Source organism: Vulpes vulpes, chromosome 1 (assembly GCF_048418805.1).
Source record: "Vulpes vulpes isolate BD-2025 chromosome 1, VulVul3, whole genome shotgun sequence".
Taxonomy (NCBI): Eukaryota; Metazoa; Chordata; class Mammalia; order Carnivora; family Canidae; genus Vulpes; species Vulpes vulpes.
The window spans coordinates 127937073-128008623 of NC_132780.1; the positions used below are offsets into that span (position 1 = coordinate 127937073).

Consider the following 71551-nt stretch of genomic DNA (forward strand, 5'->3'; position numbering starts at 1 on the left):
CTTGGGCTCCACATGGGGAGTGAACCCTACTTAAAAAAATTTTTTTAAAGTCAGACGGAATTTATTCTGTAGCCTTAACTCATTGTTTTCTATTTGAAGAGCTCCAATAAGATCAAAGTGAGCTTCAACTATGATTACCCATAAAGCTCCACAATCCTACACTACAGCCCTTTCTAAGCAGAGAATCAAACATGCTTCTGGACCCTTGTGAAATGTGGCAAATACAATTGTTTTTGACAAGCACACTTGAACAGTGTACTTAGGAAGACCAGAATATTAGGGGTGGGGTAGACCTTCATAACTGAGACAAAATTAATGGGAACTAAGGTCTTATTTTGGATAGAATTGGGTTTCCAAGTCAGTAAACTATTAATGACAGGCAGTTAGAAAGAACTTTCTAGTTAGTTACCTACAATACAACAATATAGGTACCATAGTTTAAAAAAAAAAATTCTGGGGACGAAACTAGCTTTTACTTTGGCTTCATTTTTAGTTCAATTTAGTTCAAGATGCTGGCCAGAAAACCCCATATGAAAAATGGTGAGAAGCAGATTCTTTTGCGCCCTAGAATATTCTTGATAAGAGATATAAAAAAAGATTATTGGAAACCTTCACCATTTCCTGCTTTATGTTTCACAGATGAGAATGTTTGCACAAAAACCACCAACCCACGTGACTCTTGCTCTTGGTTTCCCCAGACATGAGCTTCTCTCTGCAGTGTCCCTTGTTTTGCTTCCTCCTGACTTTCCTGTCCACAGGGGAGAGAGCTAGACATCAGGTGCTCTTGTGAGAGCTGTGTGTGTCCTACTGAGGGTTCCCCCCCCTGCCTTGGCCACAGGAGAGCACCGAGGGGCTGGAATCCTATCCAGAGCACCTGCCCACGTAATAGAAACCTGAGTGTCACAAAAACAGCAACTTTACTCTTAGAGCAGAGGACCAAAGCTCGGAGAGACCTAATTAAAAGTAGATGCGCGTTTAAAAAAAAAAAAAAAAGTAGATGTGAACATGTGTGAGCACATGGATGTGTGCATGTGTTTTTAATGATGATTTTTGTTTTTGTTTTTTTTTTGTTTGTTTGTGTTATTCATGAGAGACACAGAGAGAGGCAAAGACAGAAGCAGGAGGAGCAGGCTCCCTGCGGGGAGCTCCATGTGGGACTTGATCCCAGGACCCGGTATCACGCCCTGGGCTGAAGGCTGATGCTCAAACGCTGAGCCACCCAGGCATCTCTTTGGGGTTTTTTTGTTTATTTTTGTTTTTTGGGGGGTTTTGGGTTTTTGTTTTGTTTTGTTTTTTTTTTTTTAGAAAGCATTCTGAATCTAAAGTGAAAAGAAAGAGGATGCCTGGGTGGCTCAGTGGTTGAGCATCTGCCTTTGGCTGAGATCGTGATCCCTGGAGTCCCAGGATTGAGTCCTGCATCGGGCTCCCCGCAGCGAGCCTGCCTCTGCCAATCTCTCTGTGTGTCTCATGAGTAAATAAATAAAATCTTCAAAAAAAGAAAAAGTGAAAAGAAAGAAACTACTGCTGTAGTTCAGTTATTGAAACAAAGCAACATCGGGCTCCCTGCATGGAGCCTGCTTCTCCCTCTGCCTGTGTCTCTGCCTCTCTCTCTCTGTGTCTCTCATGAATAAATAAATAAAATATTTTTTTTAAAAAAAAAGGAGGGGACACCTGGATGGCTCAGTGGCTGAGCGTCTGCCTTTGGCCCAGAGCGTAATCCCAGTGTCCTGGGATCGAGTCCCACATCGGGCTCCCTGAATGGAGCCTGCTTCTCCCTTTGCCTATGTCTCTGCCTCTCTCCGTGTCTCTCATTAATAAATAAATAAAATCTTAAGAAAAACAAAAAACCCAAGCAACAGGTAGTACCTAAGACAGGGCCTGGCACATTGAAAGGTCCTCAATAAAGACTTGACTGGTTGTTGGCAGGACAGCATCTTCCTCAATGCCTCCTCCACCGTGTTCAGTAACCTTCTTTTCTGTAATTTCCTTTCCAGCATTACAGCTGTTCATACCACAATCTGGCATGTGGAACAAGATGTACCATCACCTTGTTTTCCATGTTTTTAAGGGCATCACCATTTGGATGGCGAATTTCAGAACAGTTTACTCACTGCTTTGACCAACACTGGTTAAGAGCCTCCTCTGGGCAGACACCACATGAAGCTGTGCTGTTGGCAAGTGAAGGGAGAAATACACCTGCCCCAGGAGGCCCCCAGGAGACAGACAGACACAGAAATATGACCCTATGAGATAGAGGAACGTGAATCATTCCTGGGGATCTCCGCGAAGGCAAAGACTGACTCGGCCCGAGTGGAGTGGGAAAGAAGGTGACTTTTGAGCTGGGGGCAATCCCAGGAGGATGGCATTTCACACAGATTGAGAAAGGCATGAAAATGTGAAGGCACGTGGGGTGCTCTGGCACCTTGAAAAGGGTAGTGTGTCTGGTGCAAAGAGCAAAGGAAGGGGTGTGAAAAGAAACAGATGGGGCCAGATTGTGAAGGCCCAAGGAATTGGACTTTATCTTATGCGATGAGCAGTCCCTGAAGACTGAGCCCTTGGAGCAAATGATAAAAGCAGGGAAGGGTCCACTTGCTCCATGCTCAACACCACACCTGGCAAAACAGAATTGAACTTATAAGTTCAGTCTCGTCATGTAACCCAATTTTTGTTTTAACATGAGACCAGTGGAATATGGAGACTGGTGCCTAGACCAACCCGGAGACTGTTAACAGATACAAATAAGATTAAATATTTGAGAAATTTCAAAGTAGAACAAATCCAAGGGAGCATAAACATAGTTATTAAAGGAAGGAATCTTCCTAGCGTAAACAATGACTGTGCAGACTTCAAAATACATTTCAGGTTTCCCATGAAGTGTTTATACGGACATCATACATATTCTGAATTAAAATCTGTATACTCCCGATTCCATTATGAGTTCACAGAATATTAAAACACAATAGGGCCTGGCGACATTAGCACAATGAAATTACAGTGTATGGCACTGCTTGCTTACTTCCTGGGATAATTTATAAACCAGACCAGTTGACATGTATGGGAAATTTATAGTCACAAAAAAAAAACAGAGTGATTTCTGGCAAGGCACAAAATAAATCTGTGGCTTAGCCAAGAAAATAATTCACATTTCCTACTAACCATTCCCAGGCTCTCCACGATAGTTCTTCTGCCTTCTTTTTTCTTTCCTTTTTTTAGCCTGAAAGGTTTTGAGAAAAGTAAATGCTTCTTGAGATTCCCTCAATTTAACCAGTTTTTAAAGGGTCAGGATACATTTGGAAACTAACAAAACCTCCGTATACCTGACACATCTACGTTCTGTGAGTATTTGGGCACCCGGGGGCTCTTGGGGGAAGGCTAAGGAATCTTCTTGGTAGATGTCTTCGAAGAGAACAGTGAAAAGTTCCAAATCAAAGTCATTTTTTTAAAGCAGAAAATGAGGAGTGCTTGGTGGCTCAGAAGGTCGCCGCAGTCTGTCTTGAGCTCAGGTGGTGATCCCAGGGGCCTGCTCAGTGGGGAGCCAGCTTCTCTTTGTTGCTCCCACCCTGCTTGTGCTCTGTCTCTCTCGAGCAAATAAAAAAATATTTAAAAATAATAAAGCAGAAAATGCTTCATCTTTGTTCTCGGCTTTCTCTCTTTTTGAACACTTTTTGTATTTTATTTAAATAATCTTGTCCCTGCTACTATGAACTTCTACCACGTACACTACAAAATCTGTGATTCTCCTGTCCTGTTGGAGGGGTTACTTGAAAAGGAAATGAATAATGTGCTATTCTTGGCAGGGAAAGAGGTGCTGCTGACCCGTGGTCATGAAGGCACAACTTTTGGATATTGTTCCAGAGTTCGGGAGGCAAGTACTGTCATTTCTCTGCTCATCAAACCTGGTTGATGACTTGGGCGGCCTGGGTGGAGCCAGCCCCTGAAGCCCTTGCTAGGTCTGAAACTCTGTTCTTGGTGAGAAACCAAGCGGTATTGGCCTCAGTTAGCCAATTTCAATGAGCAGAGAACCAAGTGGCTTAGCCACATTAAAAATATCTCCCGTCCTCCTTTCCATATGTAGCATTGAACCAGGCAACCATGATGACGTCTTCAAAAAGAAAGCAGGAATAATTGTGAGATAATCCTTAACCATGACTGTATTTTTAAATACACGATTTGCCTTGAGCTCGCTAGTTACCTCCAGAAGCTGGATCCACGATGGAAGATTCCATCCACAATCCATCTCTTGGCAGCCGAACCCTCAACATTCAGGAAATAATACAAATCCAGCCAAATTTAGTGTTTGGGCTGTTTTGTCCGGATGACTTCCTGTCCTGGAAGAATGGATCTCGGCGAGGTGCAGAAGGAGAGGTCTATTTAGAGACACTTGGAAATCTCTGGGCTACCCTGAGCAATCAAGTGGTTCAATTATTTTAAAATATAAGGAAGGAAAAGCTGTACTGGCACTCACAGTCTTGCAAACGAACATTTTATTATTTTTTTAATATTAAGAAAGTCCTCTTTGTCTGCATTCACTTTGAGGGGGTTGGGATTGGAAGAAATAATACAAGAGACAAAGTTTGAATTTTGATGAGGGAAACTTTTTTTCAAGGTTCTTCAGAGAACTCCTCATTACTTCCTATTACAACGTATTTTAATTTATGAACTGTAATAAAACGCATTAGGTCATACTATGGCAGCCCTTTTCATGAGAGGGTCTCAAAGCAAGGCAGTGCTTAATTAGGGGCCAAGTCACAGGTTCAGGGAGGTGACTGTGGGCCCAAGCAGGAACAAAGCAAGTCTGCCCAATAATTTAGAACATGATAGGAGGTTTTGTGTATTCCCTTGAAAACAGGATTAGCACTGCTGACCTGGGCTCCTGCTGACAGGGCAAGAGAGGCAACACAGGTGTGAGAAGATGTGGTGGAAAGGCCTCCGGAAGGGAGGTGGCCATCCTGCTTCCCCTTTAATGAGAACCTTCCCTCTGCCCCAGGAGCTGGGCAGGGCTGTTGGGGTGTGAGGTCAGATCCAACTGTGGCGAGGGAAGAGGGCGACAGGGAACCTGTGGCTTGGAACAGAGGAGGGGCCAGAGGGAGGTGCCCAGGGTGGCTGTGGAGGGCTCTCCTGGGGAAATCCCCGCGGGGAACCCCAGGGGGCCCTTGGCTGACAAAGCTATTCCTTTCTGCCCTTCCTGCTCACTTCCCCTCCATTATCTTCACTCAGCAGGCCCTGTTCCATGCTGGGATCTCAGCGAGATGCTGGGGCCAGACAATAGAAGCAGAATGGTTCTCAGGAACCCTGAAGTCATGTCCCAGGAGCAGGGTTCTAAGGACCTGAATTGTGTTGCTCTTTAAGGCACAGAGCCTGTGTTATGAGGATGAGATGTGGGTCCCAAAGACAGGAGTTGATGAGCTGCCATTGGGGTAATTACCCCCCGGCCGCGTTCTCTCACCCTACTCCCTACCCTGGTGGCCCAAGGCTGCTCAGAACCAGGTGTCAGCTCTACCTGAGGAAGAACTTTCTGAGTCAGAACTGTCCACAGATAGAGTGAGCTGTGTTGGCGGGCATGGCAAGCTCCTGGCCTCTGGGTACTAGAGAAGAGGCTCGGTAGCTACTGGTGGGATTGACAAGATCCCTTCCAGACCTGTGGTCTATGAATCCCCAAGGGGCTGGTCTCTTGGAGGCGGCAGCTCTGGGTGAACTGGTCTGCTCTGCTCTGGTGGGTCATGAGGATGATAAGGCCTGACCAGGAAATGGTGGTAGGAGAAAGCCTGGTGATGAGGGAGTTGGGAACTGGGGGTAGGAGGAGGAGGGAAAGGGGTGCACAGGGCTGCCACAACAAACTGGGGACCTTTCAACAGCAGAAATTTAGAGTCTTACTGTTCTGAAGCTAGAAGTCCAAAGTCAAGGTGTCAGCAGGACCGGTGTCTTCTGAGAGCTCTAAAGGAGAATCTGTTCCCTCCTGCTCCCGGCTTTCAAGAGCCCCTGGACTTCCTTGGCTTATAGATGCATCACTCCACTCCTCTGTCAACACATGGTGTCCTCCTTGTCTTCATACGGCCAGCTTCTTCTAGGGACATATCGTATGAGGGTCCCACCCTATTCCAGTATGACCTCGTGTTAATTTAACTAATTAGATCTGCACTTATCCTATTTCCAAATAAGTTTTCATGGGATCCCTGGGTGGCGCAGTGGTTTGGCGCTTGCCTTTGGCCCAGGGCGCGATCCTGGAGACCTGGGATTGAATCCCACATCAGGCTCCCAGTGCATGGAGCCTGCTTCTCCCTCTGCCTATGTCTCTGCCTCTCTCTCTCTCTCTCTCTCTGTGACTATCATAAATAAATAAAAATTAAAAAAAAACAAAAACAAATAAGTTTTCACTCCGAGGTACCCCAACATATCTTATTTTTTAAGGGGACACAATTCCATTTCAATCCATAGCAGGAAGCGACTTGCTTAATCTCTAGCACCTCAACTTTTCCCATCCGTACAGCTCCTGGTGCTGACACTGAATGGAGAGAGGCTGGTGGCCGGAGCGGACACACTCCCTCCGCTAGCCCTAGCTTCCCTTTATTTACAGCGTACTTCTGAGGTGGTTCCCAGGGCTTCAAAGTTCTGTCCTTTCCTGTACTCCACAGAATGCCTGTCTCCTCACACCATCCACAACAGCCCCAGCCTGGACACCCACTTTTCCTGACACCTTAGAGTCTCAAGCTCTGTCCTCTCATCAGAGTCCTGAGATCTTTCCTTCACACTCAGGCACAGAATAACTTGGACTTGGGGAGGGTGTGTGTGTGTGTGTGTGTGTGAGGTTTTGTTTTTTGGTGTGTTTTTTTTTTTCTTTTTTTCCTCCTTTGGGATTCTTCTTACCCAAGTACCTAGACAGCATCCAAGATTTCTGGCCTACTTCATCCAGTGTTGGGCAGCTGAGTACCTTAAGTGAATTTCCTAGATCTTTTAGGAAGACAGAGTTATGTACCACAATGGTACGACTTTATGCCTGCGATACCTTCCATAGGATCAGGAGCACGTGGGGAGAGGCCGGACTCCCAGGCGCCGGAGGCCCCAAGTCTCCAGGTCCAAGACCACACGCTATGGTCGTGTGACAGTGATGGCCAGGTCGCCCTCCTCGGCCCCTTCGCCGCTCCGGCGGTAAGACAGGTCAGGCTATCTCCAGGCTGGCATCCTATGATCTCACAAAAGTCAGGTTTCCGTGATGTCATACTAGGTCTCCAAGGCCCCTGCCAGTGCTGATGTTGCATGAATTCATGGTAGCTAAAAGTTTGCGGGTAAACGGGAGGGAAGGGGTGGCCCCTACGTGATCCCCCTAGAAGCCAGGCAACAGCTCTGTGGAGCAACGTCACCGGGAACACAGACCCCGGACGGGGGCAGCGCGGGGGCGGGAGGGGGCCGGGAGCGGCTTGACCCGCAGCACTCGTCCTCGGCGCCCCGGGCGGGGCGTGGCCAGCGGGCTCGTGGGCGTGGCCAGCGGGCCCGGGGCGTGGCGGGGGCGGGCTCCGCGCTGGCCCCGCCCCTCCCTAGATATCGCGAGAGGGCGGGTCCGCGCGGCGTCGGCGTCGGCGTCGCTCCCGCGCTGGGGCGCTAGGCCGGCTGTGCTCGGCGGCGGCGGGTGCCTGCGTCGCCACAGCGCTCCGGGCCGTCTCCGCGCAGCAGGCGCGGCCGCCTTGGCCCCCGGCGGGCTCCGCGGCTCCCGGCCAGTGCCTCCCCCTCCCGGCCCGCGCCGGGCAGCGACGCTGAGCCGACCGCCGGAGCGCCGGGCAATGGCGGCCTCCACGGCCTCGCACCGGCCCATCAAGGGGATCCTGAAGAACAAGGCTGCCGCGGCCTCCTCGGTGCTGGCCCCGGCCGAGCAGCCCGGCAGGAGCGTCGACGACGAGCTCAGGTGCGAGCCGGGGCGCGCTCCCTTCCCGCCCGCCCCGACCCAGACCCCGCCCGGACCGCGACGCCGGGCCCCACCCCCCGGACTCGGACCCCCGGACCCGGACCCCCGCCCCCGGGCCCCGACCCCGGACCGCGACCCCGGACCCCGGGCCCCACTCCCGGACTCGGACCCCCGACCCGAACCTGGACCGACCCCAGGCCCCCCTCCCCGACCCCGGGCCCCGACCCCCCCCCCCCGGGCCTCCCTCCCCGACCCCGGGCCCCGACCCCACCCCCGGCCCCAACCCCGCCCGGACCGCGACCACCCCTCGACCCAGACCCTGGGCCCAACCGCGGTCCCCCCTCTCCCGGCCGCGATCCCGGGCCCCCCTCCCCGGCCTCGACCGAGATCCCGGGCCCGACCGCGGACCCGGACCCCGGACCCCCCCAGCCCCGACCGCGGCCCCCGACCTCGACCCCGGACGGCGCCCCCCCCCCCCCCAAGCCCCGGACCCGACCGCGGACCACCACCCCCTCCCCCAGCCCCGGCCCCGCCCCGGCCCCGTCCGCGGACCCCTCCACCCCGGACCTGGCCCCGACCCGGCCCCCGACCTCGACCCCGGACGGCGCCCCCTTCCCCCCCCGGCCCTGGCCCCGGCCCCGGCCCCGACCACGACCCCCCGGGTCCCCGCTCGCCCGCCGGGCCGCCGGCACAGGGACCAGGGACCGTCGCGGCAGGAGCTGTGACGTTGGCCGCTTTCTAACCCTCTTTAAAAGGTGTCCGCGCACACGGAGTGTTTTTTAAGCAAACACCTGACCTTTGAGCTTTGGGGAATCGGGACTACTCAAGAAAGTCTCAAAGATTCACCTGTTAAGCCTTTGCTATTTCTTAACCTCGTATCCGAGGCTTTTAAAATTCTTCAGGAATAAAAACCTTTGCTTGGCTTGAGAGCCCTTTAGGGTCTAGTCTAGGGCCAATACGTAAAAGAGACCCTTTCCCCCTGTTTGTCTGATGGAGCTTCCACAGTCGTTCCTTTTTAGGGGAACATTATCCGAAGCATCGAGCCACCCCCACGTCCTAGGTCGTGGTTTGTCATTATCTCTACGCTAAGAGAAACCGAGAATTTTCGAGTCTTTGGTCTGTATTTAATGGAAATCTGCTTATTGCCGATTAGTTTTGCATCTGCAACGAGAGTTTGGAGCGTTTTCTAGTCTTTGTTCCTCTTGGAAGACGTAAGCTCAGAACAACGGAGAGGAGCAGCTTGCAGTGGTCCAGGGGTGTTGGACATACTCACCCTGTAAAAAATGCCCCACAGCATTGTGTGTGATAGGAAATAATCGGAAACGATCCAAGGACTTAAGCAATGAAGAAGGACTCGTGTTAATTATGGTACATTGATGTAATGAAACCACATACCACTCTTAAAAAGAGCAAGGTAGATGTCCGTGCACAGCAGATACCCCAGGTGCAGTGCTCAATGGAAAGAGAGTAGTACCGTACGCCTAGTGTAAAATACACCCCTGGATTAGAAGTGCTAGGAGCCTTGGGTGTTACAAGATACTAAAAACACAAAGATTCTGTATTCTAGAAACCAGGCTTAAGAGAAGACATCGTCGAAATCTGTAAAGCTGTAGAGCTAAAACAACGGCATTTGTAAAAACTTGGAATATTGCAACTGGAGCACACCTGTTTAAATATCAGTTTAGGACTATAAAAGGAGCCACTCCTTGGTGGTGGTAAATTTATAGATTTGTTTTACCTTGGAGGAAACATTAAGTAGGATGACAGCTTAGAATCATAGCCCCTCTGGGATTGGAAAGGACCTTAATGTGTCTCACAACTCCTGCACTCCCACTCTCTTGGATGCTTGACTTAAATTCTCTAACAAGAAATTTTCAAGCCTCTATTTTGGGTACACTGCTTCAAATGGGAATTGGTGAGGAATGATGGTTGTAGGTTACTGAATTAAGAAAACAGAATCTCCCGGGAACATGGGGAAGGCAGGAAGACTAAGATAGTTAACAAAGCCAACTTTAGAAAGCTCTTGCACAGTTTCAGAGTATTGGACAGCAAGAGTATCCTCCTCACGGGCATTATGTTATTTAGTTATTCTTGGTGTGAGCTGCTTTTTGTTTGGCTACCAAGTGGCTTATTGTTTTCTTCTCTTTCTCTTCCTTATCTTTACTTATTCTTTTTATTTCTTTTTAAAGATTTTATTTATTTATTTATTCATGAGAGACACAGAAGCAGAGACAGAGGGAGAAACAGGCTCCCTGCAGGGAGCCCGATGTGGGACTCGATCTCTGGACCCAGGATCACGCCCTGAGCAGAAGGCAGACGCTCAACTGCTGAGCCACCCAGGTGTCCCTTATCTTTATTTTCTTTTCTCAACTTTCATCTGCCATAATTTCCTGGTCTTAATGGGTTAGCCTCTTTCTGTAATTGGCTAAGGTTTACTTCCAGGTCTTTCTACCTTGAAAGCCACTATTCTAGGCTGCTAGAAGGACAGATTATCCCTGGGTGGCTCAGCGTTTTAGCGCCTGCATTTGGCCCAGGTCTTGATTCTGGGATCTCCAGATCAGTCCTGCATCAGGCTCCCTGCATGGAGCTTGCTTCTCTCTCTGTGTCTCTGCCTCTCTCTCTCTCTCTCTGTGTGTGTGTGTGTGTGTCTCTCATGAATAAATAAATAAAATCTTAAAAAGGGGGGGAGCTATTTGCAAGGTTCCAAGGTGGATCATTTTGATTGACTTATCTAGTTAGAGGGTTAGACAGCACTTAAATCTTCAAAAGGAACTACTAAACTCGAATTCATGGAGGTTCATGAGGGTTGTAATTAACTAGTAAAAGGGGATGGACATTTTCATTATTAGTGTTATCTGACTAAAGCAAAGAAAACTTTTAATACAGTACATATTATGTCACAGCTTATGCAAACATAATTAGCAACTTTATGAGAGCCTTTTTGAGCAGAAATGATAAAAGTATAATTGAACCCTCTTTGTAATGTTTGTCATTTAATTACGAGTATTCCCCTTTTCCTATAAAAATGACTGAGAAGGGCAGCCCCAGTGGTCCAGCCCTTTAGCGCCGCCTTCGCCCCCAGGGGTGTGATCCTGGATCCTGGGATCGAGTCCCATGTCGGGCTCCCTGCATGGAGCCTGCTTCTCCCTCTGCCTTTGTCTCTGCCTCTCTCTGTATCTGTTGTGAATAAATAAAATCTTAGAAAAAAAATAAAAAGGATTGAGAATAAATAGTTCTTTTAATTACAATATACTTAAAATCCAGAAACTAGTGAGTGTAGTGTAATGATTTAACTTTAAATGTTGGAACAGAGTATAAGGCAAAAGACTCCTATTATGAAAATGACCAGGATCTAAGTCAATTCTTGTTATTCTCAGTAGTTCTGTTCTATATAATCACCACAAATTCTGAATTAGTGAATACTGAACCATTGTGCCTAGGGGAAGTAGAGTTAGGTTCCTTGCACTTAGAACACTCGACAGCACTTTAGCAGTACATTTGGGAGCCATTTAAAACAACGCAGTCAACAAAACACAAAAAATAAAAAAATGGTACTAAATGGACTGCAGAAGAGATACTTCTAGTTGAGAGCTGGAACAACAAGAAAAATATCAATCACCTTGTTTAACAGCTGGGAAGATATAGCGACTCAGAATTTTTCTGGTCCTGTGCATGTCTGTGAGAGAGAAAGTACCTCACGTACTGATTTTGGAGGTAACAAATTTTATCAAGTAGGCAAATTTGCAAATACAGAATCTGCAAATGACTCTTTATTGGTGCCTTTATCAAGTAAAATGCAGTGGTAATTTCCTTTTTCTGTACATACTACTTCATCCCCTCTTCATTAGTTCTGAGGATATTGTTCAACATATCATTGTATTTAACATGAATAGATGTTACCAACGGATTTTTTCTAAGGTCAGAAGTTGAGTTGTCTTATTCCAAGTATCTCTAAGCTTTTTTATTATGTATCTTTTTAGTAGGAAAAATTCAAATATTCTTCAGATATGTTTGTTTATAATATATCTCATATATTACTATCATTACATAATGTTTCAAGGCTCACTGTACACTTAAAGTGAGATTCGTATAATGCCATGTTTCAAATAGTCTTAAAATTTTTTTTAACCTATTCTTGTCAAACTTTTTTTTTGTCTCAGTGCTGTTATTTTCTTTTCTATTTATGCTTTGAATTGGTACTGTTACCTTCAGTGAATGGTCTCTTGTCATGCCATTTTTTGAGGGTTAGTTCAATTACAGCTGGGTAGAATCTGTAAATCCCCATAATCAGGAATAGATAAATCTCAGTATATTGTATCACAGTATTAGTTAGAACATCAGTGTCATCTCCTATGATGTTAGAACTCCCGTGCTATCAGGATACCTTGAATATGGTGTATAACTTACAAAGGTCTAAAATAATAGATGTATTGAGTAGCTATGTGCATTTCATCAAATACAAAAACCATTGATTCTAAAATATACCATGATTTTATGTACCACCAGAAAAGAAAATACTATCAGTTATAAGATGCTATCCATTTTAAAATGTTTTCAGAGGGATTAAAATGAGAATGTGCATTTTGAATTGAAGATAAGAAATTAAATGTTACTAAAATCTATTTTTTGAGAAGTGTTATTACAGATTAGTGATTAATCTGGGGTAGAGTGCCTAGGTTTGGATACTTTTTTTTTAATTCAGTTAGTCTGTCTACTACTTAGTAATTCTGTGACTTCCAGTGACTTGTACGTTATATCCATGCATAGTTTAATTATTAAACAAGTTAGCAAATGTAAGGTGTTTAACTCAGTACCTCATCCTCAAATGTTAATCTTATTCAAGTAGAAATAAATGTAGGAATCTAATTTTTCCCCCATCTCAGTAGGTTGTTTTATACAATATGCTTTGAAGTCACTATGTTCTATTCAAATTCTATATTACTCTTAGGTAATGTAGGCAAATTCTGCTTGAAAACATTGCACTTGAATTAATTTCCTTTAATATAATTTTAAATAAACATGCTTCAACTTCGTCTTTTTCTGCCTCTAAAGGGATACAGGTTCTAAAGCCTTGCTGAGTAAAGTTTTCCAAAAGTGACTTTTTGATTACTGATTGCTTTTATTGTCAACTGTTACTTTAATTGTTCAGTAATTGTGCCAAGCTTCAAAGTCTTGTATTTTGTCAACTTATGTATGTTGAATCTTTATATAAAGAAAAAAACCATTTCTTGAAGTGTGCAATTAAAGTTTAACACCTTGAAGCAAAATCCTGCTTCCTACTTCAAGCATGGCTTAAAACTTATCAAATGAGCAAGTCACAAGCAACAAGGAGTACAAGTAGGTCTTTGAGGTGGTATCATATGAGCTATCAGAGTGAAAGTGAGAAGGGGTGACTTTTTCTAGACCAGATTTGGACTGCAGGAAATCCAGTCTTCCAAGAGGGAGAAGGAACATGAAACACCAGCGGGTGCTTTCATCCTCCCAGCAGATCTGTGATGTAAGTGGTGGTGCCCCTATTTTTCCTAGGTAGAGATAATGAACTACAGAAGGTCATACAAGCAGTTTGGCATTAAACTCACTTTCTTCACCTTTTGGATTTTGCTACTCTATAACTAACATTAATTCTGCCAAAATGTTATAGATGCTAATTTCCATATTTAGTGTTCTCTCCTGACAGTTTTCTTCTACTTCATTACTTTCCACCTAAGAATTCCTGGCATGCTTTGTAGCCTAGTGTTTTATGGCCTTATTTAAATTTATGTTTTTGCAAGATATTGTTCTCTTCTTTGGAGCTGAATAATTCCAAGAATATCTATTGCTCTTAGTATTGTGTTGAGGAAGTGGAGTAAATCTTTGAATATATGAAACTTTAGTTCTTTTATTATTAATTATTTTATTTTTTTTTTTTACTTTTTTTTTACTTTAGTTCTTTTAATAGTGGAAAGTAAACTACAGGACAGGAAGAATTTGAGTTACATACAATGTGATTATAATGTTAATATCTGATATATATCTTTGGTTTACATATACATAACATGGTTTAAGTCTTTAAGTTTGAGTAAGTTCTTTATGTTTTCCTACAACATTGTAAGTCTATATATTAATATATGAGAACTTGCTCATATTTAAATGTAAAGAACTTAGATATATAAGAGAAGATTTTCAATAGAAAGGCAAAGGATATTAACATAATTCATAAAAGGAAAGGAAAGTGACCAGCATTTTTTCATATTTATAAGGTAATGATCAAAGAAACATCAAATAGTTTTTAAATGATGATTTGTTCCTGCTCAGGTGGAGATAACATATACACAAATACCCAATTTGGCAAAGTTTTGGTAACTACTGGGGGCATTACATATTGTTCTCTCCTTTAAAACTATTTGGCAATGTGGAGTGAACCCTAAAGCTCTTGATAAATGTTAACCCAGATATGCCGATCTAGGAAATTATCCTAAAAATATCATTGAATAGAATATGCACAAGTATGTTCATTTCTGCTTCATTCTTGATAGGAAAAACTTGGATTCAATGTAAATATCTAAGATTTGGTGAATGGTTTATTATTGAGTATTATGCAGTTTTTAAAAACTAAAGACTTGAGATGCCTGGGTGGCTCAGCAGTTGAGCATCTGCCTTCAGCCCAGGGCGTGATCTTGGGGTCCCGGGATCCAGTCCCATGTCGGGCTCCCTGCAGGGAGCTTGCTTCTCCCTCTGCCTGTGTCTCTGCCTCTGCCTCTGTCTCTCTCGTGAATAAATAAATAAATAAAACCTTTTTAAAAATAAGTAAATAAAAACTAAAGATTAGAAAATACAAATGGCTTATAATAAAATATATATACTAATAGCTTCCGTATTAGCATATGCATTTTTATATGGTGTGTCTACTATTTTATATATGTCTGTACACAGTATTTATATTTTTATATATTTTGATAGCTTATATATTTTATGTAATATGTGTTACATAATGAAAGAATTTGCAGAAGTCAAAACTGTTAGTGGGTTAGGGTGGTGGGATTATATCATTATTAAATTTTATCCTCAATTTTAAGAAAGCCTTTCTGCTTGTATCCTTTAGTTCTGTTTTCCCTGTTATCTTACAAAACAGATATATGGAGTATTTGGGTTTCCACCCATTAGAGAAGCCTTTTAAACTCCTAATGACCTATATCATTCTTCTGTCTTAATCGGTAATGATAAGAAGTTTCCACTTTTAATTCAGTATTGTTAACATCATTTAGGAAATAACTTGTTTCATTTTGAAGTTAGGGAGTACCTAACAAGGTTATTAATATGTGTATATTTTAAAGTTTTTTTTTTTAAAGATTTTATTTATTTATTCATGAGAGACGCAGAGAGAGAGGCAGAGATACAGGTAGAAGGAGAAACAGCCTTCCCGCAAGGAGCCCAATATGGGATTCAATCCTGATCCCAGGATCATGCCCTGAGCCAAAGGCAGACGCTCAACCCCTGAGCCATCCAAGTATGCCTATTTTAAAGTATTTTAGGGCAGCCCAGGGCTGCCTAGGGCTTAGCCGTTTAGCGCCGCCTTCAGCCTAGGGTGTGATCCTGGAGCCCTGGGATTGAGTCCCATGTTGGGCTCCCTCTATGGAGCCTGCTTCTCCCTCTGCCTGTGTCCCTATGTCTGTTTCTCTCTCTCTCTCTCCCTCCCTCCCTCCCTCATAAAAAATAAAATCTTTAAAAAAAAATAAAGTATTTTAAATGTAATGTAATACAAACATGGGAAGGTGTGTTAAATGTAATTCTAAAGTTTAAGAAATTATGAAATTATAAATTATTATGTGTTCTATAAAATGCCCCCTGTAATCACCTTCCTAGTCAAGAAAAAGAATGTTTCCATCACTTCAGGAATGTCCTCTGCTGTTTCCAATCTCAGTCTTTCCTCTCCTGGCCCCCAACATAACTGTCTTGACTTTTATGGTAATCACATAAGTGTATACATCCCTGTACTCTTTAGTTTTGCCAGCTTTTGAACTTTATATAGAGATGTGCTGGCTTTGTTTTACAGTATCTTTACTAGGAAATCTTAATAGGACTCTATTAATACAGGTTTTATAAAACTTTTACCTGTCCTTTTGTTTCTGACTGGCATTTATCCTCAGCTCTCATTTCAAGCATTTGTCTCAGGCGGGAATGTTTAATTACAGTATCCTGGGTCTCTCTTTGCTTCCTAATTGGATTCCTTTCTTCACAAACTTTTTTGAGGGTTAGTTCAATTACAGCTGGATAGAATCTGTAAATCCCCATAATCAGGAATAGATAAATCTCAGTATATCATATCACACTGTTCATCTAGTTAGAACATTTCTGATTTTCCTAAAGCATGTGTACATTTCACCATGATTCATGTCTGCTGTCTAAATCTTTAGAAATCAGGATCCCTGGGTGGCTCAGTGGTTTAGAACCTGCCTTTGGCCCAAGGCGTGATCCTGGGGTCCCCGGATCGAGTCCCCCATCGGGCTCCCTGCATGGAGCCTGCTTCTCCCTCTGCCTGGGTCTCTGCCTCTCTCTCTCTGTCTGTGTCTCTCGTGAGTAAATACATAAAATCTTTAGAAATGTATCTCTTCACTATGAGTTTCCTTATATAGCGTGAGTAGACCTAGCCATTTAGAAAGCAAAGCTTTCTAAAATATCACAGAAATATCACAGAAATTTGTAGATAAGAACTAGTTAGCCAAGTGTCTGAAACTAGACTTAGTTGAATACGAAACTGGTTGCTTTTTAGAAAAATTCATTCTGAATTTTGCATGGCAAGGTGGAAGGCATTCAGTACAAAAGCAGTTTTAAACATTTCTTCAAGACCATCCCAGCATTAAGGGATATTCCTATTAGTGAAGTAAACCAGATATTCTTCCTTGCAACCAAAGAACATTATGCCAAAAACTAAATTGTATGCAGACTCACATTACACGCATTTAAGTTTTTGATGTAATGATTTTAACTATAATTATTTTGATTCTTACACACCATATTGAAATGTTAAAAAAAAGTAAGTTGGTTCTTTTAAACCAATTTTTTAAATATTAGTAATGAACAGAATAAATAAAATACTGTATTACCATATAGTAGACTTTTTAAAAAATAGATATCAGTAAAAGCAAGAAGTCCTTCCAGAGAAAAAAATAAACATTTCTTCAGAATGACCTTTCTCAACCCATTCTCTGCAGTGCTAAGTGAGATAGTTTCAGGAAATTTAACCTAAAACTTTAGATTTTAAAGTCCTAAAACCTTCTTATGTTTGTATGGTACTTTTTTTTATTTGTTTATTTAATTTATTTTATTTTTATTTTATTTTTTGTATGGTACTTTTATAATTTGATGTCACAGACATTATTTCAGTTGATTCTCACAACAATCCTGTATTGTAATAAAGGCTGTTACTAAAACTCCCATATTATGATTTCCATGTAGAGTAAATATAGCCCAAGAGTGGGTGTTTGTTGGACTTGCCTGTAGTCACAGGACTAGTGAAAGGTAACTAGAACTTGAACCTTAAACATCTATCTCCCAGTTAAGCTGTTGTTGTGTTTTTTTTTTTTTTTTTTTTTACTGCCACAAGACCAATTATGTATTAACTCAGCAGCTACACACCTAAAGAAATCAATATTATAAAGAGGGTTTAATTTTCCCAGTTTAGTTCACTCAAGTGTTTTTGTTTTGTTTTTTGTTTTTGTTTTTGTTTTTTAGTCTAGTAAGATTTAAATTTGATTAGTTGAAATTTCAGGTCCATTCCATGCTGAGTTTAGAAAGGGGAAAAAAACTAATAAATCTTGTTTCTGTGTTTCAGTTAATGACTGATATGTCTTGATTTTTAGCTTCTTAACAAGCTTTTAAGATTTTGACTGTTTCGTGGTGAGGAGACATTAGGTAACTTCTGACTGCTTTTTGGGGAAAAGTGGGAGTTGTAGTTTCTGTCACTTGTGGAGTATGTCTGGACCAACCTTTGCCTCTTGATAAAACAAAGGGTAGGTACCTGAAGTTGTAGTTGAAGTGTACTTAGTCTGTAGTGGAATATTAATCAGCTTTGAAAAGGAAGGAAATTTTGATTTGTGCTACTGCACAGATGAACCTTGAAGCCATTAAGTGATATAAACTAGTCACAAAAGAACAAATGCTGTATGAGTCTATTTATATGAGGTATCCGGAATAGTTAAATTTGTAGAAACAAAATGGAATGGTGGTTGCCTGGGGCTAGGAGAGGGGAGCATAGAGAGTTAGTGTTCAGCGGGTAGTTTCAGTTGGGGATGATGAAGAAGGCCTGAAGATGGATGGTGGTGGTGGTGGTTTCACAACAATATGAATGCGCTTAATGCAGAACTGCTATACACTTAAAGATGGTTAAAATGGTGAATTTTATGTTATGCATGTTTTACTGCGATAAAATATGAAGAAGAAAAAAGTGCTTGGTCTGAAATAGGGACACTGAATACTTTGGAGAAGAAAGCAAGAGAATGTAAAAGGCTCACCTGTCAGGAGCAGGCACCTGTAGTTTTAAGATGGCTCAGGGCATGGAGAAGGGAATATGGTGTTAAGGTTTAAGTATGTCATTTTTCAAGAGCATTTCAGAATCTGGGTGTTGGTAGATTTAGGAAGATTAAAAATATCTACGGTAAAACCTCCAATGTGGGCAAATGCAGAAAAGATGTGAATATGTATAAACTCTACATTGATTCTTTTTTTTTTTTTTTTTTTAAGATTTTATTCATTCATGAGAGACAGAGAGAGAGAGAGAGAGAGAGAGAGAGAGAGAGAGGCAGGCAGAGGGAGAAGCAGGCTCCATGCAGGGAGCCTGACATGGGACTGGATCCCGAGACCCCAGGACCATGCCCTGGGCTGAAGGCGGTGCCAAACCGCTGAGCCACCGGGGCTGCCTGCCCTACATTGATTCTTACAGTAGTTTTATTTTCAAGTTAGCAACCGACCTGTACACGTAGCAAAATATTGTTGGTTGGCAGAAAGATCTTTGATGTCCTTTTTAATGAGTAGATCTGAAAAGTTTGTAATTAAGTCATCTAATTACTTAGCACCTTAAAAGCTGTGTAAATATTTTGTTGAATGGATATTAATATGGATGTTCATAAAACACATTTTTATTTAAGTAGGTTTATCTCAAGTAACCTGAATGTACCATTTCTTAGCACATTCTTATTTTTCTAGATTAAAAAAACTGAACTGTAATTTTGTTTGCAATCTAAATCTTTATTGATGGTATTTAAATTTAATGAGGTATTCCCTGTAGTTTTATTTTTTTTAATCTATATATACTGATTCTATCAGCTTTATTTTTTTTTTTTAAGGATTTTATTTATTTGTTCATGAGAGAGACAGAGACCCAGGCAGAGGGAGAAGCAGACTCCATGCAGGGAGCCCGATGTGGGACTCCATCCCAGGTCTCCAGAATCACGCCCTGGGCTGAAGGCTGTGCCAAACTGCCGAGCCACCCAGGCTGCCCCTCCCTGTAGTTTTATGTTCTAATTCTTTTGATTGTTTCTTGGATAGCTCTGAAAAAAGTAGGTGAAGGAAGTATTTGTCCTTTTTTTAAAAAAAATTATTTATTTTGTGTGTGTGTGTCGCAGCCTTCTTTAAGAAAGTTTTGAGTGATGTGGGGATTAAAAACAAGAGCATCCCTGAACTTCACCTTCCCTCCAACCAGTTCCCTCCAAATTGCCTGCCGCCACAACCTTTGCATTCCCGAGTCCTTTCTTTGAGAATGAAGAACTTAATCCCCAAGCCCCAGGTCCTCTCTCACTGGCTCTCCCCTTTCCTCTGGCCCCCATTCCTGGGAAAGGCTGGCATCTTAGTTTGAACCCATGGGAGAGCCCAGAGTGGTGACAGACACAGAGGGAAAGGCTTCACTCTCAGGGAGAGGGACTGAGAAGTACAATGCAGTGAAGTGAGGGGCCCCATAGCTTGGGGTACCCAAATGGAACCCTGGTACCCCGGAGAAAGGGCACGCAGCAGCCTCAGAATCCTCTCATTGCTAATGGTCACTGCTTGATTGTTTGCCCTTCTGCCAACCATTGCAGAACCATGCTCAGACCACATCCTTCTCAAGCCCGAGCTGCTGGGCATTGTGGTTGATTGGCTGCAGGGTGGGTGTCAGGCACTGCAGGCATGTGTTCTCCAGGTTGCCTCTCACTTGGTTCTCGATCCTTGTTAGCTTTCTCTTTCAGGCCTGCACAAGGGTCTCTGCTTTGCATAACTCTTGTACATTTTTGTTGTTGTCAGCTTCCCCCACCCACTTCTGCAGCAAGGGCCTTCCTACAGAGATTTGATGTCCTGGGATTCCTCAGGGTTTTGCTCCATCTTCTTATCCGGCTTTACAGCCCCAAGTGGAGTTGCGCTGGGCTGGGCAGGGGTTGGGGAGGCCCCTTCAGAGTCGCTCTCCACTTGAGCTGTTTGGCTCCCTGGTGGCCCTCCAGGCCACTTTGGGGCACTAACCCCACTCCAACCTGAGGTCTACAGTAGGCCATCCTTTCAAAGAACTCATACGGCAGAAGGGCACAGGGAAATCCCCCACACCTCAGTACCTGGCTCAACCCCTGGCCTGATTCCTGACCCATCAGGAGGAGGGTCAACCCAGCCAGGTTCTGATCTTCCAGGCTCATTGTCTCCACCACCAGACAGGGGTGAGCAGGCCAGATGGGAAGCCTGGTGTCCTGCCATGACAACAGAAATGGGAACGGAAGCACCCCAAGCCAGGGGTGTGGAAAAATCTCATAATTTATTAAACTGTTACCAATATAGAGTAGATGAAAAATTTTCAACTACTGAGATCATGTAGTGTATAAGTAATTTTGCTATTATTACTTCTATAGGCCAGATGAAGACTAAGCATGTCATAATGTAATGGTGTCTTGAGTGTCTGGTAAAAATTCTGAATAGGGTGTTTTTAATATGTGGGCACTAAGTATTCTATAAAATATTTATTTGATTGTAATTACTTATGGCTTTTACCCTATGTCATTTTCTTTTCCAAGAAAGTATATATAAAAATAGAAGCTAGCAGATAGTTGAATTGTGGGATTTGGATGTTTGTCAATTTTAGATGTGTACATTTTTTATCTTTTACTTCACTGAGGAAATTTTTTTCTTTTTAATTTTAGTAAAAAATCCCAGAAGTGGGATGAAATGAACATCCTGGCAACATATCATCCAGCAGACAAAGACTATGGTTTAATGAAAATAGATGAACCTAGCACTCCTTACCATAGGTAATGTTTTGTAGGCATCCTTCCTTTTTTACTTCCAGTTTGCATTCCTATGAGCTTCTAGGTAACAGCTGGTTTAAGTTTTTGTTTGATTTTATGTTTGTTACCCGAGCACTAATCAATAACCAACTGCATATTTCTGTAATATATAACTTTAAAATTTGGGAGATCTAAATAAATAAATAAATAAATAAATAAAATAAAATTTGGGAGATCTAAGGGCGCCTGGGTGGCTCAGTCGGTTAAGCCTCCTGACTTGATTTAGGCTCAGATCATGACCTCAGGGTCATGAAATCAGGCTCTACACTGGGCATGGAGCCTGTTTAAGATTCCCTTTCCCTCTCACTCTGCCCCTCCCCCAGCCTCCCTTCTCTCCCCCCTCTCTTTAAAAAAAAAAAAATTGGGAATCTATTTTGTACATTATAGTAGTGGTAAGTGTTTATTTGTAGCAACTGAGTGGTCCCTAGCCACTGATGATGCACACAAATTAGTAACTTTTGCCTTCCTTAAAATAATCTTTTTTTTTTTTTTTATTTTTTTTTTTATTTTTTTTATTTTTTTTTTTTTTCCTTAAAATAATCTTATTTATAAAAAGGAAGATCTGAGGATTGGGCTTGTTTGCTTTCTAAGAAATCAGGGGCTTAATCTCTGCAGAAAAGGATAACTTCACAGCTTTTTTTTTTTAACCCATTCAAAGACCCAAGTGGTCATTATTATTATTCTATGTCCTTATTTTTAAAATGAGATAATATTGAATTTCTGATAATTACGTTATGATTATTGGCAGTTTTGAATCTTCCAGAATTTTTTAAATGAATTGTAAGATTATAGTGTTTGGCAATAATTAATATGAAGACAAAAATAATGTACCAGTAAGCATTATGAAAAGATACAGATTCTAAGTAGTAGAAATACCCAATACAGATCATGCCCAAATTTGCATTGAAAAAGATTTCCAGGGATCCCTGGGTGGCGCAGCGGTTTGGCGCCTGCCTTTGGCTCGGGGCTTGATCCTGGAGACCCGGGATCGAGTCCCACGTCGGGCTTCCGGTGCATGGAGCCTGCTTCTCCCTCTGCCTGTGTCTCTGCCTCTCTCTCTCTCTGACTATCATAAATAAATTTAAAAAAAAAAAAATTAAAAAAAAAAAAAAAGATTTCCAGGAATGAAATGCCTTGTCTATGAAGGAAGGTAATATAAATCCAAGAGTTACTATTATTTTTTTTTTTTAAATTTTTATTTATGATAGTCACAGAGAGAGAGAGAGAGAGGCAGAGACACAGGCAGAGGGAGAAGCAGGCTCCATGCACCGGGAGCCCGACGTGGGACTCGATCCCGGGTCTCCAGGATCGCGCCCTGGGCCAAAGGCAGGTGCCAAACCGCTGCGCCACCCAGGGATCCCCCCAAGAGTTACTATTAAACTAGAGTTATGAAAGTCTATATTTTGAATCAGTGAATGAAAACTTTGGAAGATAACTTGAGATAACTTATAACTTGATAGCAAAAACAGTAAAAACAAGAACAAACAAAGATTTTGACAAAGGTAGAAATAATGGAATAGGTACAGGTGCTGAAACTCAATACTAATAAAGCTTGAGGGGAGAAATAGACATATCATTTATGAAAAATTTATACCCTTACTTTTCTTCTAATTACAAGAATATACTTTAAAACATATATTAAAGCTCTTATTGTGCCAGAAGCCACACTTACAGCTTTCTTCCATTTCAGGAATGGTAGTAGATAGATTTCTTCCATCCTCCCAAAGATGACAAGGGTATCATGTGATGCTTAGCATCCTGGGACCTAAAGATAGAGTGACACTATAGCAGACTTGGTACGTTCTGCTTATGGTCATCTCCCCATGAGGGTGAAACAAAGAGAAGCATCTACCTTTGTATGGGGATTTTCTATGAAATATTGTTACGATCATCTCCCCTTGGGAATTAAAAGATACCTAAAAGTTATCCTGGCCATGTTTAGTTGAATTTTTGTGTATGTTTTGGTTTTAAAATGCACCGTGTAAAAAAAAAAAAAATCAAAGATAACTATCTACTGGTTAAGCCCAACCAACTAAAGAAATAGGTCTCTTAAAAAAAAAAAGAAAAGAAATACGTCTCTTGAATGAAATAAAACAGTTGAACTGAAAAAACAAAACAAAAAACCCCTTCCTTGTCTGTGTTGATTGGAAATCTCTATCCTAAAAGAATTAACATTGAACATGACTCAAAAAAATAGTCATAGGCATTATTTTTAGACTGTTTATATTTAAAATATAACAAATCTGAATGGTATTTACTTGGTATTGCTCCCTCCCCCCCCTTTACCTTATGCATTTCCTTCCTCTGGGAGTTGCCAAAGTTACTTGGTTCCTAAGTAATTGAGACTATGTATGTACCGATATATGTGCCCAGCTTTTAATAATTTAGTGCTCAGTTTTACCAATTTCTTTCAAGAGTTTTATTCAATAGAAGAGGATGCTTTTAATAGATCATGTTATATTATCTAAGAATTTCACAGTTAGTATACAGAAGTTATTAATGATTTTATATATTGTATGTTTGTATATACTCACACACATAATTTGTCTATAAATTTTATAACCTAGAGTTGTCATTAAAATTTCTACAAATTGATAGATTATTTTATTCTGCTCTGTTTAATTATATCCAATAATATAAATGAGTTTATTTCAGCTTTGCATGGAAAAAAAAGCATCATCTAAACTGTAGCACTTATTTAACATGTCTCCTAAACTAACCAGGATATAGGTGACTTCTGCTTTTATACACCTTTCAGTGGCTTGAGCATTAAATATGCTCATGTCTGCAATTAAGTGGGGAGAAAATTTTTTATTAGAGGGTAGATTGGGAAAGCCAATAGCTTTTAAATGTGTCCTGAATAAGGTCTTTAGGATCTAATTATGGTATTCTACCTAGCCTTAAATACATATTCTAAAACCAGACAATGGTTTTGTTTTATTTTCCAAATATTTGTTCCTTCTCACTAGATGGAATAATTGAAGTATTTTTATTTTTTACAAATGATTCAAGTTCTTAGTATTTATTTTCATGGTTGCAGTAGTGGTTTTTTAAAATCCTCTGGAGGATTTTCTTGGTGCTGTATTTTCAGATACTTGCGTGGAATAGAAACAATTTAAAATTAAGCCTGGAAGATGACAACAGAGCTATATAAATAGGTTGATATTATAACTAAATCAATAGGATTATTATTATTACACCTTGTTTTCTGCTTGAAACATTATAGTTCAGGTATTAATTATAATGTGCTTGTTCTTCTAGTATGGTAGGTGATGATGAAGATGCATTAAGTGATTCAGAAACCACTGAAACCCTGACTCCAGATATCTTAGCTAAGAAGTAAGTACTAATGACTGTGAAGTATTTTCACTTACACAGTTTTACTTGTTTTTAACTGGACAGAATTAAAGGTATTCTGCTATACTTGTACACATGTAAATAAAAAGCATGAGCCAAATTTATTTGGGTTTTTCATAGCAACTTTTGCAGTCTTGTTTCTAGATTAAAATCAAAGTATGCAGGTAGCAGAAAGATTAGAGTACTAGAGCCTGGTACACAGATTCCTTATGTCAAATCCCTGTGCTTTTAGTGATTTTTGGTTTTGTTTTTATTTAAATTAACATCCTATGTTTTAAAGGTTGAAGTAAGATGGAACATCTGGCTAGCTCAGTCAGAAGAGCATAGGACTCTTGGGGCTGTGAGTTTGAGCTACCTAGAGATTATGTAAACATAAACAAACTTTAAAAAATTCAAAATAAGAAAGGCAAAATAAGTGGATTAATAAACAAAAAGCTCTATTTCTTTGTTGTACACTGATTTCTGTCATTCTCCACTGTTCTTTTTGCTTACTGGTTTCTATACTCATTCCTACTTTCTTGCTTTTGTTTTCCTCATCAGGTTATAACTGGCATATTAATGATCTTTTAAATGTTTTTATGAGACTCAAGAGTTGAATGAATGAGACATTCAATAAAAGAATTCAGTGTTGATTTCTTTGTAAATGATTGTTGTATAGATTAGCTGCTGCTGAAGGCTCGGAGCCAAAGTATCGGGTTCATGAACAAGAAAGCAGTGAAGATGAAGATAGTGACCTCTCACCTGAAGAACAAGGTAGTTGATTTCCTTTACTGCTCTCAGCAGTGTGCTAATAATTTTTGCTAAAATAAATCTATTATTTGAAGATTGCCAAGTGGTTTTCCTTTTGAGGAAGTGGATGATGGAAGGTTAGGGAGCAACATTTTTAGAATTCAGATTCTACTTCTATGGGTTTATTGGATAGCAGCATCCCTCTCCCCTGCATACACACATCACCCTCCTTGGTTTTAAGAATTTGGGAAAAGATGTTAATTTATCTTTTAAGTAATTATAGGTGCTTCTTTCTTTTTACTTTTTTCTTTGTTACTATCTGTTATAGAATAGATGCTCAGTAAATATTAATGCTTTTAGAGTCATTGAGTGTTTGGATGATCTTAAAATGGATAGTAATAAGAGCTAATTTCCAGTTGCTTGTGCTTTTCTGTTTTAAAATAGTGATGAAGTCTACCAAGTGAACCAAGATGATCAGATGTAGAGTGAAGATCTTTTATAGGTCCCATTGAACAACAACAAAAAAACCAGTAATGTCATAGGCAAGGAGATAAAAGAGCCTTCTCAACAGGGTTGGAAGATCCTCTTGTAGCCCATACAGTTAAGGCATTGCCAGCTACTCATGGTTTCTGTTTTTATAAGTAACAGTGGTTGTCTGTGGAGGTAAGAAGTAAAGGAAGAGATTTCACCTTCTTGCTTTTTCCACTTTTTGAACCATGTAGAATGTAGAGTCTTTTCAAAAAATAAAATTATATAGTTCTTAAACAATTTTTAAAAGGAAAAACCCCCCAAAAAATAAATAAATAAAAGGAAAAACCAAGCCTATTTATAGGAAAAAAGATGCAAGAAAAACACACACCCTCACAAAAAAGAAGAAGAGTTAGTAGTGTGCCTGAAGCCTTGAAATGTGGGTGAAATTTGGATGTTACCTGTAACTATAAAGAAGTTCAAAAACTTTAGAACTGCGATTCTGAATATTTGCTAGTTGTCAGGATCTTTGTCATGTGTAACTCCTAAGATATAATTTGCTACTCCTGTCTGTCATCTTCAGAGTATAGCTTATTCAACAAACTGTAATGCTCTGAGTGTTATTGTTGTACAAGAGAAAAAAATTTTACATATAGTCTAATCCCAAGTTTTATTATGTTTTGTACCCTCAATGACTTCCTAACTTAGTATCCAAAAATATACCCCAAAGACCCTTGAAAACAGTTTGAAATAGAAGTGGTTTCTGGAGCTGGTTTGTAATTTTTTAATTTTTATTTTTTAAAGATTTTATTTATTTATGAGAGACAGAGAGAGAGAGGCAGAGAGACAGAGAGAGAGAGACACAGGCAGAGGGAGAAGCAGGCTCCATGCAGGGAGCTCGACGTGGGACTGGATCCCGGATCCTCAGGATCACACTCTGGCCTGAAGGCAGCGGTAAACCGCTGAGCCACCGGAGCTGCCCTGGAGCTGTTGTTTTTTTTTTTTAAATTATTTTCGTAATAATATGATCTAATGAGAACAGTAATTTATTATTAGCCTGTATTGTCAGTATTTGTTAAGGGATTCTCCCCCAAAATTGTAATTCTCTGAATTGGCCAGCAGGGGGAACAGTTTGGTTACAATTTCAAAAGTTCTATTCCTACTAGTAGAATTACTCCTGTAGGTGTTTATTGCTTTTACACAATTACATATCTGAAAGTACTTGTTTATTGATAGAAATGCTTAGAAAAAATTATCTTGTAATTGATAGTATAACAATTAAGATATTGGTTGTAGAGTCAGACAAATATAAGTTGGTACTCCAGGTATAGGTCACTTGTCTCATTTGTAATTTCTCTGAGCCTGTTTCTTCATGTCAAGTTGGGAACTATAAAATTATTTAGAGGTATTGTGAGTATTAAATGAGATAAAGAATCTAAAGCACTTAACACTGATTCCATCATATTGTGTTTAGTAAATAATAACTTCTAATAACTTAAATAATTGGTGTATTCTCCATTATTTTACAGAATAGTAAAACAAAGTATAAAAAAAGTAATTCACTTGTGAAATTTACCTGGAGAGTTGATTATTGTTAGAGCCAAGCCTAAAATCTTAATGTCCTTGTACTCTTTGTAGTATGTTGCTCTGCCATACAAGGTTATAGATAAATGAACATGAATAAAGAAGATTAAGACCACTTGTATTACCATCATTCTACAAAATGAATATATTGTGTATTTTAAACTTACATAAAGAATTTGAATATTCTAAAATTAAAATGTATCTATAACAAGCAAAACCAAGTTCAGCATCTCTTAGAATAAAAAAGAAATCATTTTCTTAGACTATAAATATTATTCACAGGAGAGAAATACTGTAATGTCAACTCCTAGGAATAAGAAACTGCAAATTAAAACAGCATCATGAGGATGCCTGGGTGTGGCTCAGTTGGTTTACCAGCCGACTCTTGATGTCAGCTCAGGTCTTGATCTTAGGGTTGTGAGTTCAACCACTTATATTGGTTGAGCATGTGGCCTACATACATACGTACGTAGGTACGTACATACATACGTAAATAAGCAATATTATGGTCTCTGTCTTTACTTTCAGATTAACAAAGATTAGAAAAAATGAGTTTCTCTTTGGGTGTGACTGTGGAAAAATAAATTACTCATATACTATTGGTGGGCATGAAAAATGGCTTGGCTTTTCTGGAGGGCAGTTGAATATATGAGCCAAAAGGTGTAAAAGAAAATGACACTCTTTGATCTAGCAGTCAGTTTCTCAGAGTCTGTTCCAATTTGTAAATATTTCTGACTAAGTTCATATTAAGAGAATAGAACCAAAACATAACATGTATGTGTATACTATAAAAACTATAAAACATTGAAAATATACAGGAAGAGATTAGAAATCTTTGACCCAAGAATAGAGAATTAAATGGTAACTCAGTGCATTGTAACCATTTAAAAATTAGATAAATCTTTTATGTACATTGCAGAATTTTACTGTATCTTCATGTACCTTATTGTCTAGACTCTGGATCTCTTTATGGTAAAAGAAAGGGTCATACACTTTCTCAGATGATAGGCATAAACTGAACCTTCCCTGGGCAAACTGGGACTTCTGTAATTGTGACTATATGGTGAATGAAAAAATAGCATATATAAAAAGGAGTTATTTTTATTTTATTATTATTATTTTTTAAAGATTTTATTTATTTATTCATGAGAGAGACACACACAGAGAAAGGCAGAAACACAGGCAGAGGGAGAAGCAGGCCGCATGCAGGGAGCCCGACGTGGGACCCGATCCCCGGTCTCCAGAATCACACCCTGGGCGGCAGGCGGCGCTAAACCGCTGAGCCACCGGGGCTGCCCGATAGGAGTTATTTTTATTTTTATTTTTTTATTTTTTATTTTTTTATTTTTTAGGAGTTATTTTTAGAAAACTTTTTAGAAAAAAGTCTGAAGTCATAAGATGTTTATTTCTGCCTGAGGAAATCAAGTGTTTTTTGTTTTTTTTTTTAAGTTTCTATCATATGTTATTTTGTAATGATAAAAAGTGTTACCTTTTTAGTGAATAGATCTGGTATTGGAGGCAATTAGAACCATTTTTTTTTTTCAAAGATTTTATTTATTTATTCATGAGAGAGAGGCAGAGACACAGGCAGAAGGAGAAGCAGACTCCATGCAGGGGGCCCAATTCGGGACTCGATCCCAGGTCTCCAGGATCACACCCCGGGCTGAAGGCGGCACTAAACTGCTATGCCACCCGGGCTGCCCAATTAGAACCATTTTTAAAAATTTATTATTGAAAAAAGTTATTATTGAAGTATAATTGATGTTACATTAGTTTTCAGATGTATAACATATCTATTCAATTCTGTACATTACTTAATGTTCATCATAACTATAGTCACTGTTACCATATAGTGTTATTACAGTATTTTTTATCATATTCCCTATGTTTTTCTTGACATCTCCATGACTTACTTTGTTACTGAAGTTTGTAAAACCATTTTGTTTGTTTCTTAATACTGGTTTTTATATCATTTGAATACTTGAAAGGCATCACTAAAAATTTATGTGATGTCATGTGGATTTGGTCTTTTTACTGGCCTCTTTTTTTCAATTTGACTTCCCTCTACCATATGAAGTTCTCAAAGAGTAAAACAGATTACAAAAATAATTCATAAGCAGAGAAGAAAGATGCCTGGCAAGATCTTGGTTTGAAACAAATGTTTATGGAATAATACTGAGATGGTGGTTGGTGGTCTCAGAACTTTTCTTCTCCCAACCCAAATAGAGGCTGAAAAGTGATTGATCAGTATTAACAAGAACTATAAATGTCTGCTTTTGAAACATAAATAAGTGTAAGTCATTTATACTTACAGATGATTATAAAAACTTGGAATTAAATTAAAGGAGATTGAGAGTACTTTGAGTAGCCTTATTCAGAGATTTCTCCATGCTTTTGTGGCATTAAAGTACTTTCATGAATACTATAATAAAACTATGATAAATGAATTTTAATGCTCTTGTTTGAGAAAATAAATACTTGGCAATTTTATGTCACCCCCCCCTTTTATTTACTGATCTAAGAAATTTTAAAATCTTAGAACTATTTCTTTGTTAGTAGTCCTTAAGTGCTGTTAATAAAATATGATCAGTTAAAAAATACATACATGATCAGTTATATTGATTTGCTGCTAACCTTATGTTTCTTTGGTGAAGACTATAAATAAAAGAATAATCTAGGATTACTCACTGTTTGTTATAACAGCTTTTCCTTAAAATTACTTAGGGAATGAGGTTATGTTTTTAGCTAGCAGTGTTTTAAATCATGGCAGTTTCTTAATGGATAATGAGAATTTATTTTGCTGATAAGAATTTTTAAAGGAATTTTAGTTAATTATAAAAATGGAAGGCTCGGGATCCCTGGGTGGCGCAGCAGTTTAGCTCCTGTCTTTGGCCCAGGGCGCGATCCTGGAGACCCGGGATCGAATCCCACATCGGGCTCCCGGTGCATGGAGCCTGCTTCTCCCTCTGCCTGTGTCTCTGCCTCTCTCTCTCTGTGTGTGTGACTATCATAAATAAATAAAAATTAAAAAAAAAATTAAAAAAAAATGGAAGGCTCAAATACTAAAATTACCCCACAGTTCCTTGACCCAGAATTATTATTATTTTTTATTTTTTTATTTTTAAAAAAATACTTTTAATTTTTTTTCAATTTATTTATTTATGATAGTCACAGAGAGAGAGAGGCAGAGACACAGGCAGAGGGAGAAGCAGGCTCCATGCACCGGGAGCCCAATGTGGGATTCCATCCCAGGTCTCCAGGATCGCGCCCTGGGCTGAAGGCAGGCGCCAAACCGCTGCGCCACCCAGGGATCCCCTATTATTATTATTTTTTAAAGATTTTATTTATTTATTCATGAGAGACACAGAGAGAGAGGCAGAGACACAGGCAGAGAGAGAAGCAGGATCCACGCAGGGAGCCTAATGTGAGACTCAATCCTGGATCCCAGGATCACACCCTGAGCCAAAGGCAGACGCTCAACCACTGAGTCACCCAGGTGTCCCAATCCAGAATAAACACTGTTAATTTTTGAGTCTTATTTTCTGTGTGTATGCATACCCATGCTTGCATACTTTTTACTTGACATGTATATGGTATTACATAGCTTGTTTTTCCCCATTCAACTCTTTCTGGAGATTTTTCTTATGTCTTTAAATTTTCTTCAGAGATATAACTACCAATGGTATTTATTCCTATTTTCCCATTAAGTTGTACTTGAACTGTCTAAAGCAGAGGTGTGCAAACTTTTTTGTAAAGGTCAAGATAGTAAATATTTTAGGTTTTATGGGCCACATGGCCTCTATTGCACCTACTCAACCCTACCATTGAGCTCAAAAGTAGCCATAAGCATTACAGAAACAAATGAACATGATTTTGTTCAAAATAAGGTGTTTTGTGTGTGTGTGGTTTTTTTTTAAGATTTTATTTATTTATTTGGGGGAGAGAGAGAGGAAGAGAGAGCATGAGTGGTGGGGAGAGACAGAGGGAAAAGCAGACTCCCCAGTGAGCAAAAAGCGTGATGTGGGGCTCTATCCCATGACCCTGGGATCATGACCTGAGCTGACAGCAGATGCTTAATTGACTGAGCCACTCAGGTGCCCCCCAGTAATAGTTTATTTACCAAACAGATGCAGGCTGTAGTTTGCTAATCACTGAGCTATTTCCTAAGCCTACTTTTTGTATCTTGTAGAAAAAAAGCGACAGTTTGAAATGAAAAGGAAGCTTCACTACAATGAAGGACTGAATATTAAATTAGCTAGACAATTAATTTCAAAAGACCTACATGATGAAGAGGAAGATGAAGAAATGTCAGAGACTGCAGCTGAAGAAAGCATGAACACAGAAGAGTCAAATCAAGGTTAGATGTTTCTGAAATTATCACTGAGACACTTGTGATTCTTTGTGCCTAAATAACAACTTTCTTTTGCTTTACACGTTTGAAAAGCCTTAGAAAAAAATTTTTGATATTGACTTAATTTATTATGCCAAACTTTCTGAAATTTCAACCCCTTTGGCCAATTTCAAAATAAAGTTTTTATGCCCAGAGTTGATATGATTGAAGACCATATGTATATGGCTGGGATTTTTTGTTTAGTTGGCTTAAACAGTGATGTTTGTCTTTACTTTTTTTTCTTTTTTTTCTTTTTCAAGATTTTATTTATTCATGAGAGACACAGAGAGAGAGAGAGAGAGAGAGGCAGAGACACAGGCAGAGGGAGAAGCAGGCTCCATGTAGGGAGCCTGATGTGGGACTTGATCTCGGGACTCCAGGATCACACCCTGGACTGAAGGCAGATATTCAACCGCTGAGCCACCCAGGCGCCCTTGTTTGTCTTCACATTAAGCTGTGTTTTGTTTTTGATGTTTCAGATTATATTTTATCTAAATTAAGGTTTAAACTTTTTTAAAGAAGAGTATTTTTAATAAAACAAGATCTGTTTTTTACCATCTTTTTAAGTACAAAGTGTGTAATTTCTTTCTAATGTTGATTCTTTTGACTGTTGGATTGACAAAATATGTCTGATTTTTTTTTTTTTAAGATTCTTATTTATTTATTCATGAGCGACAAAGAGAGAGAGAGAGAGGCAGAGACACAGGCAGAGGGAGAAGCAGGCTCCATGCAGGGAGCCCGACATGGGACTCGATCCCGGGTCTCCAGGATTACACCCTGGGCTAAAGGTGGTGCCAAACTGCTGAGCCACCTGGGCTGCCCTGATTTTTATTTGTTTTTTGTTTTTTTTAATTGTTTTATTTATTTATGATAGTCACAGAGAGAGAGAGAGGCAGAGACATAGGCAGAGGGAGAAGCAGGCTCCATGCACCGGGAGCCTGATGTGGGATTCGATCCCGGGTCTCCAGGATCGCGCCCTGGGCCAAAGGCAAGCGCCGAACCACTGCGCCACCCAGGGATCCCCTGTTTTTAAGTCTTGGGACAGTCAGTCCTTACAATCTGCCAACTCCTGATCCATCATAGCTAATAGATTTTATTTATTTTTAATTCTGGTATTTAATGAAGGTGAATCTTCTTTATTGCTAACGCACATTTTATTCCCATTTACCTACTCTTTGTACTTGAAAACTAATGCTTTGTCCTGCAAACTGGAGATGTAACTTACTTTATTTGTGGTGCCTCAAATGCTTAAGTCTTAGGAAAGTAGATCATTATTATATTATTGTTTTGTTGAACATATAAAATATGAATGATTCTGTGATAGAATCTGATGACTCTGTGCCTCATTTAATATCCTAATTACAATATTTTTTATTCCATATTATACATTAGCCTTTCATTTTGTTTCATATATATAGCATTTCACTTCAGTTTTATTCACCATAGTTTTTTTAGCTTATATTTAAGTGAACAAACTTCATTTCAAGTAATTATTGTCATATATCTCTCTCTCCCTCTTTTAAAATTTATTATCCATTTTTAGGTGACATACCTTAATCTATCTTTGTTTCCCATTTACCTGTATCTTGATTTATTTTGGTTTTTTTGTTTTGTTTTTGTTTTTTTTTTAAAAGATTTTATTTATTTATTCATGAGAGACACAGAGAGAGAGAGGCAGAGACACAGGCAGAGGGAGAAGCAGGCTCCATGCAGGGAGCCCGATGCGGGACTCGATCCCGGGTCTCCAGGATCATGCCCTGGGCTGAAGGAGGCGCTAAACCGCTGAGTCACCCAGGCTCCCTCTTGATTTATTTTGATGTATTCAAAATGAATGTTTCAAAAAAAAAAAAAAAAAAAAAAAAAACAAAATGAATGTTTCTTTGGTTAAAACTTTTCATAAATTTCTGCTTGGACTTTCAATATTGATTTTTAGTGACTCTGTTCAAAAACACTAGAAATGGGGCAGCCCGGGGTGGCTCAGCAGTTTAGCGCTGCCTTCGGCCCAGGGCTGGGTAGAGTCACATCCAGCTCCCTGCGTGGAGCCTGCTTCTCCCTCTGCCTGTGTCTCTCTCTCTCTCTGTGTGTCTCATGAATAAATAAATAAAATCTTAAAAAAAAAAAAAACACTAGAAATGTCCCTTGTTTGCTGCAAATTTGTACCAGTACCATTGTGTCAAAGATTAAAAGGATTTTTTTTTTAAGATTGATTGATTGATTGGAGGTGGAGACAGAGGGTGAGGGGAAAAGAATCTTAAGCAGATTCCACTCTCAGTGCAGAGCCTGACGTGGGGCTCGATCTCATGGCCCTGAGAATGTGACCTGAGCCGAAACCAAGAGTTGGACACTTAAGTGAATGTGCCACCTAGGTGCCACAGATTTCGTTGTTTTTTTTGTGTGATTTTTATTTTTAAGCCATTGCTTTTGAAAAATAACTTTGGCCTTTTGTCTGTCATTGCTGGTAAGATACTAGATTTCACACATTTAGTACATAAATACATTTTTTTCTTTTAAATATAATAGTTGGGGGCAGCCTGGGTGGCTCAGCGGTTTAACGCCGCCTGCAGCCCGGGGTGTGATCCTGGAGACCAGGGATCAAGTCCCATGTCAGGCTCCCTGCATGGAGCCTGCTTCTCCCTCTGCCTGTGTCTCTGTCTCTCTCATGAATAAATAAATAAAATCTTTAAAAGATAATTAAAAAAAATAGATGATTAAAATTTGTGTTAGCTCAGTGCCTTATTTTTCTTCAATGGAGACATTTTTTTATTTAGCATCATAAAGTCCACAAGGATAGTAAAGACTATGTAAAAAGGCTTAGGGAAGTAAGCTCCTTATTTCTCCTGTAGTCGTTTTGAGCCTTAAAAAATCTCCAGGTTCTATGTAGCCCGTTACTTTATGAGCATTGTCATTCTCCTCTGTTTTTTTTGTTGTTGTTTTTATAAAAAGAAAAGTAGTATGTTTAGACTCTTACGGAAATATTTTCTTGTTTTGAAATCTTTTTATAACTTTGGATATTTGAGTTAACTGTCTAATTGTGATTTATTCACAGAAATGTTCAGTCTGAAACCTTTTGTCCCATCACCAAGCAGACACTCTTGTTCTGCTCTTTAAAATATTTAGGAAGTATACAGATTCTTTTATGTCAAACTAATCAGCCTACATCAAATATACCTTATTTGTTTCTTAGATTTCTATATTTATCATCCATGGCAGTAAAAGAGGACTTTAGCTCAGGTAGTTCCAAAGTTGGCAGTACACAATAAATTATGTTGATTTTTTTTCTTTTATCTTTGCAGGATCTACTACAAGTGACCAACTGCAAAACAAATCACAGAGTTCGTAGAAAAGATTTGTTCAACACTGTAATTGTTTGTCAGATACAGACCCTGTTACTATAATACACTGCTTCTTGTTCTCAACAATTCATGACTTAAGTACCAAAATGCATACCAATTATTATATATTGCCAAGAATTAAATGACTTTAGAGACTAATTAGACTGAAAATGCCTAATTGATACATATATTCTTGTGCCTAGTACTTCACCACAAATATAGTATAATATCATCAGTCCTAAACTGCGTTACTTTTTGTAAGAACACTGGTTAATTTGTATAAGATATTATATAGCTTTTTATGCTTTAGAGGTTAAAATAATATCTTTTGGGGGGATCTAATTTATTTTCTTCACTTCTAGGTGTGATAGCTCTTATAAAAAGGTATTTTGTTTGTTTTTTTTTTAAATCAAAGTCCAAAAAAAAGAAAAAAAAATAAAAATAAATCAAAGTCCAGTTGGAATAACAGAGTATATAAGCTGGTAAATACTCAATGCAAAAAGTATTTTAACATGTATCTTCAACTTGATTTGTCTGTTTAATTGAAAAGGATTATAAGAGTAACTGTTGCATTTTCTGGCCTACTATCTTTAAAATTCCCCTTGAATTTCTTTGTTTACAGGGGCAGGATTGAATTTTTCCTCATCAAAACTAGCTTTTTTCACAAATAAATTATCAGGTTAAACTTGCACTAACATCTGCTCTGTTTTTTGTACAATTGATGGGCAGACTTTGAGATCAGTTTTTTAAATAAATAAAGTTCTGATACAGTCTCAACATTCCCTTTGTACACCTGTCTTAACCTCCTGCCTTTGTTTCTTACTCCTTTCCACATATACACACATCGTCCTTTACCTTTATAAAGGATCATAAAGATTGTCTTGAAATTAGGAACTCTTCCTTCTCTCATATATTCTATCATTTGCTGCTACAATGAAATTTTTATTTGACTATCAATGCCTATTCTTCTAATACATGGAGAATATTAAAGAGCAGCCGTCGTATAGACAGGAAACACAATTCAACTGTGGAATTTCTGCACCTCTTTGATTTACAGCTTGCTAAGTAAATTGCTGTAACTAGTTTATTGTTTGACTTGATTAGACCTTAGGAAACAACAGATTTTTTGCATGATGAGAGAATTGTGTGTAACCAGTGATATGATAGTTCCTGAATGTACAGACAGAAGTAATCCTGAATACTTTTTAATTTAAAAATTTAAATAGTCCCTGCTTTAAGGGAATATGATAATGTAAACTATAACAAATGTGCTTTATTCTTCTAACACAGTAAGATCTGAATTTTTTTCCTGAAATGAAGTGTAGCTCCTGTGTATCTTAGTGATAGTTTCATTTCTAGTCAATTATTTGTATCTTAATTTTTTGTCAGTACCAAAAGAACTCATTATATGAACAGACTTTTAAAATAATTTCTGTATATTGTGTATATGAAATGGCTTTTATTGAAGAGCTTATCTTCCACTTGCAAGTTTATGAAAATACCAATATGTCAAAATAAATAAAAAGTGGGAGAATTCTTTGCTGTTAGAAGAATGTGCCTATTATTTTGAATAACTTTTTTTAATGGGATCCAATCAGAGTACTTCTAAACTATATAGTGTCCTGACTAAACTTATTAGCTCGTTATACCTCTGATATATAAACAAAATAACATTTATATCTGCTTTTTGAATTTAGAATGTTGAAGTATTCTTACTGGTTTAAATCCACCTTGGGGAATTTAAGCTTATACATATGTGTATATATACGTTCATGCCACATAGACTTCTGTTCTTGGTGTTGTCATTTTGAGTTCTGAGAATGTATCCACATACTCTTTATATTTGTAGAAATAGCTGTTCAACAGTGAAGAAAAGGTAAGACCTTTAGTAACTCATTTGTTTGGCTGTTTTCTGCAAACTGTCTTGAAACTATAATCACAGGCAAATTCTCATTTCTGGGTTCAGGAAGTAAGTAATTACCTCAGGAATAAGACATGAAAAATGACAATGCTTAGTAGGATGAAAACTGTTTTCATCGTGTCATGAGTTCCTCATTGATGGGGCATTGGAGTGTTTTAAAAAATGAGTCTAGAATTCAAGTTAGATTTTCCTTTGGAGAAAGTTATATGTTAGTGTTCAGTTAGCCAAGGTAGATTTTATTTTCAACTTCTTAGTATCACTTCTACTTAATCCTTTTGTTATCATCTTTTTTGTTTATTCATTTTTCAGTCTGAAATTGAGCAGTGATCCTCTTTAAAATCAATATAGTGGTATGAAAGATTTTTAAGAATAAATTGAATATTGAGGAAAAGAAGCACTATTTTCCCCTAGACATTCACAAATATTTTTTAGTACAGTAAGCACATTGTAAGAAACTATAGTAGAATGACAGTTTTCTACCTGTAGATTTTATTTTCTTGCTGTCTGACTGTGTCGGGACTATGTTCTATTCGCCAGGTGTTCTGGAAACCATGAGAGGTTCCTCGACTATATCGTTGCAAACTAGTTGTTTTTTGTGATGGAAATGATAACAGGAGCTACCATTTCTTGAAAACCTATTATTTGGGCAGCCCCAGTGGCGCAGAGGTTTAGCGCCGCCTGCAGTCAAGGGCGTGATCCTGGAGACCGTGGATCGAGTCCCACGTCAGGCTCTCTGCGTGGAGCCTGCTTCTCCTCTGCCTGTGTCTCTGCCTCTCTCTTTCTGTGTCTCTATGAATAAATAAATAAAATCTTTAAAAAAAAAAAAAAAGAAGAAGAAAACCTATTATTTGTTGTTATCCAGCATGTGTTCCAAACAACCACACAAAACAAGTATTCTTACTAATACTTTGCTGGGAGGAAAAAGCTCTTGGCCAAGTTATTTAGTCTCAATCTCTCATAAATGCTAAATGACAGGATTCAAATCCAGACCAACTTAATATTATGCTTTTTTATCCGTGTTTTTTTAGATGTTGAAATTCTCTTATTTTAGAAGTTGCACCTTACAAATAAACTTTATTTGAATTATTGATAGACATTCTGTGTTTTAAGGAGTAGTATATTTCAAGGGATTGAGTTTTTTCTTTTTTAAACTGAAAACTTGAGAGTAATTGTATTTTGTTTGAGTTTAGTATGCCATTTAGGAAAAAGCTCAAAAGCACAAATAATCAATGGCAATAGATATCTAAATACATATGATTTGGTTGCATTTGGCAAGTTCATCTTTAAGTGGGTTTCAAACTCAGGACATACTTTTTTTGTAGAACTAATACTATGAAGTAAGAACTAAGCTAGCCTATAAAAATGTAACATGTACCTAAACCAGTGTTTTCCAGTGTGTTCCATGGAACCCTTATCTCAGTATGTTCCGTGGAAAGGATTCTAGGAGCAAGTAGGTTTTGCACATCATACATAACTTTATTCCCCTACTCCCTTGAAGATTTAAAATAATGTTGATCATCATATTAAAGAGTCTGAGGCATCCTGCACAAATAACCTGTTTAAAGCAGTTTAAACTACCATTTTCAAATATATTTCACTGTAACTTCCTTTCCCTCAAGTAACATAGCAAATAGAGGTAGGGGAGCATGATAGTTGGAACTTTCTCCTAGTAGAAGAAGAGAATGGTTTACCATTGAAAGAGGGAAGGCATGGTAGCAGTAACTGTACAGTATTTATAGGTCGTATGTGATTTGTAAAACATAAGACTTCAATTTTTGGTAACTTATGCAAGAAACTATAAAATATATATCCAACAGATGAAGATGTGGCTTATGTGGTTGGTTATAAGCTGCTATACTTTAGTATTTTTTAAATTGAAATATAGTTGACATACAATATTCTGTTTTAGCTGTACAACATAGAGATTTGTCATTTATGTACATTATAAATTGATCGCACCGTAAGTCTGTCACCGTATGTAGTTATTACAGTATTATTGACTGTATTCCCTATGCTGTACTTTACATCCCTGTCACTCATGTGTTTTATACCTGGAAGTTTGTGCCTCTTAATCCACTTTACGTGTTTTGTCCATCCCCGGTTCTCCTCCCTGCGGGCAGCCATAGTTCCCTGTATATGAGTCTCTTTCTGTTTTGTTTATTCATTTGTTTTTTAGATTCTGCCTATGAAATCATGTATTTGTCTTTCTCTAACTTATTTCACTTAGCATAATATCCCCTCAGTCCATTCATGTTGTCACAAGTGGCCAAATTTCTTTATTTTTTATGGCTAACTAATACTCCATCGGATACATATACCATATCTTTATCGATTCATCTATTGATGGACACATAGTTGCTTCCATATGTTGGCTATTGTAAATAATGCTGAAGTAACAAAGGAATACATATGTATTTTTGAATTCATGTTTTCATTTTCTTCAGGTGAGTACCCAGAAGTGGAACTTCCGATGTTAACATTTTTAATTTTTTGAGGAACCTTCATACAGTTAGTTGTAGTGCCTGCACCAATTTACATGGCCACCAACAGTGCCTAAGAGTTCCATTTGTCCACATCTTTACCAACACTCGTTCTCCTTTTTTTTCATTTCATTTTTTTGTTTTAACTCCCATTTTTAATTAGTTTCATGAGTACCATACAGGAATTGAATTAACTGTTCCATACATCACCCTGTGCTCATCACAAGTTGTTCTTGTGTTTTTGATACTAGTTACTGACTTGTGTGAGGTAATTGTGGTTTTGTGTCATTTGTGTCCTCTTCAGTTTCTTTTATCAGCATCTTAGAATTTTCAGAGTATAGGGCTTCCACCTCCTTGGTTAAATTTATTTCTTTGTATCATATGCTTCATGCAATTGTAAATGGAATTACTAATTTCTCTTCCTGATACTTAATAGTGAATTAAAATGTAGCATATTTATGTATATTTTGTATTTTGAAACTTTATTAAGAGTTTATTTGTTCAAGAGAGACACAGAGAGGCAGAGACACAGAGAGAGGCAGAGACACAGGCAGAGAGTGAAGCAGGCTCCCTGTGGGGAGCCTGATGTAGGACTTGATCCCAGACCCTGGGATCACACCCTGAGTCAAAGGCGGACACCCAACTGCTGAGCCACCCAGGAGTTGCATAAAGATTTTTTTTTTATTATTATTTATTTATGATAGTCACAGAGAGAGAGAGAGGCAGAGACACAGGCAGAGGGAGAAGCAGGCTCCATGCACCGGGAGCCCGATGTGGGATTCGATCCCGGGTCTCCAGGATCGCGCCCTGGGCCAAAGGCAGGCGCCAAACCGCTGCGCCACCCAGGGATCCCCATAAAGATTTTTTTATTTAGAGAGCGAGCACTAGTAGGATGATGGGCAGAGGGAGAAGCTGACTTCCCACTGAGCAGGGAGCCCAACATGGGCTCAATCCTGGGACTCTGGGATCATGACCTGAGCTCAAAGTGGATGCTCCACTGACTGAGCCACCCAGCCACCCTGTATTTTGAAACCTTACTGAATTCATTTATTCTAATATTTTGTTGTATGGAGTATTCAGGGTTTTCTATATATAGTATCATGTCATCTACAAATTTTGACAGTTTTACTTTTTCCTTACCAATTTGGATACTTTTGTATCTTTTTTCTTGTCTGATTGCTGTGGCTAGGACTGCTAGTACTATGTTGAATAAAAGTGATAAGAGTGAGGGGGTCCCTGGGTGGCTTAGTGGTTGGGCACCTGCCTTCAGCCCAGGGCGTGATCTTGGAGTCCCGGGATCGAGTCCCGCATTGGGCTCCCTGCAAGGAGCCTGCTTCTCCCTCTTGCCTGTGTCTCTACCTCTCTCTCTGTGTCTCTCATGAATAAATAAATAAATAAAATATATATTTTTTAAGTGGTAAGAGTGGATATACTTGTTTTATCTTGATTTTAGAGGAAAAGCTTTTAGCTTTCTACTTTTGAGTGTGCTGTTAATTTTAGGTTTGTTAATATGACCTTTATCATGTTGAGGTATATTCCCTCTATACCTACTTTTTTTGAGTTTTTATCATAAATGGATGTTGAATTTTGTCATGCTTTTTCTGCATCTGTTGAGATGATCATATGATATCCTTCATTTTGTTAATGTGTTAAATCACATTGATTTGCAAATATTAAACCATCTTTGCATCCCTGAAATCAATTGATCATGCTACTGAACCTTTGAATGTATTGTTGAATATCCTTTGCTAATATCATATTGAAGACTTTTGCATCAGTGTTCATCAGGCACATCGTCTTGCAGTTTTCACTTTTATAGTATCTTTCTGGTCTTGGTATCAGGGCGATGCTAGCCTCATAGAACAAGTTTGGAAGTGTTCCTTCCTCTTCAGTTTTTTGAAATAGTTTGAGTAGTATAGGTATTGTTAATTCTTTTTAAAATATTCGGTAGAATTCACCTGTGAAGCCGTCTGGTCCTGGACTTAGGTTTGTTGCGAGATTTTTTTTTATTACTGACTCAATTTCATTGTTAGTAATCAGTCTGTTCAGATTTTGTTTCTTCCTATTCATTCTTGGAAGATTATATGTTTCTAGGAATGTATCCATTTCTTCTAAGTTGTTCAATTTGTTGACATATAATTGTGTTAGTCTCATAGTTTGTATTTCTGTGGTGTTGGTTGTCACTTCTTCATTTTTGACTTTGGGCTCTGTTTTTTTGAGCCTTGTTTCATCAAGAAAAATGAGTCTGACTAAAGGTTTATTAATTTTGTTTGTTTCAAAGAATCAGCTCTTATTTTCACTGATCTTTTCTATTGCTTTTTCAGTTTTTCTTTCATTTATTTCTGCCCTGATCTTTATTATTTCCTTCCTTCTACTAATTTTGGGCTTTGTTCTTTTTCTAGTTTCCTTAGCTGTTCCCTTAGATTGTTTATTTTTCTTATTTCTTGAGGTAGGTCCGTATTGCTTTGAACTTCCCTCTTAAAACTGTATGTGGGGACGCCGGGTGGCTCAGTGGTTGAGCATCTGCCTTTGGCTGAGGTCGTGATCTTGGGGTCCTGGGATCGAGTCCTGCATCAGGCTACCCAGAGGGAGCCTGCTTCTCCCTCTGCCTCTGTCTCTCATGAATAAGTAAATAAAATCTTAAAAAAAAAAAACAAAACAAAACTGGGACGCCTCGGTGGCTCAGTGATAGAACGCCTGCCTTCAGCCCGGGGTCTGATCCTGGGGTCCAGGGATTGAGTCCCACATCTGGCTCCCTGCATGGAGCCTGCTTCTCCCTCTGCCTGTGTCTCTGCCTCTTTCTGTGTGTGTCTTTCATTAATAAATAAATAAAATCTTAAAAAAAAAAACTGCTTTTGCTATATCCTACAGATTTTGGAATGCTGTGTTTCTACTTTTATTTATCTCAGGGTATTTTGTTATTTCCTCCTTGATTTCTTCACTGACCCATTGGTTGTTTAATAGCATGTTATTTAGCCTCCATGTGTTTTGTATCTTCCATGTTTTGTTCTCGCAATTGATGTCTGGTTTCATACTGTTGTGGTCAGAATAGATACTTGATGTGATTTAGATATTTTTAAATTTATTGAGATTTATTTTGTGGCCTACTATATGGTCTATCATGGAAAATGTTCCACGTGCACTTGCATATGCATTCTATTGTTTGGGAATAAAGTGTTCTGTATATTATCTGTTAAGTCCATCTGGTCTAATGTGTCATTCAAGATCACTGTTTCCTTACTGATTTTCTGTCTGCATGATTTATCCACTGATGTAAATGGGGTGTTAAGCTATTCATTATTGTTATCTGTCCGTTTCCCCTGTATGTCTGTTAATACTTGCTTTATACATGTAGGTGCTTAGATGTTCAGTGTATAGATACTTAAAATTATTCTATCCTCTTTTCAGATCGATACCTTTATCATCATATAATACCTAAGATTTTATTTATTTATTCATAAGAGACAGAGAGAGAGGCAGAGACACCGGGAGAAGCAGGCTCCCCGCAGGGAGCCCGATGCGGGACCCCAGGATCACGACCTGAGCCAAAAGCAGACACTCAACCACTGAGCACTCAGGTGTCCATATAATGCCCTTCTGTGTCTCGTTACAGTCTTTTTCTTTTTTTAAGTCTATTTTGTCTGATAAAAGTGTTGCTATCCCAGCTTTATTTTTGTTTCCATTTGTACGTAATCTACATCTTTTTCTATCCCTTCACTTCAGTTAGTATGTGTCTTTAGGTCTGAAGGGAGTCTCTTAAAGGAAACCTAGATAGGTCTTGGTTTTTTTATTTATTCAATCATCCTGTGTTTTGTATTAAATTGATTATATAGCCACCGTTTTAATGAGCTGGCTGGAGTTAGCTTCTCTAACTTTCTACCAAGAATGCTAACAACTCCAGTGAGTGTTCAGAAATGGGCCAACGAGTAGAGGCCATTTTCTAGGCACAGCGCACTGTAGTAGTGACAAAATCGCTAATTGATTTTGTCCCATAGGTGCCGACATGTTACACAAAGTTCTTGAACATCAAGTTACACACCAGAGAAATACATCAAATTGGATGTGTTTTACCTGTGGAGGAGCTGACATCTCAAGTCCATTTATGCTTGAAAGAATTATTGATAGGTGTGTACTTTTTAAAAAAATATTTATTTATTCATGATAGACACAGAGGGAGAGGCAGAGGGAGAAGCAGGCTCCACATGGAGCCCGATCCAATGTGGGACTCGATCCCAGGATCCCAGGACTCCAGGATCACACCCTGGGTCGAAGGCAGGTGCTCAACCGCAGAGCCACCCAGGTGTCCAGGTGTGTGCTTTTATTGCCATTTTATTAATTGTGTTTTGATGGGTTTTGTAGTTCTCTCTTCCTCTCTCCTTTTCTTGCTGTCTTCCCTTATGACTTGATGACTTTCAGTGTTATACTGGATTCTTTTCTCTTTATTTTTGTGCATATACTGCAGGTTTTTGGTTTGTGGTTACCATGAAGTTCGTATGTAACACCCTGTGTATATAGCAGTCTATTTTAAGCTGGCAGTCACTCAAGTTCAAACACATGCTAAAAGCACTACGTTTTTATTCCTCCCCAGTCAGGTCTTATGTAATTGATATCAAATTTTACATATTTTATCTTGTGTATCCCTTAACTAATTATTGTAGATATACTTGGTCTTACTATACTTTTGTCTTTTAATCTTCATACCAGTTTTATAAGTGGTTGGTCCACTGTCTTTACTATATGTTTGCTTTAACCGGTGAGATGTTTTTTCTTTCATGATGTGCTTCTAGTTTTGACCCTTTCTTTTCTGCTTAAACAGGTCCCTTCAGCATTTTTTTTAAGGGCAGGATAGGTAGGGGTGATGAACTCCTTTAACTTTTGTTTCTTGGGGAGACGATCTCTCCTTCAATTAATTGCCAGTGATAACCTTGCCAGGTAGAGTATTCTTGGTTGTAGCACATACCATGCCGCTCCCTAGGCCTGCAGACTTCCTGATGAAAAATCAGCTCATCATCTTATAGGTGTTTCCTTATACATAATTAGTTTTTCTCTTGCTGTTTTTAAGATTCTCTCTTAATATTTAACTTTTGACACTGTAATTAGTATGTGTCTTTGTATGGACCTTTTTGGGTTCATCTGGTTTGGGGCTGTTTACCTCCACAGGTTAGGGGAGCTTTCAGCTATTATTTTTTCAAATAAGTTTTCTGCTCCTTTCTATCTCCTCTTATGGGATTCCTATAATGGGAATGTTAGTATGATTGATGTTAGCACAGAGGTCTATCCTTTAAAATTTATTCCACTTCTTCTTTTTTTTTTTTTTTTAATCGTTCAGCTTGGGTTATTTCCAGTACCCTGTCTTCCAGATCAGTGATCTCTTCTTCTGGAGCCTCTAAACTGCTGTTGATTCCCTCTATTATATTTTTCATTTTAGTTATTGTATGATTCATCTCTGATCAGTTTATTTTCTTTTTTGAAATTCTGTGTTCATGTATATGCTTTTCCCCAGTGCGGTATCTGACCTTTACCTTGGTCTCTTTATCAGATAGATTGCTTATCTCCATTGTATTTAGTTCTTTTTCTGAGGTTTTTCTTGTTCTTTTGTTAGGAACTTATTCCTCTGTCTTCTCATTTTGCCCACCTGTCTGTGTAGGAGTCCTGTGAGGCCCAGAAGCACAATCACCCTTGGTAACCAGAACCAAGAGCTCCCAGGGCATTCCCTTTGTGGGCTGCTTGTGCCCCCCTGCTGTGGCTGGCTCACAACTACTGTGGGTATACTGTTGGTCAGGGCTGGCCCCTCTTCATCCTGGGCAGGAGCCATTAAATGAGCACTGGTCCCAACCAAGACTGTCTACCAGATGTGACAGGGCAGGAGCTGTTTCGTGCTGTGGTTTACTAGTGATATGAATAATACTCAAAGACTTGCTCTTCTAAACAATTTTCCAAAATGCCTTCTCCCTATCAGCTCTTACATAACTGGTTGACAGGAGCACATCTGCTACACATTAGGAAAATAAAAGAGCAGATAGCAAATGTCTCTGGTCTGTGGCTTACACCCCCAGGCCTTGGTTAGCTGCCCCAGCAAAGTGTTTTGGGGATTTTGGTGGGGGGGTTGACTCATCTAGTTCTTTATTTGAGGAATTATTTGGGGGAGGTAATGCTGAAAGTAGGTGACTGAGGGTGGATTTGGCAAGTGTTTAGTCATGATTTTATCTCAACTGCCCAACCTGAAGTTTTTTTCAGTAAATCTGCCAAGTGAGTTCTGCATTTCAGTTCTATTACCAATAGGATTATTGAAATGAAAGAGAATTATAAATTTTTGTTCTCTGTTTAATTCTTTTTGAATTGATAACAGAGTATTTGACTAGAAATAGAAGAGGATTATGCAGACTAATCTTTTTTATCTTAATATCATTTGACCTCACTTTTTAAGCAAAAAGGGATTATAAGCAGCTTTGCAATATGAATTGTTCTAAGAAAATGGTTCAGCCTGAAAAAGTCTTAGCGGTAATATAACTAGCAAACATAGGAATAATAAAGTTTAGTTATACTTCTTGTTTCATTTTATTCCCTGATATCTGGAGTATCTCTTAATATAGGCAATTACTTACAAGACAGTGTTTAATTGACCCTTGCATAATGCAATGGTTAGGGGTGTCTACTCCTTACACAGTTGAAAATCCATGTATAACTTTTGACTCCCTCCAAACTAACCACTAATAGTTTACTGGTGACCTGAAACCTACCAACAATATAAACAATTGATTAACACACACTTTAAGTATATGCATAATACACTGTAGTTTTACAAATAACGTAAGCATAGAAAATGTTCATGCAGTTCAAATTGTTGTTCAAGGGTCAGCTGTATTTTCTTTCATCTTCCGATGTAAAAGAGGTACCCAATTGAAAACTAAACAAGCACTTACTGTAGGGCACCATGCCAAGCTGGGAGCTATGGACATGAAAAAAGGTTTCTTCCCTTTAAAGATCTTCAAATTTATGTGTGCGTACAGAGCAGATTTTTACGCAGTTTCCTGAGGACCAAAGTACAGTCTATTTACCACAAAATTGTTACTAAGCAAGTTAGGTCCCACAGAAATCAAAATGTCAAATGATTTTTTTAAACTTTTTTTTTTAATTTATATTTATTTATGATAGTCACACAGAGAGAGAGAGAGGGAGAGGGAGGGGCAGAGACACAGGCAGAGAGAGAAGCAGGCTCCATGCAGGGAGCCCGACGTGGGATTCGATCCTGGGTCTCCAGGATCGCGCCCTGGCCAAAGGCAGGCACCAAATCACTGTGCCACCCAGGGATCCCTCAAATGATTTTTTTTAAGCCAATTCTGAAATGTTGGATTTCAGAACTTGAATTTGAAGCAGATTATGAACTGTTGCCCATTAAGCCATCCCTAAGTCAGTTTATCGAGGGTAAGGGGAGGATGGGATAAGAAGGTCTGGGTCAAGGTCACAGTTATGGAAGTCCCACCCTAGCTTGAAACTACCAGGAAATGTGCTGTGATCCAGTGATAACTTCAAGAAGCAAATTACTTTCCACTAACCTAGTGGGAGCATCTTGAATGTTCCATGGTAAATCACAAAGTATAGAACCTAATCTAGGAGTCATAAAAACAGCCCTTGGGGGGAAAATTGACCAGATCGCAAAGTTAATTAGACCCAGAGTAGCATTCTCTGTTATCGTAAGCTTCAAGCATTGTACTGTAGACCTAGACTGGAGTTACCCAGAATTTTAAGTTTTGGATGAGAACACATTAATGAATATAAAGTTGGGGAAAGATGTTTAGTTTTGAGAACATTATTAAACATTTATTAAACACTATATGCCAAAAAAAAAAAAAACAACCCCATTATATGCCTACAAATGTACTGAGCAATGTGCATTAAAAAAAAAGTAAATAAAAGATGGTTTTAGAAAAAAGATACACAATTACTGTGACCAAAATCAAAACATTAAGATACAAGAAGTGGGGGTGGGGGGGTTCAGAATGTCTGTTGCTTGCAGATGCCCCCACATCGAACAGCACATCCGGAACTGAGCTCTTTATGTGTCCTCTAGCTAATCTGACTTGACTGTGCCCCAACTCAGCATTCTTCCTCTACGTCACTTCTCAGTGTTGGTTTTGCACATTCTCTCAGATACATAAAACCAGTCCTTTAGTGAACATTTTTGATTACTCCATGATGCAGCTTGTATCTCTTCCCTCTCCAGTTCTGGTCAAGCTCCACTATAATTTGTACTCTCACAATCTCTGATTTCCCCACTTTGGTTCTTTCCCTTCCCCATCTGTAGCGGCAAGCTTCGCTGCCCCACTTACAGCCCCTCCGCTTTCTCTCATGTACTAGTGCCTACCTGCCCCCCAGATCTTCCTGTGCCGCTCTCCCACACAGTGTCCACAACTAGAGACCCCAGACATAATCTTTACGTATTGACTCCAGTTTGTTTTATGAGCATTGATCATGGTGTTTTCTGAAAGTCTTACCCTCCAGGGCCCATTGAAGGAATTTAAGTAAAATATATAAGGGTAGTTACCAGCTTCTGGGTATGGGCTGGATGACTCTTCCTTGATGCCAAGAGGCTTTTCATTTCTGGTTTACTGTCTTTGTTTCTGGCTGTAATTGCCAAAAATTTCACACGAGGGTGAATAGGTTATTACTGTAACGTAACACTCCTTGAACTGTGCCCACCCTGACCTGTTTCAATAAGGTCTTGAACGCTTGAAGACTTAAACTGGAAGAGCATACTTTACCTTATAATTTTATTTTCCTGGTGAGTGTATATGTGATGGCTTTTCAATTATTTTAAATAATGAAAAAGGGTGCCTGGGTGGCTCAGTCGGTTAAGCATCTGTCTTTGGCTCAGGTCATGATCCCAGAGTTTTGGGATCCTGCGCCGTGCCAGGCTCCTTGCTCAGTGGGGAATCCTCTTCTCCCTCTGTCCCTCCCCATCGCTCGTGCTCTCTCTGTCCTCCTCCTTCTGTCTTGCTCTCAAATAAATAAAACCTTTAAAAAAATAATGAAAGGATCCATTTGCTGGATTTACCTGTAGAAGATAGACCAATAAAAGACATGTTTGGAACATATGTTTAACATTTCACTCAGTGCTCAGTATAGAATTATTCAGTCCCCAGAGCAAGAGGGCTAACATGACCAAGTCTTCATTAGATTGAGCATCATCTAGATCCTGGTGATCTTGGTGAGAATTGACTTCACTGGGCTTGTGAAGGTGGGGTTGGGGCATTACAGGGGGCTGAGGAGTGAGTGGAAAGTGTGGACCCAGAGTCTGATGTGTGGGTAGCTTGTTCCAAGGAGTTTGGTTGTGAAAGGGAAGATGGAGATAGAACAGACAAGGTGGAACAGAGATTTTTATGTTTATATTTTAAAAATTAGTATTGAGTTAAAAGATCGGAAGAGAAGGGTCTCCTTTTGTATATAGGTATGAATGTACACATTACTAGATAAAGTTTAAAAAAATTTTTTTTAAAGATTTTATTTACTCATGAAAGACAGAGAGAGACAGAGACACAGGAGGCTAGACCTTCCCCTGGGCTGTCCCCCCCCTATGGATTGATTGGTACTGACTGGCAGTTTTCTGGGCCCTGGGTTCCTTGGTGGCCAAGGACCCAACTTCTAGTACAAACGAATAAAAGTTTTTGTATAGTCACATTAAAAAAAAAAAGGGTGGGGGGGAGGCTCCATGCCGAGAGCCCGAGGTGGGACTGGATCCCGGGTCTGCAGGGTCACGCCCTGGGCTGGAGGCGGTGCTAAACTGCTGAGCCCCCCGGGCAGCCCTGAAGGTTAAAAATTTATCGCCAGCAATAACAGTGAAATACCTAATTAGTAACTGTGCCTTACAGCTCTGCAGCGGAGCTGCCGCCTTGTCTGCGCACACTGTAAAGTGCACATACTCCTTAGTAAGCATCTCACTGCAGCAGCATCTCAGCCTGTTCTTTTAAAGCAATGCCTGAAGCACACCATTGTTTTCTGTAGCGTAGGTTTATGAGAGCCATATTTTCTATTATTTTCATGTCATTTGCCTTCAAAAGATTATCTATTTTTAAACCATTAATTAGCTTCTAAACAGATGGCACAACAACTAAAGAATATGTTTTGGAGTCAGAGGCTTTGGTATAAAGTTAGAACCCCAGACTTTATGGTTCTTTTATTGCATGCAAAATTTTGTTATAAGAAAAATTCTACCCATGGTAAGGGAGGGAAGGGCTATTAAGGAAAACATTTAAAATTACTACTTCCAGTTTTTTCTTTTTAATGAAATTTTGGACAGTAAAAGTGGCAGGTCTTAGAAAAAGGGGATATTTTAATGCCCCAAAACAAAGCACTTGAGCACAGAGCTAGATACCTCAGAGCTAATTTTGGAACTCAACAGTCAAAGCAAAATTTTTCAAAAGGCTATCTGAAAAAAAATACAGATTTAAGTTTGCATCCTTTTATTTTTTATTTTTTATTTTTTTTTAGTTTGCATCCTTTTATTGAAACTCAATGTGTACAAAACCAAACTCAAAAATTCTCTACCAAACAATGCCGTAATGGTGGAGCAGTGTTTTCCTGTCAGCCACGCTGTGCAAAGTCCTACTTGATGCCCTTCTTGCCCTCCTCCTATATCTTCTAAATTACTAAAGTGGGAATATTAACCTTCAAAGTTTCCCTTTAATGTCTCCTTTTCTAGCTTCTCTGTAACTGTCCTCACTCTGATCCTTTAGTACCCACCTTCCAGCTGGCCTCGTGCCTCCAGTACCACTCTGTCACCCGTACTAATTTATATTCTACTCCTGGATGTTAATCTCCTTTTAAAATGGATGTAATCGTACGTTAAAATATTCCCAGTTTGGAGACCCCGGGCTCCCTGTGGCCTGCAGGATAAAATAAAAACTCTGTGTCCTCAGGTCCTTTATGCTTTGACTCTGGTCTACCTTCCCAGGCATATTTCTCTCTACTCGTTGTATGTCCTCTGGGTTGGATGAAGCTGACAGCTCTTTTTTCTCTAAGATAGCTCTTGCTTTTTTTTTTTTTTTTCTCTCTCTCAACCCTCTATCATTCTGACCATTTCTGTCTTTTAGGTTGTTTCACCTCTTTCAATAGCCTTCTTTTTCCATGTGATTTCTTTCCCCTTGAGTCCCTATTACATTATGCTTATCTCTCCCTCATGTTCTGTGTTACAATTATTTGTGTACCTTTCTTCTCTTTTCTTGGACTAGTCACATCTTATGTGTTCTAACATGTAGGAAAGTGCATGACAGATGTTTAATAATTCTTGATGGAGCCTATGATGTAACGATTTATAATAAATATATACGTGGTCACTCAGATGACCAAAATAAGTTTCTCAGACATACTTGGTCTTCATCCAGTGTTCTGGAAATGCTTCAGAGACGAAAAGATGAAGTAAGTGTCTCGTTATTAATGAAGGTGGCTTTTGGGCGCCACCCTCCAAGGGTGAGCCTGGTTGCTGGGAAGACCAACCATGTGATGATTGGGAGGACAGAGCTGGAAGGTGCATCAGCCAACGGCTAATGGCAGCCTATCGTGACACATAAAAACCCCAAAGGACCGGGTTTGGAAAGCTTCCATGGTGATGAGCACATGGCATGCCTGGAGAGAGCATGGAAGCCCTGCGCCTTTTCCCGGGCCTTGCCCCACGTATCTTCATCTGGCTGTTGATTCATATCCTTTATCCTATCTTACAACGAGCTGGTAAACGCAGTGTTTACCTGACTTCTGTGAGCTGCTCTAACAAATTAATCCAACGTAATAGGAGGCTTAGGGATTCCACAATCCATAGCGGTTGGTTCGAAGCATGGGTAACAGCCTGAGGCTTGTGACTAGTGTCTGGAGAAGGGGGTGGGGAGCAGTCTCAGACAACTCTGAGCCTCCGCATAGGCTCTGATGTTCTCTCTGGGTAGATAGTGTCAGAATTTACTTGAATTGGAGGACACTGAGCTGATACCTGGTGCATTGATTGGATGTGGGGGGAAGCCTCCCACCTCCACACATCGGAAGTCGGGTCCAGGGACTCAAAAGAGCCCTAATGTCAACCTCTAGCTGGATATGGGTGAAGGGACCAAGAAGAAAGATTCCAGTGCCGTGGACCTGTTTCATTATTGGGTGTAAGAAAACATGTCAGCGAAGTTGCCCTTCGTTCCTCTTTAGATCTAGGCACCAAACTTGCTGGATTGCCACGGTGTGATCTATATGTGGATTCCGACATGGGATTTGGGCTGCCACAGACACCCTTATTCAGCGTGGCTTGAGCTATTCAAGTGTTCGAATCCTTACAGTCTTCAAAGGAGATAGGAATTAGTGATAACATAGTCCATCTCTTGGAGGACCGGAGTAGGTTTGGCCTGAACAGCTGCTTCTAAATGCCGGTTAGCAGGAAACGTGGAGATACTCAGATTTTCCAGGAATGTGTCGGTCCAGGGGGACCAGGATGTTAGTTGCAGCAGCTGCGTCAATTTTACTTTAGAGCAAAGGTGTCGGAACACGGCCCGTCACCAGAAAGAAATAGCTTCTTAAAGGCACTGGATGCCTGGACTTAGAAAAGTTAAAAATAAAAACAAAAACATGTTTACTTTTCAAATGGTGGTAAAAATATGTTACGCTTCACACCAGGACTTCCTCAGTGTGCTTATTTATCAGGATGTTTTCCTGCGTGACCCAGATGATAAACATCTCTGCCAAGTTTTTATAAGTTCCGAGGGATTCTTCACCTGCCTTTTCCATCTCAAGCTATTTACTGATATGAGGAGACTTGTTGCCCAGCATTTTGTTTTTCACATTCATCTTAATCCAGTTTTGAAGAGAATTTGTTTTTGGCTCTTGCTCAATTCCAAGAGAGCAAATTAAGTAAGGTGGGTGACTGGGTAGCTGGTTGGCAGCTGGGTTTTAGAACCACTTTGGTCTTAATCTGGTTTACTTCAATTACACGTTACTCTAATTTCCTTTCTACATTCAAACAGCAAAAATAAGATTTTTCTAAATATTGTAAGGGGAAAGTTATAAAAATATAAAATAGGGTTGAATTTGTGGATATGGAATCACACAACTGAAAACAGATGTTGCCTTTTTATTATTTACACAAAGATGCAAAAATAGCATCGCCATGGTACACTTACTAGTTTTTGCTGATACTGAAGTAACTTTCTCTGAAAAGTAACAAATATAATGAAAGCTTGATATGACCGGTCATTCCTAAGATGCCTCGACTAGCGCGAGGTCCTGTAGACCTGAAAGCACGGGTTACCAACAGCACTGACAGTCTGTGCCTTGGTTTATCAGCCGAGCTAACAACTGATTTCTAACTTCCATCGTGACCCATCCTGTAACAGCCGTATTGAATTTTTAAAATGTTTTTTAAAGATTTATTTATTTATTTATTCATGATAGACAGAGAGAGAGGCAGGGACACAGGCAGAGGGAGAAGCAGGCTCCATGCAGGGAGCCCGACGTGGGACTCGATCCCGGGTCTCCAGGATCGCGCCCTGGGCCAAAGGCAGGCGCCACACCGCTGAGCCACCCAGGGATCCCCCTGAATTTTTAAATTTAACAGATTCTTGAAGCTAAACAAATAATGTTGTTTAGACACAAACAATTATGGATTTTGGAAAATCAGAGGGTCTTTCATAGAAAGTACAGATATCAAGAGTCTTTTGGTACAAGTGACAGACTAAGTTGTTTTTTTGTTTGTTTTTGTTTTTGTTTTTGTTTTAGATTTATTTATCTGACAGCACAAGGCAGCACAAGCAGGGTGAGCCACAGAAGGTGAGGGAGGAGTAGAGCCCTGCTGGGCAGGGAGCCAGGCCAGGCTCAATCCCAGGATCTGGAGATCATGGCCAGCGCCAAAGGCAGACAACCAACTAAGCCGCCCAGCCACCCCAACCAACCAAGTTCTTTTAAATATTTTTTTTAACGACTTTATTTATTTATTTATTCATGAGATACAGGGGGGGCGGGCAGAGACCCAGGCAAAGGGAGAAGCAGGCTGCCTGCAGGGAGCCCGATGTGGGACTCGATCCCTGGACCCCGGGGTCACGCCCTGGGACCAAGGCAGACAACGTCTGAGCCACCCGGGCGTCCCAACAAACTGAATTCTTAAGCAGAATAGGAGTTTATGGCTCACGTGACTGTCCAGCCCAGAAGTAGATCTGACTTTCCACATGGCTCAATTCCCAGGAGGGCTCTGGTCCACCTTTTGACTCTTGCGTTGGCTCCCTTCTCGGTGTCTGGTGGTAGGTAGAGTTGGCTGCTGGTCCCTGGTCCACACCACCCTTAGAGGCGTGAGGTGCCAGAGAGCATGGTTGGCAAAAACCCCAAGGAGAACTCTGATTTGTCCCAGTCTGGGTCTTGTGCTGTTCGTTCTTGGAACAGTCACCACGGGCACACACTGCAGAGAGTGGGAGGGACAGTGATGGCGGGGAGCAGCTGGAGAGCTCCGGGCCCCCTGGACCGTACTTCCCACCTTGCCGTTATTACACGGACCAAGAAAAGTCATGGGAAGAGGGAGGGCTGGTCCCCCGAAGGACAGAGCAGGGGGCGGTAAAGCCCTACGATGTGTTTATTGATACCCTTTATATTTAAGCACTTTATCTAATACTTTGGAGGAGGCTCATTTCTTGCCTGGATTCTATAACACTTTGTATATTAATATACATTTAATTTTTCTGTTTAAAATGTTTTTATATATACATTTTTTTTTTAATTTATGATAGTCACACAGAGGGAGAGAGAGAGGCAGAGACACAGGCAGAGGGAGAAGCACCAGGAGCCCGACGTGGGACTCAATCCCGGGGCTCCAGGATCGCGCACTGGGCCAAAGGCAGGCGCCAAACCGCTGCGCCACCCAGGGATCCCCATTTTTTTGTTTAAAGATAAGTTGTAGGGCACCTGGGTTAAGCATCTGCCTTCGGCTCAGGTCGTGGTCTCAGGATCCTAGGATCAAGTCCCACATCGGGCTCCCTGCTCCGCATGGTGTCTGCTTCCGTTTCTCCTCCTGCCCCTCCACCCCTGCATGTGCTCTCTCTCTCTCTCTGTATTTCAAATAAATTCTTAAAAATTAAAAAATCGTAGATTCCTAGAGAACTGTGCCCTACCGAACTCAGGCTGCTGCACGGCACGGTGAGTTAGCAGTAGTGATGGCTAACGCACCCGAGCTCGTTACTGGGCTCTAGAGTCATTCTAAGGGTCACACACGCGACATCTCATTTGACCTTCGAGATACCTCTCACGCGGGACGTGCTGTTATTACTCCTGTTTCGCAAGTGGGGATCCCCTGTCCCAGGCCACCCGTGGCGGCGCACGCGAGGTTCTGACTCGGGCTGTTGTTGCTCCTCCTTCGCCGTCTGTGTTCTCCTCACGTGCGTGAGACCCCGGACCTTAGCCACGATGCCGGGGGGACTTCTCGGTATTTATTACATGAATGAGGTTAGCTTCTCCCGGGAGGCTGTGACGTAATGAGGTAGAAATTATATCCTGTAGAGCCGAGGTGGGCTCAGAAAGGCACCCTAAGTGCCTCGCTGTCGTGGCTAAGACGTGCTTGGGCCGGAGCAGGGCCGCCCTGGGCCTGGGCACTTGCCACTTTTCGCCCCTTTGCCTGCAGAGCGGTCACAAACCACTTCTGAAGTGGCCACCCGCAGCCCTGGGCGGGCGGCCGACCGCGGGCAAAGTGCCTGCGTTTGGGGCATTCGCGGCCGGTTGTGCCGACTCCTGCGGTTTCTGCACGTGGCTGCGCCGTGGCTGTAACTGAGCCGTGGACAAAGCTGCGTTCCGTCCCCGCCTCTCCCGTTCCACGCATGGTCACAGGATTTAGCGAAACCCGAAGTCTGATTAAGTTGAGTTAATGTGTTAACCCGGCGTGGGTTTAAGTCCTGGTCCTCTCTTTATTTACGTGTCATTTCATCTTTCTGGGCCTCAGTTTCCTCATTCGGCAAGTAGTGGGAGTAGTAGAGGCCGTTCTGGTGATTAAAAGGCTAAAGCACGTGACACACGGTGGCGGCTCAATAAGCAGCGATCCTGAGCTGTACTGCGTGCGCCGCGCACTTGGCGATGTGAGGACGCCACCAAGAGCAAGCCAGACTCGAGCCCCCTTCCCTTAGGACCCTCGGTCTACAAGGGAGTGTTTCCATCACATACTGTAAGTCGAGGAGAGAGCGTCGGCCTCGGACATACCCTTGACTTCTCTCACATCCCACACCCAATCCATCAGCAAATCGTGTCACCTCTACCTGCACAGAACATCCAGAATTTGACCCCATCTCTCCACTCTGGGGTAGTCGGGCCCAGGCCTCCACCGATCTCACCTGTAGTACCCAAATGGCTTCCTACCTGGTGTCTCTGCATCCACCTGTAAATATGCTGTCAAAGGACTTTGCAGATGCGATTGAGGACCTTGAGCTGCGGAGACTATTCTGGATCATTCAGGTGGGCCCAATCTAAGTCACATGAACCTTAAAAGTAGCTGTGGTCAGAGGCGGATGTGGCCACAGAAAAATGGCCACAGAAATGGACGTTGCTGGCTTTGGGGATGGAGGGTCTCCGGATGCTGGAAGATGCCAGGAAACGTCCCCCCGGAGCCCCCGGAGGAGCCGCAGCCCTGCCCCGCCGCCCTGGAGTTTAGCCCGGGAGGCCTGTGTCCAGCTCCTGCCCTTCAGAACTACAGACAGTCGGGCCACTGCACTGTGGCCACCTTCTCCAGCGGGAACACACAGCTGACTCACGACCCTTCCGCTCCAAGCCGGCCGGTGGCTCACACGGCAGACGACAGTGACCGGCAGGGCCCCGGCCGCCTGGCCCCTTCTCGGACCCCGTGCCTCCTAACCTCGCTCCCTTCCAGCCGCACTGGCCGCCTTCCTCTTCTGGGACCCTCCATGCCGTCGCTGCCCTGCGGGCACGTAACCAGCGGTTCTCTGTGGCCGGGTCCCCCCCGAGAGCCCCGTGGTGTCTCTGGCTTCCTCTGATCTGCGCGCGGAGGTCCCCCCTCCGTCAGCCCTTCCCTGCCGCCTCCCTTGCCCTGCGCGTGCCCTGCCCGCTCGACTCTGCTCTACTTGTCTCCTTCGCACGACACCCCCGGCACCCTGTTTAGTCTTGTATTATCTCCCCCTCACCTCCTCCGTGCCCCCGGCTCCCTTTTGGGAAATAGGAGCTCCGGAGGCCAGGGCCTCGGTCACATCTGTTCCTGTGTCCCCTTGCACGGAGTAGTGCTCAGCAGGTCTCATCTGGGGGGACAGAGGCGCAGTCCTGTGGGAGCTTGGGGCCTAGGCCCCGGGAGTGAAGGACACCCGAAGGGAGGCTCGGGTGCAGGAGGGGACTCAGGCCTGGGGAACGGCGGGTCCGGAGGTGGCGCCCACAGGGGGCTTGGTGAGCGCTCTAAGTAGCGGGGTGCGCGTGCCCTGCCGAGGGGAGCGGGCCTGGCGGCCCACAGTGCCGACTCTGGGAGTGGCCGCTGCTCGGGTTCAGGTCCTAGCTCGCCTTGCCCGCCTGTGGGTCGCGAGTGGGTCCCTCGTCATGGTGACATGGGCCAACACGCTGACCTAGAGCCGTCGGGGACAAGTGAGTGAAGCGTGTGAAATGTGTACGAGAGCGAGGCGGGCGGCGGGAAGCAGGAGCGTCGGCCGCTCTCCTCTCCGCTGGGGAGCTGCACGCACGGCCGGCCCGGGGCCTAAGGCCGGGACAGCTCGGCCGGGCCCTGAGCAGCCGCGGCCGTGGGGGCCCGGGCTCAGCGGGCAGCGCTGCCTCGGGCCAGGGCGTGACCCCGGCCCGGGATCGAGGCCCCATCGGGCTCCCCGCCCGGAGCCTGCTGCTCCCTCGGCCTGGGCCTCTGCCTCTCTCTGTGTCTCAGGAATAATAAATAAATCTTGGGAAAAAAAGAAATGGAGTGATGAGCCGGGAAAATAATTGTTTTGAAAAGGGCTTTACCGAAGTAGGAGACCCCTTGAACTAAGTGCTGATTACTTGTATTTCAGAGAATCTTACCCCGTAAGTGAGAACGGGTGAGGTGGCTCGGCGGGGCACAGGGCGTCTTGCTGGCCTGGGAGCTACTGACTCGGGGTCAGAGACCAACGCGCCTGCCCAGTGCGTGGCCCCAGGGCAGGGCGTGTCCGCCCGGAGGCAGCTGCTCGGCCTCGGTCTCTAAGCGTCGGTCCCTAACCGAGCTGTGCCCCGGCCTTTCCGGTCCTGGCGCTGCTTGCGGCGGAGGGTCGTCGCGGTGGGGGGGGGGGGGGGCGGGCTCTCTCGGGTGCGTGGCCCAGGGTCTGGCGGTGGCCAGGGGAGACCCGGGCACAGCCCAGCCTGGTACGCCGCCAGGTAGGGCCGCCAGGTACGCCGCCAGGTAGGGCCACCAGGTAGGGCCGCCAGGTACGCCGCCAGGTGCGCCGCCAGGTGCGGCCTCCAGGTAGGGCCGCCAGGTAGGGCCGCCAGGTGCTCCGCCAGGTAAGGCCGCCAGGTGCGCTGCCAGATAGGGCCACCAGGTAGGGCTGCTAGGTAGGGCCGCCAGGTGCGCCGCCAGGTAAGGCCGCCAGGTAGGGCCACCAGGTACGCCGCCAGGTGCGGCACCAGGTACGGCTCGGATGGGGGCAAGAGCCTTGGGGGAAGGAGGCGGTGCAGCTGGCTGGGGGTCCCCGCGCAGGCCAGGTCAGGGCCCTGGCTGCAGCCCCCGAGGCCCTGCTCTGACATCTGCCGGTGGCCTGTGGCCTCGAGGCAGGCGGCGGTGGCGGAGTCGGGGCTGCGACGGCGGCGCTCTGCCCCTAACCCCGCTGCGACCAGCCGGGGACACGCAGTCCGCCCGGCCTGGGTCCAGGCGCCGAAGCCCCGCTGGGGGCCCCGGGCTCTGAGCCCCAGCTTGTCGGGCGACTGTTCTTTACTAAATTGCAACATATCTCCCTTATCTCCTCAGAGAGCACAATTCTGGTGTTTCGAATGTGCAGTTTGGGATTCTTTAAAAAAAAACATTTTACTTACTTATTCCTGAGAGACACACCCAGAGAGGCAGAGACCCAGGCCGAGGGAGAAGCAGGCAGGGACCTGCCGGGGACTCGATCCTGGGACCCGGGGTCACCCCTGGGCCGAAGGCGGATGCTCAACCTCCAGGCCACCCGGGCGTCCCCAGTTCGGGATTTATAGCACTTTGGCAAGCATTTGTTTTGGTGCAAAAGACTATTAGTAACGGCGACATGACAACATTTTAAAAGATGAGTACCTCAACCATATTCCTATAAAAATAAAATATAAAAATGAATACTTCCCTCTGGTGAAACTAAACCTCTATTTAAAAGATGTTTTTGAAGTCATAATTATAATGTAGATCTGTACCGTGCTGTAGGGTTATATGTTCAAATGACTGACGGGTAAAATTTGTCCTCTCCGTTCCCAAACCCTACCTTTTTCTTTTTTTTTTTAAACAAGAAGTCACTTTGTCATTAGGAGAGATCCAAGAGGGGCGCCTGGGTGGCCCACTTGGTTAAGCTACTGGGCTCAGGTCATGATCCCAGGGTCCTAGGATTCAGCCCCGCATCGGGCTCCGTGCCCCATGGGGAGTCTGCTTCTCCCTCTGCCCTCTCACTCCCCTTGCTCCTGCGCGCGCTCTCTCTCTCCCTCAAATAAAAAAAATCTTTAAAAAAGAAAAAGAGGGATCCCTGGGTGGCGCAGCGGTTTGGCGCTTGCCTTTGGCCCAGGGCGCGATCTTGGAGACCCGGGATCGAATCCCACGTCGGGCTACCAGTGCATGGAGCCTGCTTCTCCCTCCGCCTATGTCTCTGCCTCTCTCTCTCTCTCTGGGACTATCATAAATAAATCTTAAAAAAGTTAAAAAAATAAATAAAAAAGAAAAAAAAAGAAAAAGAGATGCAGGAATGAAGTACCTATAAACCATGCTGGGCAGATCGTTCGGTATAGGGAGCTTCTTAGCTTTTAAGGGACATACTGAGCTCTCTTTGTACTATTCATAAGAATTGAAGAAATGTTTTAGGGATCCCTGGGTGGCGCAGCGGTTTGGCGCCTGCCTTTGGCCCGGGGCGTGATCCTGGAGACCCGGGATCGAATCCCATGTCAGGCTCCCGGTGCATGGAGCCTGCTTCTCCCTCTGCCTATGTCTCTGCCTCTCTCTCTCTCTCACTGTGTGCCTATCGTAAATAAATAAAAATTTAAAAAAAAAAAAGAAATGTTTTAAATTTCAACCACAGAAGCCAATAGCTTGGTTTATCCATCAATATCAGGTTTATCACATGAAAGAAGACATTTTTTTTCTATTGCCTAATACATCCCCTAGCACCGCCACCTACAATCTGGAGGCTATTAAAGGGAAAGATATTCAGAAAAAAAGCAGTTCAGGGTTTCGTGCTGAGGGCTGTCGATGGTTTGGCATTTAAGGAGAGAAACAGTGAAGCTGGTTCAAGTCGAGGCTTGAGTGACCCCCACTTCAACGGCAGCAGGAGAGAGACCTGTTCTTTGTTGCATACCCCTTTGTACCATATGCAAATATTTAAACGTATTTAAGTCATAAATAATAATAGCAACAAGACTAGAGTCCCCAAATATTTCAATTTAAACTTCATTTTCATGTTTGGGAATGCCAAATTTTCTTAATAAAAGCAAAGATAACAGGGTATATGTTTTGGTGCCCACCAAAAGGAAGTGCTGGAATGTTCTGTGAGACCATACCACATCCTCATGTATAAGCACTTTTCAAGCTGTGGATTCAGCATCTGAGACAGACTTCAGTGGAAGAGCTGCTTAGCCGGCTAACAGGAATAGAAATTAGGCTTGTATCAATTCCTCCTGGAACTCGGGAAAATATCTTTCTTAACAGGCTGCTTTGAATTCTTTCTTTCACTAATTAGAACAATTAGCCTTGTCCAAAACAAAACCTAGGTTTTTGGCATTACTTTTTACTCTCTTCCCTGTAAGGTGTTAATTGTTTTAAACTTTCATTTTAATTGCCTTATTATTTAATATTTTCAATTCAAGAAATATGCAGGATATAAATAATTAAAACAAATAGATAAAATTTGAAACTCTTCAGGATCTACTATTCTTGGAATAATGAATCTGAACAAAAAGTTTTTCTGATTGTAATAGTAATATAAGGAGCGCCTGGCTGGCTCAGTTGGAAGAGCATGTGACTCTTGATCTTGGGGTTATGAGTTTGAGCCCAACAATGCATGTAGAGATTACTCAAAAATAAAATCTTTAGGGGGCCCCTGGATGGCCCAATTGGTTGAGCTTCTGACTCTTGGTTTTGGCTCAGGTCTTGATCTCAGGGCTTGAGACTGGGCCCCAGGACAGCTCAGTGCTCAGTGCTCAGTGCTCAGTGCATGGTCTGCTTAGGGTTTCTCTCGCCGTCTCCTTCTGCCCTTCCCCCAACCTAAAAAAAATAAATCTTTAAAAAAGTAATAAAACCTTAAAATATATATAACTGTCTACAACAAAAGAAGAGATAAAGGAGTGAAACAAAACATATAATCAATCATTCCTAGCACTGGATTTTTTTCCTTTTTTTTTTCCCCAAGAGTAACTTACATAGTAAGTTACATAGTATTCCACTGTATGAATATATTGTGATTTATTCAACCAATATATTAGTAAAAAACTTAGGATATATCCTTTTTTCCTCTGGGAACAACACTGCAGCTAACCTGCATATGTATAGAAGTCCTGTGTTTTTCGAATTGATACACATATTTAGCCTTTTCATACCTATGGGCCTAAATGTCCAGAAAAGTTCTATGCTCCTACTAGCAGCTTATGAGAACCTCTGTCTGCACAGTGTCACCAATTCTTACTAAAAATTTCCCCTTATACATGTTTCCTGTTTCCTTTTTGAAACTAGTTTATCTTCTCGTGAGCCGGAGCTCTCAGAACTTGCAGCATGGCCAGCCCATGCTCTTTGGGAGAACAGGCATTTCCTCCTGTGTTGTGTGTGCCAGAAGGCAGGCCGTGGCTGGGATTTGCCTGCTTCAGGTAAAGCAAGCCCCGTCTCGTGACTGCCCATAAGCGCTAGTCATGTATTTAATATTAAATAGTAATTGAGCTCCAACTACCTGCCAGGCCTGTGCCACTTGATAGAATGGTGGTGAGCAAAACAGCCGGCTTTTTTTTGCTTCTCAGGAAGTTTATACTCCAACGGACCGTTTCCTAAGGCGTTCTTTTCTATCTGTACCATCTGAGAGGGGAGGAAAAGTGTATCTTTCTAACTTGCATGTGTTCGATTTCTGAATTCAAAATTTTTTTGCCCTTTTGTATTTCTTCTACTTTTTAATATAACCATTCTTGGTCTAGTCTTTTTCTTTCTGATTTGTCAGGATTAATTACATTAATCCTTTGCCACTGTGGCAGATTACAGTGCCCCTCTTTGTCTTTGCCAACTGGCCCTTGACTTAGTTCAGCTCCTAGATGACCATGGTAAGTGGAGCTGGACTTGGTGCTTTTAGGAGAAACAGGAAACAGCGTTTCTGAGCCCTGGGCACTGAATCCCCACCTGGTCTCATAAGTGCACAGATCACTCACTCACTGGGCCTTCATTTCCTCACCTATAAAATAAAGGAGCTGGACACAACATGGTTTTTAGGTTCCTTCTAGCTCAGATAATGTTATGGATTTTAGAGTACATTTGCAAACTCAACATGTATTGCATGTTAATGCAAGGAACTCTGCTGGACTGTGAATATACACGGATTAAGGGCTAATAAGGGAACATAGATGTGTAAGCAAAGTAATCTATCAGGATGGAGTGTTGAGTGCACAGCCCTGAGACAATGAGCTCTCTCTCTCTCTCTCTCTCTCTCTCTCTCTCTATATATATATATATATATATATATATATATATATATATTTTAAGGTAGCAATCTTGCACTATTCACAAATATTGAGCCCACGCGGGATTAAAGATTTACACGAGAGGAACAAAATTTTTGAAGCTCGTATAAGAGAATGTCTTCATGATTTCAGGGTATGAAAGGTTCCCTCAAATACAGAAAGCACAAATCATAAACGAAAAGATAGATTTGGCTACATTAAAAGTAATTACTTCTCTTTATTAAAAGTCACCATATAAAAAGAACAGCATCCACAACTGAGAGAAGATAGTTGCAACACATAATTGACAAAAGATACAACGATGTTCTGCAAGTAAAGAAAAAATAACTCTAATAAAGACTGGGCAAGACAGACATGACTAAACATTTCACACACGTGGCCAATAGCATGCAAAAAGCTGTTCAACCCCATCAATAAGGGAACCTTGTATATGTAAGTTGTGAACTCAATGAGATGATGTTTATACCATCAGATTGGCAAGAATCAAAACATTTGGCAGCACCACATGTCAGAGAGGGTAAGGAGTAACGGGGGCCCATGCGGGGTGGAGGTAAGACAGCGGTTTAACACTTGGCCATGAGCTATCTCCAGGGTCTACATGCTCCATGGCTCAGCAATTCCACTCCTAGGTATGTGCCCTGCAGCTATTCTTGTAAATGTGGGCATATCTGTGTGCACGTGCATCCCTGCTGTCCCTTCCTCTTGATAGAAGGCCACCACTCATATCAGATTAGGGCCCCAGACTTAGAGACAAGAATGCTTACAGCAGCATTGTTTCTGAAAACAACTGTAAACAACTTAAATTCACAGGGGGAATGGATAAAGTATATTCATACTGCAGTGAAAATGAATGATCTAGAATGACCTAGAATTATGGACATCAATATGGGTAAACTCCATAAACATGATTTTGAGCCAAAAAAAAAAAAAAAGTACAGGAGAACATATGTAAAGTTAAAATATCATACAAAAGTAAACAGTATGTTATTTGGGGGGACAAATACAAGTGGAACACAAAGTGAGGGAGTAACAATGCAGAATTCAAGATATTTTCTGAGAGGGAGGTAATGAGACAAGCCGGGAGGAACTCAGTGTCGGGAACGTTCTATTTCACACCCTGGGCAGTGGGTACAGGCACGTATCAGTCTTCATGCTCTGTATTTCTAGATAGCACGGGCACACGCACACACATACACGGGGTGTGGAGTGGGGAGGAGGGGGCAGGTTGGGAAGCAGCATGAGGTAGCACACGCAGGGGCCCGGGAAGCCGCACGGACGCGGGGAACTGTAAGCAGTTTGGCGTCCCTTGAGCATAAGGTGTGGGAAGAGGATTGGAGATAAACTCCTTCAACAGGCCCTTGTGTTGTCTGCTCGGAGCTGCGCACTGGGCCGCCCGGCGGGTCGCCCAGGTCAGGGGGCAGCTCCTGCCCGTGAGCCGCGGCCTCGGGGGACGCGGTGGAAGTGTTCTGATGGGAAAGCCCCCCGGGGTGTCCTGGGAGCACGGACGGGGCCCAGATCCGGAAGGGAGGCTTCCCGGAGTCCCGGGCCTCTGGAGCGCATCCTGCAGCAGGAGTGCGAGCAGCAGCGATCCTGCGGGAGACTGAGGCAGGCTGGCGGGGGGGGGGGGGGGGGGGGGGGGGGAGCCCACGCTGAAGGCCTGAATGAAGGGGGCGCTGGGCTTGGAGAAGGTGGCTGCAGTGTGCGGAGCCATCCAGGAGCGCTCAGAGGCAGGCCACAGCCACATCAGAACGTTAGAAGCAACTGCTTAGAAGCACTAGTGCTTCGGCCCGGGGATGGTACCTGGGCCAGACTGAGCCTCCTGCTGCGTGAAGCATGCGGGAGGGTGGGAAGGGGGTGGAAGGCAGGAGGAGCAGAGAGGGCTCAGTGCATACACACCGGCAGGGAGAGGCTGAGCTTGGGATCTGGGCCCCTCTAACCTAGATCTATCTTTAACCTCAACCCCGTGGCTAGTTAGATGTAAAAGAATGTTATATCCTAAGCACTGAAAACATTCCACATTCCAGTTCGACCTCCTCTACTTAGTGAGCTCCTACTGCATTGCCAGCGTCGGTGCCAGATCTGGAGCTACAGAGTGAACACGAGCGTTTGCGGAGGTTCAGGGAAGGCCACGCAGCAGAACCGTCAGGCGCCGCTTGCCCGCACCCCCTCTGGAAAATACCACTTAGCCCACGAGTGCATATTCAGACAAGCACAGCAAACCTCTCTAGGGGATTCTATTATATATGGAGCCAGGCACTGTCGGGCACTGTCCGCGAATCTCACGTGACCTCGGACCACCCCGACAAGCGAGCATCACTCTCTGAGCTGTCATCCCTGGAGAAATCCATAACGTGCACAAGTAATCGTGAGGATGTGAGGAAGGAAAAGCTCACTCTGGGAGACAGATAACACCCATTTCTCCCTTACCAGACACTAAGTGCCAGCCGCTGGGCTCGCTTCTAGAGCCACAAAGACGGAAATAAAGGCTCCTCCCAGACGTGCCAGGCCTGAAGACAATCTGGGCATAAAAATCTCAACTTCTGATGCCGAAGTCTCTGCTACTAGTCAGGTACAGTCAGGTACAGCAGGTGAGAGAAGGTCCAGGACACAGGGAGCCGGCAGGGCACTGTGAGGGTGGCGCACCCGAGGAGATTCCGGTTGAGCCAAGTTTTAGATAATGGGCAGGAGCTTGGGGCAGGGAGGAGGCCCAGCCGGCGGGGGCAGCCCTCTGCGGGCGGAGGAAGCCCCCTGAGTTGCTGAAGGCAGGACAGGTGGATCCAACGGCCTAGGAGATGGGGTCCTGGGGTGCGGTTGGGAGTGTGAAGTGAACGTATGTGAGTGAGGCAGCGGGAGACATCTGAGGTTGAGCCTGTGTATGGAATGTGCTGGGTGAGATGAGGTTTAAGGTGGGGACATTTAAGGACCGTTTGAAGTGACTTTTTTTTTTTTTTTTTTAAGATTATTTATTTACTTATTTGAGAGAGAGAGAGAGAGAGAGAGAGAGAACAGGAGCAGGGACAGAGAGAGAAGCAGAGTCCCCGCTGAGCAGGGAGCGGGATGTGAGCCCAATCCCAGGATCCTGGGATCACGACCTGAACCCAGGGCAGATGCTTAACCAACTAACCCACCAGGTGCCCCTGAAGTGACAGGAGACAGAGATAAACTTTCTTCTCTTTATGGACAGCACCGCATCCCACCAGTCATTCTCCAGCTTGAAACCTGTAGTCCCCGTAGGAGCTTGGTCTTGTCTTACTCCCTCACATTTAGTGTGCACCATCAGATCCTTTTGATTTTGTTGCCTAAACATCTTTTGATTGCAAAGGCCTTGGTTGAAAACCTCTCAGCTGCTAACAGTGTTTTTGGTCTCAGTCCTCAGAGCCCCGCCCCCTGGATACAATCTTTTAAAATTCAGACTGAATTGTGTCACTCCAGGCTTAAGTTCTTCCCATGGCTTCCCATAGCCTTAAGATAGAATTCCTTAGGGTGGCAAAATGCTTTGTGTCTGGTCACCGTTCACTTCTGGAACTGCGACTAAAGGTCCTTGGGAAAACCTTCCTCACTTTCTCTTGGTTCTTACTTTTTCAAGATTCCTGATGTCTGGAAGATACCAGAACCCTAGTTCCTCCTCCAGAAGAAATGACCGTCAGCGTATGAGTCGCTCCCCGGGCTCTAGAGGGGAAACACTGTTTCACCTGTAGACCTCAGAGCCTGCTTTGTGACTGACCTGCATATCTGCTTAATGGACATTATTAAATGAAGAAAGAATAAGTGAATGTTGAAATCACCTTAGCTGGTGGCAGGAGTTGGGGTGGAGGACCGTGAGTCAGAAGGCAAACATGGGTTTACTAGCTGTGTCTTATGGGACCACATCCCTGATACTCTTTTAGGGAAATTGCCTTGTCTACTAGTCAGTCACCTGTCCTGCAGCCTCTGTCCTGATCCCCGTTCCTGTACGAATGATTAAATTGGGTAATCCGACCCTCCTATTTGCTCACTGTGGACCTGTGTGACCTGTCATGAAGGATGAGCTGGGTTAATCTGTTTTCTCCTGGGATCTGGGAATTAGGAAACAGATTAAAGTGATAAGCTCCAGGAGCATAGGTTGAAAGGATCCATCAAGAGTTGTCAAAAAAAAAAAAAAAAAAAAGAATTGTCAAAAATATATGAATTGCATAGTGGCCCTGAAATTTATTTTTGTGACCTGTGTAATCTTTTCTAGTATTTTGAATGTGTTGCCAACATTTGAAAATTGGGGAGGATTCACATTAAAATCTAGCTGTTTGGCTTCTCTTATAAAATCTGAAGGCTTGATATGGCAAAAACATACTGGAGCTGAGCAGTACACAGGGCATACGCTTGCCCCTTCACCTTGCCTGCTCCCCCACCCCGCATACTGCTTACACCTGGCCAGCTTCATTCACTTACATCATCTGCTCGGCCCCTGTAGCTGTCTGACAACCAGCTTGTTGAAGGAACCAGTAGCAATGAGGATTGTATCCAGGCCAGGCTCACAGGGGAACAGAACCCACACAGAGCAGAGTGGATACCTGGTGAGACTTGGGCAGTTGGTGAGAAAAACTGAGGATAGAGCCACTAGGGGAGGGAAACCAGTTCCCACAGGTGTGTGGGTTCTTCGGCTTCCCAGTTCCAGAAGCTACCCACAGTTTCCCTCATCAAAACGCCTGGTTCTTGACATAATTTGCAATGCACTGAGCCAGGCTAAGTCAGCGATTGAGTGGGAAACTGGTAGAGAATAGCAATGAGGACAGTAAGACAGTAGTGTAGTGAGATGACATTAGCCACCCCCAAAATAAGTTCTTGTACGAAGGTGGAATGTCAATTATAAGTTCTCAAGAGTTAGATTCTTGCTCAGTATCCTGGCCAACGGATCAGGGAAGGGGTAGTAAACAACTTCTACTGAAGAGCATACAGTTAAAAGTATCCTCACATGGGATGCCTGTGAGCATCTGCCTTCGGCCCAGGGCATGACCCCAGGTCCTGGGATTGAGTCCCACATTGGGCTCCCTGCGTGGAGCCTGCTTCTCCCTCTGCCTCTCTGTGTTTCTCATGAATAAATAAAATATCTAAAAAAAGGTATCCTCACAGAGGGGCCCCTGGGTGGCTCAGTTGGTTGGGGAGTGGACTCTTAATTTCGGCTCAGGTCATAATCTCAGAGTTGTGAGATTGAGCCCCACGATGGGCTCAGCGCTCAGCTCAGAGTCTGCTTGGGATTCTTTCTCCCTCTTGCTTGTGTGCACACCCCCCTGCCTCCCCCCGCCCCCGCCACTCACACACACTCTAAATAAATAAAATCTTAAAAAAAAAAAAAAAAGTATGCTCAGAGATAATCCAAAGTGTCCTGGGAAGGATGGACTATGGGCATACAGGGTTCCAGAGGTTTTGGAGGAAGGTATTGGGAAGTCTGGGGAGAAGACACTTGTGAGATTTAAGGTTTGATCATTTATATCCCTTACTAATTCTCACTGCCTGTTGAAAAGAGATGACTGTATTTCAGCAAACTGAGAAGGCTTCCTGAAAGAGGTGGCATTTGAGCCGCACCTCTGAAATGAAACACATGAAAAGGAAATGTTTCATACGTAAACAGAGCCACACCCATAAAGGCCAAATTCTAAAGGGGAAGCAGGCAGTTTGCAGTTAGAGTCTTTATTTGACACAGCAGCAAGGGTAACAGCAGGCAGGGAGACAGGGAGAAGCAGACTCCCTGCTGAGCTGGGAGCCCAACGAAGCAGAGCTCAATCCCACGATCCAGGGATCACGACCTCAGCCGAAAGCAGACGCTTAGCTGACTGAGCCACCCAGGCACCCCTACTTCTAATATTTCTTAATTTAGAACATATCCTACAATTGACAACCCCCGTGTGCTTGCTTTACCACAGGGCAGAAAAAATTTCTTTGAGTGTTATCACTGACTGGATGTACATACATTTAGCTGTCCACATTAAGAAAATGTTCATTATTGACAATTAGCTTATTTGAGTTACTTTCATTGAAAGTGGCATACAGCTGAATTTTAATTTGAATCTCAAAGTGTCATTTAGGCCTTTTCTAAAAGGTCACATTGTGTTGAAGCATTGAAACAATATTATCTTACACACAGATTAGTTGTCATGCATTTGGAATACAATTAAATGTAGAAATGGCCAAACTCTCTTTCTAAATTTGACACAGAAGGTGTAAGTCCGGAAGAGGTTGGCTTGACCAACTGAAATGTCTGAGGACACTGAAAGCTTAACTGTCAATAGTTTCCAGTTATCAAAAGAAGCTGTGCAGATTCCAGGCATATGCAATTTATTTTTTTTTAAAGATTTTATTTATTCATGAGAGACACATGCAGAGGGAGAAGCAGGCTCCAAGGAGGGAGCCTGACCTGGGACTTGATCCCCAGTCTCCAGGATCACAACCTGGGCTGAAAGTGGCACTAACTGCTGAGCCACCCAGGCTGCCCAGAGGCATATGTAATTTAAAAAAGAAACCAAATTACCATATGATTTCACTCATACATTTAAGTATGTAAGTATGTTTCTTAAATTCCTTAAGAATTCCTTAAGGAATTTAAGAAACAAAACAAATCAGCAAAGAGAAAAAATAAGAGAGAGAGAGAGATCAAGAAACAGCCTCTGAATTATAGGGAACAAATTGATGATGGGGTGGGGGGGGGGATGGGTTAGTGATGGGGACTAAGGGGTGCACTTGCCCTGAGGAGCACAGAGTGATACATGCAAGTGTTGATAACTATACTGAACATCCGAAACCAATATAACAGCTGTGTGTTAAGTAGAATTATTATTATTTTTTAGGATTTTACTAATTTATTCATATGAGAAAGAGAGAGAGAGGCAGAGACACAGGCAGAGGGAGAAGCAGGCTCCATGCAGGGAGCCCGACGTGGGACTCGATCCCGGGTCTCCAGGATCAGGCCGTGGGCTTAAGGTGGCGCTAAACTGCTGAGCCACCTGGGCTGCCCAAGATATAACTTTTTCAAAAAAATATTTTATTTATTTATTCTTGAGAGACAGAGAGGCAGAGACACAGGCAGAGGAAGAAGTAAGCTCCATGCAGGGAGCCTGACGTGGGACTCGATTCCGGGTCTCGAGGATCAGGCCCTGGGCTGAAGGCAGGCGCTAAACCGCTGAGCCACCCGGGCTGCCCTGTTAAGTAGAATTAAAACAAAAGGTTAAGAAAATAAACGTCTCAAAATGATACTATTCCTTTTCTTTTTTCCTTTTCTTTTTATACTGTTAATTTCTAATGGTGCAAAAGGAGATCAAGATGCAACCTCTGGTTATGTAAACCATCATCCCATCATGCTACACTTAGCCAGACGGGCGACACGGTTATGTAAGACTTGACCCAGTGGAAGTGAGGAGGCTTACATTTATTTATTTATTATTTATTTAATTATAAAATTTACTTATTCATGAGAGACACAGAGAGAGAGAGAGAGAGGCAGGGACCCAGGCAGAGGGAGACGCAGGCTCCACGCAGGGCCCCGAGGCGGGGCTCCATCCTGGGTCTCCAGGGTCACGCCCCGGGCTGCAGGCGGCGCTAACCGCTGGGCCACCGGGCGTCCCCGGGAGGCTTACACCTAAACTCTGAGCACAGCACCGAAGAGAGCGGTACCGGGATGCTGGCAGCCCCCGCTCCCTGTGAGGCTTCTCCGTGGCCTCGTGTCCGTGGACTTCTCAGTTCGGCTTCGGGGCAACTGCATCCCATCAGCGCTTTCCCGTCCCTTTACAGCCACAACAGACGTTCCCATCTCTTTGCCTTCAGGCTCTCGCTTGCAGACACTTCGCCGTGGCGTTTTACGAACATTCTGTAGCTTGCGCTACATTTAGGTGTAATGTTTGCTTTTTAAAAAAAAATTCTTATTTTATTCATGAGAGACACAGAGAGAGAGAGAGAGAGAGGCAGAGACGCAGGCTCCATGCGGGGATGCGGGACTCGAACCCGCGACCCGGGGTCACGCCCTGGACTGCAGGCGGCGCTCACCGCTGAGCCACCGGGCTGCGCAGGTATAATGTGTTCATCGCGGTTTCTTTTTCTTGTTTTTTTTTTTTTTTTTGTCTTTCTTCCTTTTCTCCGGCCAGCGGCGTCTTGGGCCGGGTCAGACCCCGCGCAGCCTGCAGGGCTCCGGGGGCGCGTGTGCGGGGCGGCGGCGCGGCCCACGGGGCAGGGACCTCGGCCGTCAGACCCGCCGCCTGCGAGCCGGGGAAAGCCCCGGAGGTCTCGGGGCTGCCCCCCCCCCCCCCCGCGCGGCCCCTCTCCTACCTGCCGGGACCCTCCCGAGCGAGGCCCGCTCGCCCCGCCAACCGGCTCCGCGTTCCCCCGCGCGGCACACGCCGTCGACGAGCCGCCACTAGCGCCCCCGTCCCGCCGCGTCCCCGCCGCTCCCGGCGTGCCCCGCGGCCCCACGCGCTGGCAGCTCGGCGGGGCGGGGCCTCCGAGGGAAGCGCCGCGCTCGGCCACGTGACTTCCTTCCGGGGGAGCCTCAGCGGGCCTCCAGCCACGCCTGCGCGGCGCGCTGGGCCCTCCAGCCGCTCCCGGCGAGGGGGCGGGGCGCGCCCACGACCGCGCCGCTCATTGGCTCGAGCTGCCGTCGCTCGGCTGCGTTGCCGCGGCGCCCGCGGGGGCGGGGCCGCCGGAAGCCCCGCCCCCGGCCGCCGGGCCCGTGGCTGGCTGGCGGAGGCTGTCACTCCGGGGCGGCTTCCCTGCGGCCGGCGCTCCGCTGGGGGCGGGAGGAGGAGGGGCCGGCCTGGGGCCCGACCAGCCGCCGTCGCCGCCGCCGCCGCCGCCGCCGCCGCCGCCGCCTGCGCGGGGCTATGAGCAGCGGGCGACGCGCCCTCCGCCGCTCCGCGCAGCGCTAGTCGCCGCCCGGGTGCCCAGCGCCGCGGCCCGCGGCCCCCTCGGCTCCCCCAGCGCGGCCGGCGACGCGAGGCGGGGGCAGGATGAGGATGGCGGTGGACTTCGAGGAGTGCCTCAAGGACTCGCCGCGCTTCAGGTACCGGCGGCCTGCCAGGCCCGAGCCCCGCGCGCTCCCTCCGCCGCCGCGGCCCTGCCTGCGCTCCGCCCCGGCCCCGCCGCCGAGGCCCGGCGCTCCCCCCCCTCCCGTCCAGGGCCCGGCCGCCCGGCGGGGCTGCGGGGGGCGGAAGTGGGAGCGCCCTGCCTCCTCCGCGGCGGGGCTCCGGCGGCCCGGCCCCTCGGCCCCTCGGCCCCTCGGCCCCGTCCCGGCTGGGCTGGGCCCCGTCCTCGGCTCCGTCCTCGGGCT

At 42.9% G+C, this 71551-nt stretch overlaps 2 protein-coding genes and 1 pseudogene across 17 annotated transcripts in view; 2 read left to right on the forward strand and 1 right to left on the reverse strand.

Annotated features, from left to right (window-relative positions):
- Positions 1–7562: 7562 nt before the first annotated feature.
- On the forward strand, positions 7563–36567 carry PPP1R2 (protein phosphatase 1 regulatory inhibitor subunit 2). Its single transcript, XM_025990327.2, has 6 exons — positions 7563–7897; positions 21028–21135; positions 24433–24510; positions 25187–25281; positions 31499–31666; positions 34993–36567. Exons 1-6 carry the CDS (start codon positions 7776–7778, stop codon positions 35037–35039), a joined length of 618 nt encoding a protein of 205 aa, XP_025846112.1. The 5' UTR covers positions 7563–7775; the 3' UTR covers positions 35040–36567.
- LOC112913546 (POU domain, class 5, transcription factor 1 pseudogene) lies at positions 19719–20994 on the reverse strand (annotated as a pseudogene).
- A 34449-nt stretch (positions 36568–71016) lies between the features above and the next one.
- ACAP2 (ArfGAP with coiled-coil, ankyrin repeat and PH domains 2) overlaps positions 71017–71551 on the forward strand; it is a 125903-nt gene continuing 125368 nt past the window's right edge. For 3 of the 16 annotated variants that reach the window (XM_072726526.1, XM_072726517.1, XM_072726542.1), the window contains exon 1: positions 71025–71284. In XM_072726526.1, coding sequence (XP_072582627.1) covers positions 71232–71284 — 53 coding nt within the window. In that variant the 5' untranslated portion in view covers positions 71025–71231. Of the gene's footprint in view, positions 71285–71551 lie in introns of all 16 variants that reach the window. The other 13 variants (XR_011995235.1, XM_072726502.1, XM_072726536.1 and 10 more) reach the window with 9 other exon arrangements.

Excerpts from the sequence above, each read along its gene's own strand:
- PPP1R2 (XM_025990327.2), top strand. The coding sequence starts at position 7,776 with ATGGCGGCCTCCACGGCCTCGCACCGGCCCATCAAGGGGATCCTGAAG. Across the intron at positions 7,898-21,027 it reads AGCGTCGACGACGAGCTCAG|TAAAAAATCCCAGAAGTGGG; the intron begins GTGCGAGCCGGG and ends TTTTAATTTTAG. Across the intron at positions 24,511-25,186 it reads CCAGATATCTTAGCTAAGAA|ATTAGCTGCTGCTGAAGGCT; the intron begins GTAAGTACTAAT and ends ATTGTTGTATAG.